The 72089-nt window shown below is 43.9% G+C and overlaps 1 protein-coding gene across 3 annotated transcripts; it reads left to right on the plus strand.

Annotated features, from left to right (window-relative positions):
• The first annotated feature begins 40309 nt into the window (after window positions 1-40309).
• On the plus strand, window positions 40310-45888 carry LOC123055958 (beta-hexosaminidase 3). Of its 3 annotated transcripts, none has more exons than XM_044479753.1 (15): window positions 40310-40718; window positions 40865-41220; window positions 41317-41391; window positions 41890-41925; window positions 42025-42136; window positions 42602-42672; window positions 42814-42944; window positions 43210-43275; window positions 43487-43587; window positions 43771-43830; window positions 43916-43949; window positions 44049-44147; window positions 44228-44287; window positions 44395-44645; window positions 45552-45888. In XM_044479753.1, exons 2-15 carry the CDS (start codon window positions 40900-40902, stop codon window positions 45716-45718), a joined length of 1584 nt encoding a protein of 527 aa, XP_044335688.1. In that variant the 5' UTR covers window positions 40310-40718; window positions 40865-40899; the 3' UTR covers window positions 45719-45888. The 3 variants fall into 3 exon arrangements, with proteins under 3 accessions (XP_044335688.1, XP_044335699.1, XP_044335694.1); XM_044479764.1 differs by having other exon boundaries at window positions 40870-41220; XM_044479759.1 differs by having other exon boundaries at window positions 40310-40714.
• Window positions 45889-72089: the final 26201 nt, after the last annotated feature.

The raw sequence follows: 72089 nt of genomic DNA on the forward strand, positions 1-72089 counted from the left end.
GACGTGTTAATCGGACGCTAGTTACGAGTTTAAGTTGAGTGCCGGTAGCATTGGTAGCTGGTTGTTGCATTGTATGCACTTGTTGTAGTTTTATGCTAACCTGCTAATGGTTGTGAGTGTAGATGGCTCCAGTACCGTATCCATGCCAGTTGCAGTTGATGCCGTACACGTCGCCGCATCTCCTTTGTAACATGTGGCGTCGGTTGTACCCCCTCGGTGACGACCCGGTCTATCGTGTGTACCGGGAGCGTCTAGCAGACTCAGTGTATGAGTATTACGTAGTGGTTACTCTGCGCACCAGTTCCGATTCTAGCACTTACACTCGTACCTCCCGGAGCGGTTTTGCTTCTACCGCTTCTCAGGCTGTCCAGTTTGCTGCATTCGAGGTCCTTGTCGAGCTTCGTTATAACGAGGTCCAGATGCAGAACCACCGATGTTTCTACTACTATCCCTCCCTGCACGCTCTGTTGGAAAAGGCAGTGCCTAGGAGGCGTTTAGGCACGCCTAGGCGCTAGGCAATAGCCAAACGCCTCGCATAGGGCATAAATGGAGGTCTAGGCAGGGCAAGCAAGGAATTGCCTACCCAAGAAATAAATCATGCCACATACTGCACTAATATGCCAAACGGGTTATATTCCAATGGCAGTAGACGGTAATTAACTTATTTGTATGCCCTAAACTAATATCAACACCCATATAATAATCACAAATACACTATGAGCAAAAATTATATTACCGCCTAGGCTGCGCCTAGGGCGCTTAGGCACCGCCTAGGCACTAGGCGAAGGCGAACCACCTTGCTTACACCTACCGCTTTTTCCAACCTTGCGTGCACGACAATGGTCATGTCCGTTTCCCTATCATTGATCCAGAGTCTGATAGTGTTGCTAGCCACATTTTCCGTTACATCACTGCTAGCTATGTTATGTCCCATGAGCTGGCTCGAGAGCTGACTCATGCTCGTATTGCTTTAGGCTCTACTAGATCTATCACTACTCCATCCTCTATAGGATTTACTCCTTATATTCTAGCCAGTTCTAGTTCCCCTATTTCACTGGTTACTCATCTGAGTAGTTCGGGCACCTCGACTGTGAATCCTCTCAGTGCTCCTGCTGAGTGGGTTTCACTTCTCACTACTCCTGTAGCCCCGATGCTTCACCCTGCACCAGCCCCAGAGGGAGAGCCCTCGAGACAGCATCGTCGTGTTACCTTTAACCCGGAGGTTTCCGTTAACCTCGTCAGTTCAGGATCCGAGTCTGCTTCAGGAGAGGACCCCACAGCACCAGCAGAGCAGTAGAGCTTCTAAGTATCCGCAGTTGTCAGGATGATGTAAGGATGTAGTCGTACAAGTCATGGTGTTCTGTTTCCTGTATGAGAGTAGTTGAACCTGGCATGATGTTTATCTTTCATGTATGAGTCTATGTATAATTATGTTGGAACTCTATTTTATTCGTCGTACTTTTCTTCATTATTTCGTTTTCTCTCGGGATTTGTTGCTGGCTTTTCCCCAATTTTTTTGGATGTTTCTCATCTCGGTTGCATTGTCTTGGAAAAAATCCACAATAGGATGATGCGGGGAGGCAGCAGTAGCGACGCTCCCGTGGATACTCCTGTTCGTTGTTTCGCACGACAGGCAGGACACTCCCCCGATCCATATGTTCCACCACTGCCTCCACCATCAAATCCACCCTCCACCGAGCAAATTCTGCGTATGTTTGAGGAAAGAAGGAATGATGATCTGATTGAAATATTAAGGAGTGTGCAAACTGTGGTTGGACAAAATGGAAGTCAGAACGGTCATCACTCGAAGCTGTCAGATTTTGAGAGAACCAAGCCTCCTAGTTTCAGTCAGGTTATTGATTCCTTGGATGCAGACGATTGGTTGTGAACCATTGAGAGGAATCTTGAGATTGCTCGTACTGAAGAAGATGATAAAGTTCCATTTGCAACCCATTATCTTGAAGGCGCTGCTGCCATATGGTGGGAAAACGCAAAAGCCATGTGGCCTGCTGATGAAGAAAGATTTCCTGGGCAAAGTTTAAGGATCAATTATGGAAATATCATATTCCTACTGGAATTATGAAGATTAAGCAGCATGAATTTCTCGCGCTCATTCAAGGAAATCAGTCTGTGGGTGAATATTTACAAAAGTTCAATCATTTGGCCCGTTACTCCCTTTATGACGTGGCCACTAAAGAGAGAAAGATTGACAGATTACTCGGGGGATTAAACCCGCAACTTCAATGTACCCTCAGTATGTTTGATTTCCCAGATTTCCAAACTCTGGTAAACAAGGCTTTCATTGCTGAAAGGGAGCACAAGCTCGTATCAAACAGTAGGCCTGCCAATAACGATCACAAGCGCAAGTTTGAGCCAAGGAAGGAAGGGCTGCCAATGCAAAAGGCTCGTACCTGGCAGCAGACTCAGGTGGATTACAAGCCCAATTGGCAACAGAATGTCAACAAGACCACCACACAAGTCAAGAATGTCATGACCAACCCAGTGCGAGAGGAGTACCAGCGCAACAATTCTTGCTTCAGTTGTGGGCAAACCGGACATTATGCCAGACAGTGTCCCAAGAACAGCAAGGCAAGTGCCCTAATCAGGCCACAAGTCAACTTTATGGAGTCATGCCCTACCCAGCAAAACATCACTGGGCACGTTCATCACCTCTCCGTAGATGAAGCCTAAGAGAACCCCGAAGTCGTCATTGGTATGTTTCCTGTTAATAACATACCCGCCGTAATTTTATTTGACTCTGGGGCTTCCCACTCTTTTATTCGCGGAGTTTTGTTGCCCAAAACAAATTTCCCTGTTCGCTGTTGGGCAAGAATATGCTGGTATAAACCCCGGGATCTTTAATCAGGAGCAATCTGTTCTACCGTAATCTGGAAATCAATATCAATGAAGCCCGTTTTCCATCTTCCTTGATAATCATTGAGTCTGTAAAGTTGGATGTTATCTTGGGTATGAATTGATTGACCCAGTATCAAGTATGCATAAATTGCGCAACCCGAGAAGTCACTTTGACTAGTCAAGAGGGACAGACTACCAAATTCTATGCTCGCAGAAGCATACCCCAGAAAGAAAAGGTTTTCACCGCTATGGTTGATGAGTTGGAATTAATTCATGTGGTCAGTGAGTTTCCTGATGTGTTTCCAGAAGAACTGCCAGGCATGCCACCCGATCGAGAGCTTGAGTTTGCAATAGACCTTGTGCCCGGAACCACACCATTATACAAGAAGTATTATCGGATGCCCTCTTCAGAATTAGTGGAGCTAAAGAAACAGCTTGATGAAATGCTCCAGAAAGGATATATCCGTCCCAGCTCTTCGCCATGGGGCTCACCCGCTATCTTAAGAAGGATGGCAGCCTCCGCATGTGCGTGGATTACCGTCAGCTGAATGATGTCACCATCAAAAATAAATATCCACTGCCCCGGATTGATGACTTGTTTGATCAGCTCAGTGGGGCCAAGGTATTCTAGATTGATTTAAGGACAGGGTATCATCAACTCAAGATTAAAAAGGAAGATATTCCTAAGACCGCATTCACTACTCGGTACTGTCTTTATGAATATACAATTATGTCCTTTGGTCTCATCAATGCCCCTGCCTTCTTCATGCATATGATGAACAAAGTATTCATGGACTTCCTCGATAAATTTGTGGTAGTATTTATCGATGACATACTTATATACTCAAAAAGTGAAGAAGAGCACAAAGAACACCTCCGAGCAGTGCTACGATGACTCCGCGACCATAAGCTATACGCCAAATTAAGTAAATGAGAGTTTTGGCTCAAGCAAGTTGGATTTCTTGGACATGTGGTGTCCGCCGAAGGTATAGCTGTGGACCCAAGCAAAGTAAAGGATGTGCTCGACTGGTTGCCACCCTCAACCGTATCACAGATCCGGAGTTTTCTTGGATTAGCCGGATATTACCGTCGTATCATTGAAGGGTTTTCCAAGATTGCCAAACGCATGACGGAGCTGCTCAAGAAGGATAAGAAGTTTGAATGGACTGAGGACTGTGAGAAAAGTTTCAATGAGCTAAAGACACGGCTGACGACTGCACCAGTGATGACTCTTCCAGATATCTACCGTAGCTTTGATGTGTACTGCGACACCTCTAGACAAGGACTTGGATGCGTACTTATGCAAGACGGAAAGGTGGTAGCATATGCCTCCGATAGCTATGACCCCACAAGGGAAATTATCCTACTCATGATCTAGAATTGGCCGCGGTGGTTCATGCTCTAAAAATTTGGAGACACTACCTCATCGGTAAGAGGTGCCAAATTTTTACCAACCACAAAAGTCTCAAGTATATATTTACTCAACCAGATTTAAATCTCCGTCAACGAAGGTGGCTTGAGTTAGTCAAGGATTATGATCTCAGAATAAATTACCACCCGGGTAAGGCGAACATGGTTGCCGATGCACTCAGTCCAAAGCCTGTCAGCCTGAATGTCATACTGAAATCCGTGCCTCCTGAAGTTCAAAAGGAGATTGCTCAGCTCAACCTGGTCATAGTTGATGCTGGTTTTGCTAATATTTTGGAAATTGCACCTACAATTGAGGAAGAGATCCGCAAGGCCCAGCCAGCTGACACCGTCCTGCAGAAACGTACCAAGTGTATGATAGCAGGACAGACTTCAGATTTTTCTAAGGATCAACTTGGTACCCTCCGATTCTGTGGAAGAATTTGTGTACCCAGTCAGGCGGATTTAAAGAGGAAAATCCTGTCGGAAGCACACGAATCTTCATATTCTATTCACCCTGGAGGTACTAAAATGTATGAAGACCTTCGACAAATATTCTGGTGGGATGGAATGAAGAAAGACATTGCCTATTTTGTGGCCTGTTGCTGAAGGAAATATGCCCTAGAGGCAAAAATAAAGTTATTATTTATTTCCTTATATCATGATAAATGTTTATTATTCATGCTAGAATTGTATTATCTGGAAACATAATACTTGTGTGAATACATAAACAAACTAAACGTCACTAGTGTGCCTCTACTTGACTAGCTCGTTAATCGAAGATGGTTATGTTTCCTAACCATAGACATGTGTTGTCATTTGATTAACGGGATCACATCATTAGGAGAATGATGTGATTGACATGACCCATTCCATTAGCTTAGCACCCGATCGTTTAGTATGTTTCTATTGCTTTTTTCATGACTTATACATGTTCCTATGACTATGAGATTATGCAACTCCCGTTTGCCGGAGGAACACTTTGTGTGCTACAAAACATCACAACGTAACTGGGTGATTATAAAGGAGCTCTACAGGTGTCTCCAAAGGTACATGTTGGGTTGGCATATTTCGAGATTAGGATTTGTCACTCCGATTGTCGGAGAGGTATCTCTGGGCCCTCTCGGTAATGCACATCACATAAGCCTTGCAAGCATTACAACTAATGAGTTAGTTGTGAGATGATGTATTACAAAACGCGTAAAGAGACTTGCCGGTAACAAGATTGAACTAGGTATTGAGATACCGACGATCGAATCTTGGGCAAGTAACATACCGATGACAAAGGGAACAACGTATGTTGTTATGCGGTCTGACCGATAAAGATCTTCATAGAATATGTAGGAGCCAATATGAGCATCCAGGCTCTGCTATTGGTTATTGACCGGAGACACGTCTCGGTGATGTCTACATTGTTCTCGAACCCGTAGGGTCTGCACGCTTAACGTTACGATGATAGTTTCACTATGAGTTTATATATTTTGATGTACCGAAGTTTGTTCGGAGTCCCGGATGTGATCACGGACATAACGAGGAGTCTCGAAATGGTCGAGACATAAAGATTGATATATTGGAAGCCTATGTTTGGACATCGTAAGTGTTTCGGGTGAAATCAGCATTTTACCGGAGTACCGGGAGGTTACCGGACCCCCCCGGTAACCTAATGGGCCTTAATGGGCCTAGTGGAGAAAGAGGAGAGGAGGCCTAGGGGCTTCCGCGCGCCCCTCCCCCCCCCAAGTCCGAATTGGACAAGAAGGGGGGGCGGCTCCCCCCTTTCCTTTCTTCCCTCTCCTCCTTCCCCCCAAGTCCTAATCCAACTAGGGAAAGGGGGGAGTCCTACTCCCGGTAGGAGTAGGACTCCTCCTGCGCGCCTTGTCCTAGGGCCGGCCGCACCCCCCTTGCTCCTTTATATACAGGGGCAGGGGGCACCTCAAGACACACAAGTTGATCTTGAAGATCGTTCTCTTAGCCGTGTGCGGTGCCCCCCTCCACCATAGTCCTCGTTAATATTGTAGTGGTGCTTAGGCGAAGCCCTGCGACAGTAGAACATCAAGATCGTCACCACGCCGTCGTGCTGACGGAACTCTTCCCCGACACTTTGCTGGATCGGAGTCCGGGGATCGTCATCGAGCTGAACGTGTGCTAAAACTCGAAGGTGCCGTAGTTTCGGTGCTTGATCGGTCAGGCTGTGAAGACGTACGACTACATCAACTGCGTTGTCATAACGCTTCCGCTTTCGGTCTATGAGGGTACATAGATAACACTCTCCCCTCTCATTGCTATGCATCACCATGATCTTGTGTGTGCGTAGGAATTTTTTTGAAATTACTACATTCCCTAACAGTGGCATCCGAGCCCAGGTTTTATGTGTTGATGTTATATGCACGAGTAGAACACAAGTGAGTTGTGGGCGATATAAGTCATACTGCTTACCAACATGTCATACTTTGGTTCGCGGTATTGTTGGATGAGACTGGTTCTACCGACGTGCTTTGCACACGGGTGGCTGGCGGGTGTCAGTTTCTCCAACTTTAGTTGAACCGAGTGTGGCTACACCTGGTCCTTGTGAAGCTTAAAACAACACCAACTTAAAAAACTATCGTTGTGGTTTTGATGCGTAGGTAAGATTGGTTCTTGCTTAAGCCCGTAGCAGCCACGTAAAACTTGCAACAACAAAGTAGAGGACGTCTAACTTGTTTTTGCAGGGCATGTTGTGATGTGATATGGTCAAGACATGATGCTAAATTTTATTGTATGAGATGATCATGTTTTGTAACAGAGTTATCGGCAACTGGCAGGAGCAATATGGTTGTCGTTTTATTGTATGCAATGCAATTGCGCTGTAATGCTTTACTTTATCACTAAGCGGTAGCGATAGTCGTGGAAGCATAAGATTGGCGAGACGACAACGATGCTACAATGGTGATCAAGGTGTCGCACCGGTGACGATGGTGATCATGACGGTGCTTCGAAGATGGAGATCACAAGCACAAGATGATGATGGCCATATCATATCACTTATATTGATTGCATGTGATGTTTATCTTTTATGCATCTTATCTTGCTTTGATTGATGGTAGCATTTTAAGATGATCTCTCACTAATTATCAAGAAGTGTTCTCCGTGAGTATGCACCGTTGCGAAAGTTCTTCGTGTTGAGACACCACGTGATGATCGGGTGTGATAGGCTCTACGTTCAAATACAATGGGTGCAAAACAGTTGCACACGTGGAATAGTCAGGTTATACTTGACGAGCCAAGCATATACAGATATGGCCTCGGAACACGGAGACCGAAAGGTCGAGCGTGAATCATATAGTAGATATGATCAACATAGTGATGTTCACCAATGAAACTACTCCATCTCACGTGATGATCGGACATGGTTTAGTTCATTTGGATCACGTGATCACTTAGAGGATTAGAGGGATGTCTATCTAAGTGGGAGTTCTTTAGTAATATGATTAATTGAACTTAAATTTATCATGAACTTAGTACCTGATAGTATCTTGCTTGTTTATGTTTGATTGTAGATAGATGGCCCGTGCTGTTGTTCCGTTGAATTTTAATGCGTTCCTTGAGAAAGCAAAGTTGAAAGATGATGATAGCAATTACACGGACTGGGTCTGTAACTTGAGGATTATCCTCATTGCTGCACAGAAGAATTACGTCCTGGAAGCACTGCTGGGTGCCAGGCCTGCTGCTGGAGCATCACCAGATGTTATGAACGTCTGGCAGAGCAAAGCTGATGACTACTCGATAGTTCAGTGTGCCATGCTTTACGGCTTAGAATCGGGACTTCAACGACGTTTGAACGTCCTGGAGCATATGAGATGTTCCAGGAGTTGAAGTTAATATTTCAAGCAAATGCCCGGATTGAGAGATATGAAGTCTCCAATGAGTTCTATAGCTGCAAGATGGAGGAGAACAGTTCTATCAGTGAGCATATACTCAAAATGTCCGGGTATAATAATCACTTGATTCAATTGGGAGTTAATCTTCCAGATGACAGCGACATTGACAGAATTCTCCAATCACTTCCACCTAGCTACAAGAGCTTCGTGATGAACTATAATATGCAAGGGATGAATAAGACAATTCCCGAGCTCTTCGCAATGCTGAAACCTGTGGAGGTAGAAATCAAAAAGGAGCATCAAGTGTTGATGGTCAACAAGACCACTAGTTTCAAGAAAAAGGGCAAAGGGAAGAAGAAGGGGAACTTCATAAAAGAATAGCAAGCAAGTTGCTGCTCAGGAGAAGAAACCCAAATCTGGACCTAAGCCTGAAACTGAGTGCTTCTACTGCAAGTAGACTGGTCACTGGAAGCGGAACTGGCCCAAGTATTTGGCGGATAAGAAGGATGGCAAGGTGAACAAAGGTATATGTGATATACATGTTATTGATGTGTACCTTACTAATGCTCGTAGTAGCACCTGGGTATTTGATACGGGTTCTGTTGCTAATATTTGCAACTCAAAACAGGGACTACGGATTAAGTGAAGATTGGCTAAGGACGAGGTGACGATGCGCGTAGGAAATGGTTCCAAAGTCGATGTGATCGTGGTCGGCACACTACCTCTACATCTACCTTCGGGATTAGTATTAGACCTAAATAATTGTTATTTGGTGCCAGCGTTGAGCATGAACATTATATCTGGATCTTGTTTGATGCGAGATGGTTATTCATTTAAATCAGAGAATAATGGTTGTTCTATTTATATGAGTAATATCTTTTATGGTCATGCACCCTTGAAGAGTGGTCTATTCTTATTAAATCTCGATAGTAGTGACACACATATTCATAATGTTGAAGCCAAAAGATGCAGAGTTGATAATGATAGTGCAACTTATTTGTGGCACTGCCGTTTAGGTCATATCAGTGTAAAGCGCATGGAGAAACTCCATACTGATGGACTTTTGGAACCACTTGATTATGAATCACTTGGTACTTGCGAACTGTGTCTTATGGGCAAGATGACCAAAACACCGTTCTCCAGTACTATGGAGAGAGCAACAGATTTGTTAGAAATCATACATACAGATGTATGTGGTCCGATGAATGTTGAGGCTCGTGGCGGATATCGTTATTTTCTCACCTTCACAGATGACTTAAGCAGATATGGGTATATCTACTTAATGAAACATAAGTCTGAAACATTTGAAAAGTTCAAAGAATTTCAGAGTGAATTTGAAAATCATCGTAACAAGAAAATAAAATTCCTACGATCTGATCATGGAGGAGAATATTTGAGTTACGAGTTTGGTGTACATTTGAAGCAATGCGGAATAGTTTCGCAACTCACGCCACTTGGAACACCACAGCGTAATGGTGTGTCCAAACGTCGTAATCGTACTTTACTAGATATGGTGCGATCTATGATGTCTCTTACTGATTTACCACTATCGTTTTGGGGTTATGCCTTAGAGACGGCCTCATTCACGTTAAATAGGGCACCATCAAAATCCGTTGAGACGACGCCTTATGAACTGTGGTTTGGCAAGAAACCAAAGTTGTCGTTTCTGAAAGTTTGGGGCTGCGATGCTTATGTGAAAAAGCTTCAACCTGATAAGCTCGAACCCAAATTGGAGAAATGTGTCTTTATAGGATATCCAAAGGAAACTATTGGATACACCTTCTATCACAGATCCGAAGGCAAGACTTTTGTTGCTAAATTCGGAAAATTTCTAGAGAAGGAGTTTCTCTCGAAAGAAGTGAGTGGGAGGAAAGTAGAACTTGATGAGGTAACTGTACCTGCTCCCTTATTGGAAAGTAGTACATCACAGAAAACGGTTTCTGTGACACCTACACCAATTAGTAAGGAAGCTAATGATGATGATCATGAAACTTCAGAACAAGATACTACTGAACCTCGTAGATCAACCAGAGTGGTACGGTAATCCTGTTCTGGAAGTCATGCTACTAGATCATGATGAACCTACGAACTATGGAGAAGCGATGGTGAGCCCAGATTCCGCAAAATGGCTTGAAGCCATGAAATTTGAGATGGGATCCATGTATGAGAACAAAGTGTGGACTTTGGTTGACTTGCCCAAAGATCGGCAAGCAATTGAGAATAAATGGATCTTCAAGAAGAAGACTGACGCTGACAGTAATGTTACTGTCTACAAAGCTCGACTTGTCGCAAAAGGTTTTCGACAAGTTCAAAGGATTGACTACGATGAGACCTTCTCACCCGTAGCGATGCTTAAGTCTGTCCGAATCATGTTAGCAATTGCCGCATTTTATGATTATGAAATTTGGCAGATGGATGTCAAAACTGCATTCCTGAATGGATTTCTGGAAGAAGAGTTGTATATGATGCAGCCGGAAGGTTTTGTCGATCCAAAGGGAGCTAACAAAGTGTGCAAGCTCCAGCGATCCATTTATGGACTGGTGCAAGCCTCTCGGAGTTGGAATAAACACTTTGATAGTGTGATCAAAGCATTTGGTTTTGTATAGACTTTTGGGGAAGCCTGTATTTACAAGAAAGTGAGTGGGAGCTCTCTAGCATTTGTGGTATTATATGTAGATGACATATTACTAATCATAAATGATATAGAATTTCTGGATAGCATAAAGGGATACTTGAATAAGAGTTTTTCAATGAAAGACCTCGGTGAAGTTGCTTACATATTGGGCATTAAGATCTATAGAGATAGATCAAGACGCTTAATTGGACTTTCATAAAGCACATACCTTGACAAATTTTGAAGAAGTTCAAAATGGATCAAGCAAAGAAAGGATTCTTGCCTGTGTTACAAGGTGTGAAATTGAGTAAGACTCAATGCCCGACCACTGCAGAAGATAGAGAGAAAATGAAAGATGTTCCCTATGCTTTAGCCATAGGCTCTATCATGTATGCAATGATGTGTACCAGACCTGATGTATGTCTTGCTATAAGTCTAGCAGGGAGGTACCAAAGTAATCCAGGAGTGGATCACTGGACAGCGGTCAAGAACATCCTGAAATACCTGAAAAGGACTAAGGATATGTTTCTCATATATGGAGGTGACAAAGAGCTCATCGTAAATGGTTACGTTGATGCAAGCTTTGACACTGATCCGGACGATTCTAAATCGCAAACCCGATACGTGTTTACATTAAACGGTGGAGCTGTCAGTTGGTGCAGTTCTAAACAAAGCGTTGTGGCGGGATCTACATGTGAAGCGGAGTACATAACTGCTTCAGAAGCAGCAAACGAAGGAGTCTGGATGAAGGAGTTCATATCTGATCTAGGTGTCATACCTAGTGCATCGGGTCCAATAAAAATCTTTTGTGACAATACTGGTGCAATTGCCCTGGCAAAGGAATCCAGATTTCACAAGAGAACCAAGCACATCAAGAGACGCTTCAATTCCATACGGGATCTAGTCCAGGTGGGAGACATAGAGATTTGCAAGATACATATGGATCTGAATGTAGCAGACCCGTTGACTAAGCCTCTTCCACGAGCAAAACATGATCAGCACCAAAGCTCCATGGGTGTTAGAATCATTACTGTGTAATCTAGATTATTGACTCTAGTGCAAGTGGGAGACTGAAGGAAATATGCCCTAGAGGCAATAATAAAGTTATTATTTATTTCCTTATATCATGATAAAAGTTTATTATTCATGCTAGAATTGTATTATCCGGAAACATAATACTTGTGTGAATACATAGACAAACTAAACATCACTAGTGTGCCTCTACTTGACTAGCTCGTTAGTCGAAGATGGTTATGTTTCCTAACCATAGACATGTGTTGTCATTTGATTAACGGGATCACATCATTAGGAGAATGATGTGATTGACATGACCCATTCCATTAGCTTAGCACCCGATCGTTTAGTATGTTGCTATTGCTTTCTTCATGACTTATACATGTTCCTATGACTATGAGATTATGCAACTCCCGTTTGCCGGAGGAACACTTTGTGTGCTACCAAACGTCACAACGTAACTGGGTGATTATAAAGGAGCTCTACAGGTGTCTCCAAAGGAACATGTTGGGTTGGCGTATTTCGAGATCAGGATTTGTCACTCCGATTGTCGGAGAGGTATCTCTGGGCCCTCTCGGTAATGCACATCACATAAGCCTTGCAAGCATTGCAACTAATGAGTTAGTTGCAAGATGATGTATTACGAAACGAGTAAAGAGACTTGCCGGTAACGAGATTGAACTAGGTATTGAGATACCGACGATCGAATCTCGGGCAAGTAACATACCGATGACAAAGGGAACAAAGTATGTTGTTATGTGGTCTGACCAATAAAGATCTTCGAAGAATATGTGGGAGCCAATATGAGCATCCAGGTTCCGCTATTGGTTATTGACCGGAGACATGTCTCGGTCATGTCTACATTGTTCTCGAACCCGTAGGGTCCACACGCTTAATGTTACGATGACAGTTTCATTATGAGTTTATATATTTTGATGTACCGAAGTTTGTTCGGAGTCCCGGATATGATCACAGACATGAAGAGGAGTCTCGAAATAGTCGAGACATAAAGATTGATATATTGGACGGCTATATTCGGACATCGGAAGTGTTCCGGGTGATTTCGGAGAAAACCGGAGTGCCGGAGGGTTACCGGACCCCCCCGGGAGAAGTAATGGGCCTTATGGGCCCTAGTGGAGAAAGAGAGGGGCGACCAGGGTGGGCCACGCGCCCCCTCCCCCTCTGGTCTGAATTGGACTAGGAGAGGGGGGGCGGCGCCCCCCTTTCCTTCTCCCTCTCCCCCTTCCTTTCCCCCTCCTAGTAGGAGTAGGAAAGAGAGGAGTCCTACTCCTACTAGGAGGAGGACTCCTCCTTGGCGCGCCCAAGGGCCGGCCGGCCTCCCCCTTGCTCCTTTATATACGGGGGCAGGGGGCACCTCTAGACACACAAGTTGATCCTCTTGATCGTTTTCTTAGCCGTGTGCGGTGCCCCCTTCCACCATACTCCTTGATAATATTGTAGCGGTGCTTAGGCGAAGCCCTGTGACGGTAGAACATCAAGATCGTCACCACGCCGTCATGCTGAGGGAACTCTTCCCCGACACTTTGCTGGAACGGAGTCCGGGGATCGTCATCGAGCTGAACGTGTGCTAAAACTCGGAGGTGCCGTAGTTTCGGTGCTTGATCGGTCGGGCCGTGAAGACGTACGACTACATCAACCGCGTTGTCATAACGCTTCCGCTGTCGGTCTACGAGGAGTTTTTTCGGAGTCCCGGATGTGATCACGGACATAACGAGGAGTCTCGAAATGGCCGAGACATAAAGATTGATATATTGGAAGCCTATGTTTGGACATCAGAAGTGTTCCGGGTGAAATCGGCATTTTACCGGAGTACTGGGAGGTTACCAGAACCCCCCGGTAACCTAATGGGCCTTAATGGGCCTAGTGGAGAAAGAGGAGAGGAGGCCTAGGGGCTGCCGCGCGCCCCTCCCCCCAAGTTCGAATTGGACAAGGAGGGGGGGGGGGCGGCGCCCCCCCTTTCCTTTCTTCCCTCTCCTCCTTCCCCCCAAGTCCTAATCCAACTAGGGAAAGGGGGGGAGTCCTACTCCCGGTAGGAGTAGGACTCCTCCTGCACGCCTCCTCCTAGGGCCGGCCGCACCCCCCTTGCTCCTTTATATACAGGGGCAGGGGGCCACCTCTAGACACACAAGTTGATCTTGAAGATCGTTCTCTTAGCCGTGTGCGGTGCCCCCCTCCACCATAGTCCTCGATAATATTGTAGTGGTGCTTAGGCGAAGCCCCGCTACACTAGAACATCAAGATCGTCACCACGCCGTCGTCCTGACGGAACTCTTCCCCGACACTTTGCTGGATCGGAGTCCGGGGATCGTCATCGAGCTGAACGTGTGCTAGAACTCGTAGGTGTCGTAGTTTCGGTGCTTGATCGGTCGGGCTGTGAAGACGTACGACTACATCAACCGCATTGTCATAACGCTTCCGCTTTCGGTCTACGAGGGTACGTAGATAACACTCTCCCCTCTCGTTGCTATGCATCACCATGATCTTGCGTGTGTGTAGGAATTTTTTTGAAATTACTACGGTCCCTAACAGTTGCGACATATGCAACAAGGTGAAGGCAGAGCATCAGAAGCCAGCCGGACTTCTCCAACCGCTGCCAGTTTCACAATGGAAATGGGATGATATCTGCATGGATTTTGTCACAGGGCTACCTAAGACTCAGCGAGGCAACGATGCAATCTGGGTCATAGTGGACACCTTAGCCAAAGTGGCTCACTTTATCCCGATCAGAACCACATATCGAGCAGATCAACTTGCACAACTGTATGTATCCAGGATAGTCAGTCTGCATGGAGTACCCCAAACCATCACTTCTGACAGGGGGTCACTTTTTACCTCTGCCTTCTAGTCACATCTCCATCAAGCCTTGGGGACAATGCTAAAATATAGTACCGCTTATCATCCTCAGACTGAGCGAGTAAACCAAATACTCGAAGATATGCTACGAGCCTGTGCTTTGGCCCAAGGATCTATATGGGAATACTGCCTGCCGTATGCCGAGTTCTCATACAGCAACAGCTTCCAGACCAGTCTAAAGATGTCACCATATGAGGCTCTGTATGGTTGTAAGTGCCGCAGCCCTTTGAATTGGTCTCAAACTGGAGATAGCCGCATTTTCGTAATGGATCTCATGATGGAAGCTGAGAAGCAAGTCAAGGAAATCCGACACAGGTTGCAATTGGCCAAATCACGACAAAAGAGTTGTTATGATGCAAAGCACCGACAGATCAGTCTCGAACCCAGAGAACACGTGTACCTCCGAGTCACCCCTATGAAAGGAGTCAAGAGATTCCAGACTCGTGGAAATTTGGCACCCAGATTTATTGGTCCATTTCTAGTTATTGTCCAGAGTGGGTACTGTTGCATATCAATTGGAACTACCTCCCGAATTGTCGTAAGTGCACAATGTGTTTCATGTTTCATAGATTGAGGCGATGCATATTGCCGCCTTAGAAAAAGACTGCTATGACTGAAATAGAATTGGCAAGGGATTTAACATATGAAGAGAGACCTGTCAGGATTTTTGATCATATGGAAAGGGTCACTCGTAGTAAAGCAAGGAAGTTTTACAAAGTTCAGTAGGAGCATCACACAGAGACAGAATCGACTTGGGAACGAGAAGAATTTCTAAAGGCACAGTATCCAGAATGGTTTTCCCAAGCAACTGAATCTCGAGGACGAGATTCATCCTAAGTGGGGGAGGTTTGTGACAGCCTGGTTTTTGCCCTTTTCTCTTTGCCTGATTTTCAGTTGATTTGATTTTGAAATTTGGACTTTTGAATCTTTTCAGTTGGACTTAAAACCATTGGGTACCCCTTGACTTTCACCCAAGTGTCTCATTTCCCTCTCTAACTATCATTTCTTCTCTGGTTCACCTCAAAATAGCATTTTTGAATATTTTTCTTGAAGGAAAATATTCATTTCCCTCTCTAAAACCCTAGCTAGCTCAATGTGCTCCAAAGCAACCCCAATTTTTCTTGCCCACAAAAATCTGAGAAAATTCCCAAATATTCTTTGAACCCTAGGGCACCTTCCTGAGCAAAAATATTTCATCACTTTTTGGAATATTTTTGATACAAAAAATCTTTTCTGTTCTGGACAGAAATGGGCATTTCTACAGCAACTACCATTTTACTTGCTCTATTGTGGCTGATTTTTCTTGTGCATCATCACCTTAGTAGATGATTGCTAACCTCCAAAGCCCAGCTCCCAACTCTCGGTAGTTTGACCACAGTAAGTTCTCAAAGTTACTGACCAGAGACTTACTAGTGAGTTGAAATCCATTCTACTGCGTCTGAGCTCAAACAAAAGCGTGGTAACATCTTAATCTACCACGTACTACACGCCAGACATGAAGTTTGGGCTTAGGTCAGCCTGAGGTCAGAGTTCACGCGGTGACCGTGTTCATCCAGGCGTGCTGGCATATGGCCGATGCGCTCTGCGTCGCGCCCAAGCCTCTGTTGCGCGCGTGCTTGCTTCCTAGACTGCCAAACCTTGCCAAACTTAGGCATGATCATCGTCTCGACCCTCTTAACTCCCTCCTGGCGCTCGACGACACTGGAGCTCGCCGCAGCGAGCACGGGCGCGGTCCGACCAACGCAATAGTGCGTTGCACACTGTGTTCATCGCCACCCTCTTGCCCATGTGCTCGTCTCTGCTCGCCCACAGTTCCCGCGTGAGCTGCGTCGCCTTCTCCCTCGCTCATTGACGCCGTTCGTCGCCGGGTGCCATGTCCAGGTGTCCTCCGGTGGAGCCCGAACCCTCCTCATCGGTCGGCTATAAATAGAACCCTCCCCAGCCTCCTCGAGCCGCATCCACTCCACACACACACACTCCACGATCACGTAGAAAGCCGTAGCCCAGCCGGTCCGGCCGCCGTCCCCGAGCTTGAGCTCGCCGGCGATCCCCTCGGGTAGTCTCCGCAACTCCAGCCCCTCCCAGGCTCGGGCCACCCTTCCAGGGCCTCTGCCGTGCCTCAGTGGTGTCGTTCCGCCTGGTTGGAGCCCCTGGTGTCGCCTCTAGTCGCCGTCGTCCTCAACTCCGGCGACCTCTGCTTCCCGTCGCCACTGGAGAGGTCGTTTCCAACGCCGTCCGACCACCCCTAGCTAACCTATGGGTACGGGAAGGTGCACCTCCGTCTCCTCTTCTGATCCCTCCCTCTAGTTCGGGCCAAGGAGCCCTCCTCGCCAACGTGTGCTCCGGCGAAGCCGCGCCGTCCTCTGTTTCCCTTTCCCCCTCCCTCTCACCTGACTAACAGGGCCGCTAGTCAGCCACTCTGTACGCGCGCGGAGCGGTACAAGTGGTGGCGCCCGCGAGGTTTACGCCTTCGACGTCACCCCCTTAGTTTCATTTTATTTAAATTCAAATCCAGAGAGCTTCAAACGGCCAAAAAAACTTTATAACCATAAGTCCAAATGAATTGATTCTTTTTGCATTGTGTTCTTTATAAAGAAATCTAGCAGCTCACCAAAAATGAGATTTTTCTCTGCTGTATAGATTTTCTGGTGAATTTCAAAAGGGTTCTTGATGTTTTCTTTTGGTGTTTATAATTGTTTTCAGAGATGAAGCTTGTCTTGAGGATCACTAGGAGGTTTGTGAACCTCATCAGCACTAAGGCAAGCCACAACAACATTTTCATGGTGCCATTACAATATTTGTGATTTTTCAACTTGAATTAATGATTTAATCCATGCATTTAAATCATTAGTATATTATTTATATTCTACTAGGTTGCTTGCTTAAGTTGATATGCTTAGTTTACAGAAAGTTTGAAGCTAACTAAGTTGGTTAAGTAACTAGAAGTAATAATTGTTATGAAGAAGTAATATGGTTATGGATATAAGTAATTATTTTGAGTATTTTCTTGGATGAGAAAAATGATAAATTTGCTAGTAAGGAGTCTGTTTAAAGTAAGGATTAATCATAACCAGGGAAGTGTTATGAGTTATTGATCATTATGCTTAGTGTGGATATAGTTGACCCAGTTATTTCTGTTGAGATATGACACTGGTTGCATTCACTTTAAGTTGAACCTGATAATATCTCAACTTGAATATATCGTTGACCGGGTCATGGTACCACTGAATCGAGTTGTTCCCAGTGCAACCACATTTGCCTTTATGGGAAGGCCTTTATTCGGTCCGTTGTCATGCCTCTGGTCGGTGCCTCCAACGAGGGAAGGTTATGGGCGTGCGGTATGATACGTATCCAATGTATCTATAATTTTTGATTGCTCCATGCTATATTATCTACTGTTTTGGACATTATTGGGCTTTATCCACTTTTATATTATTTTTGGGACTAACCTATTAACCGGAGGCCCAGCCCAGAATTGCTGTTTTTGCCTGTTTTAGGGTTTCGAAGAAAAGGAATATCAAACGGAGTCCAAATGGAATGAAACCTTATATTCTCAACGAAGAAGACCCAGGAGACTTGGACCATACGTCAAGACACAAAAGAGGAGGCCACGAGGTAGGGGGCGCGCCCTCCACCCTCGTGCCCCCCCTGTTGCTCCACCGACGTACTCCTTCCTCCTATATATACCTACGTACCCCCAAATGATTAGATACGGAGCCAAAAACCTAATTCCACCGCCGCAACTTTCTGTATCCATGAGATCCCATCTTGGGGTCTGTTCCAGAGCTCCGCCGGAGGGGGCATCGATCACAGAGGGCTTCTACATCAACACCATAGCCCCTCAGATGAAGTGTGAGTAGTTTACCTCAGACCTACGGGTCCATAGTTATTAGCTAGATGGCTTCTTCTCTCTTTTTGGATCTCAATACAATGTTCTCCCCCTCTCTTGTGGAGAACTATTCGATGTAATCTTCTTTTTGTGGTGTGTTTGTTGAGACCGATGAATTGTGGGTTTATGATCAAGTCTATCTATGAACAATATTTGAATCTCCTCTGAATTCTTTTATGTATGATTGGTTATCTTTGCAAGTCTCTTTGAATTATCAGTTTGGTTTGGCCTACTAGATTGATCTTTCTTGCAATGGGAGAAGTGCTTAGCTTTGGGTTCAATCTTGCGGTGTCCTTTCCCAGTGACAGTAGGGGCAGCAAGGCACGTATTGTATTGTTGCCATCGAGGATAACAAGATGGGGTTTTCATCATATTGCATGAGTCTATCCCTCTACATCATGTCATCTTGCTTAAGGTGTTACTCTGTTTTTAACTTAATAGTCTAGATACATGCTGGATAGCAGTCGATGAGTGGAGTAATAGTAGTAGATGCATGCAGGAGTCGGTCTACTTGTCTTGGACGTGATGCCTATATACATGATCATACCTAGATATTCTCATAACTACGCTCAATTCTGTCAATTGCTCAACAGTAATTTGTTCACCCACCGTAGAATACTTATGCTCTCGAGAGAAGCCACTAGTGAAACCTATGGCCCCGGGGTCTATCTTCATCATATTAATCTCCTACTACTTAGTTATTTCCTTTGCTTTTTTACTTTGCCTTTATTTTACTTTGCATCTTTATCACAAAAATACCAAAAATATTATCTTATCATATCTATCAGATCTCACTCTCGTAAGTGGCCGTGTAGGGATTGACAACCCCTATTCGCGTTGGTTGCGAGGATTTATTTGTTTTGTGCAGGTACGAGGGACTCGCGCGTAGCCTCCTACTGGATTGATACCTTGGTTCTCAAAAACTGAGGGAAATACTTACGCTACTTTGCTGCATCATCCCTTCCTCTTCGGGGAAAACCAACGCAGTGCTCAAGAGGTAGCAAGAAGGATTTCTGGCGCCGTTGTCGGGGAGGTCTACGCAAAAGTCAACATACCAAGTACCCATCACATACCATTATCTCCTGCATTACATTATTTGCCATTTGCCTCTCGTTTTCCTCTCCCCCACTTCACCCTTCCGTTTTATTCACCCTCTCTCTCTCTATCCTCCCTCTCTTTCTCTATTTGCCTCTTTTTGCCCGCTTTGTTTTCTTGTGTGTTAGTTCGTTTGCTTGTCGTTATGGCTAGTCCCTTATCTTCTCCGTTATCTCTCGAGAGTGAAATTCTAAATTTTAAGCAAAGGGAGGGAGAAAATCTAAAAGATGCTTGGTATAGAATTTGCAATGCTCAAAATAGATCTACCAGGAAGCAATCTACTTCTGTTCTTCTTCGCAATTTTTATGTAGGCATAACTCCCTGGAACAGATATATCCTTGATACTATTACCGGAGGGAACTTCTTGGGTAGCCATACATTTGATTCTTATAATGCTATGATAGATTTGTTTGGCTCACCCCCTCTTTTGGTTAATGGAACTGTATTAACTTTGGAGCATCTAATGCAAAGGCTTGAAACTATTGAAAATAAGGTTGCCACCGTAGAGTTAATTGAAAATTTGGATAAAAAGATTCACAACCGAATCTCTCAATATGGATCTAAAGTAGGAGTCACTTTGAAAAATATTAAAGAGAAGGAACCCATAGTTAATGAGAAAATAAATCACAATTCCACTAGAATTGATAAACTTGAGGATATTATTACCAACTTGGGAACCGCTTTTTCTTCCGTAAAGAACACTCCAAGTCCTCCCGCTAAATTGCCAAGCTTATGTATGTTCCTAAGAATAAGGGTGAATCCTCTAGTAAGGAAACTGCGGTTTTCAAATCTATAAGTGTTCATCCCAATCTTTTTGCTATCATTAAGGAACCATTTATTACAAATGATTTTTTCGACCTTGTGCCTAAAAATTTTATAATCAATAAAAGGAATAAATTCCTAAAGATGGTAGATGCCTCATTGAAGAATTGCCTACCAATGATGGCAACACCTAGATCTATCCTTGCTTGTTATGCCTAGCTAGGGGCATTAAACGATAGCACTTGTTGGGAGGCAACCCAATTTTATTTTTATTCCTTGCTTTTTGTTCCAGTTTAGTAATAATTAATTTATCTAGCCTATGTTTTGGTTGTGTTTTTTGTGTTTAATTAGTGTTTGTGCCAAGTAGAACCGTTGGGAAGACTTGGGGAAAGTCTTGTTACACTTGCTGTAAAAAACAGAAACTTTAGTGCTCACGAGAACTACTGCCATTTTAGTGCTATTTAGTTAATTATTTTTGCAGATGATTAATAGATAAATTCCTCATGTCCATAAATTTATATTAGAATTTTTGGGGTTCGAGATCTTGCACTAGCTACAGATTACTACAAACTGTTCTGTTCTTGACATATTCTGTTTTTCGTGTGTTGTTTGCTTATTTTGATGAATCTATGGCTAGTAAAATAGTTTATAAACCATAGAGAAGTTGGAATACAGTAGGTATAACACCAATATAAATAAAGAATGAGTTCATTACAGTACCTTGAAGTGGTCTTTTATTTTCTTTCGCTAATGGAGCTCACGAGATTTTCTACTTTAAGTTTTGTGTTGTGAAGTTTTCAAGTTTTGGGTAAAGATTTGATGGATTATGGGACAAGGAGTGGAAAGAGCCTAAGCTTGGTTATTCCCATGGCACCCACAAGATAATCTAAGGACACCTAAAAGCCAAAGCTTGGGGATGCCCCGGAAAGCATCCCCTCTTTCGTCTACTTCTACGGGTAACTTTACTTGGAGCTATATTTTTATTCGCCACATGATATGTGTTTTGCTTGGAGCGTCTTGTATGATTTGAGTCTTTACTTTTTAGTTTACCACAATCATCCTTGCTGTACACACCTTTTGAGAGAGCCATACATGATTTGGAATTTGCTAGAATACTCTATGTGCTTCGCTTATATCTTTTGAGTTATATAGTTTTGCTCTAGTACTTCACCTATATCTTTTAGAGCACGGTGGTGGATTTGTTTTATAGAAACTATTGATCTCTCATGCTTAACTTAGATTATTTTGAGAGTATTAAATAGCATGGTAATTTTCTTAAAGTCTTAATATGCTTGGTATACAAGATTAACAATAAAAATTTCTTATGAGTGTGTTGAATACTATGAGAAGTTTGATGCTTGATAATTGTTTTGAGATATGAAGATGGCGATATTAAAGTTGTGCTAGTTGAGTAGTTGTGAATTTGAGAAATACTTGTGTTAAAGTTTGTGATTCCCGTAGCATGCACGTATGGTGAACCGTTATGTGATGAAGTCAGAGCATGATTTATTTTTTGATTATCTTCCTTATGAGTGGCGGTCGGGGACGAGCGATGGTCTTTTCCTACCAATCTATCCCCCTAGGAGCATGCGCATAATACTTTGCTTTGATAACTTGTAGATTTTTGCAATAAGTATATGATTTCTTTGTGACTAATGTTGAGTCCATGGATTATACGCACTCTCACCCTTCCACCTTTGCTAGCCTCTCTAATACCGCGCAACTTTCGCCAGTATCATACACCCACCATATAACTTCCTCAAAACAGCCACCATACCTACCTATTATGGCATTTCCATAGCCATTCCGAGATATATTGCCATGCAACTTTCCACCGTTCCGTTTATTATGACACACTCCATCATTGTCATATTGCTTAGCATGATCATGTACTTGACATCGTATTTGTGGCAAAGCCACCATTCGTAATTCTTTCATACGTGTCACTCTTGATTCATTGCATATCCCATTACACCGCCAAAGGCATTCATATAGAGTCATATTTTGTTCTAAGTATCAAGTTGTAATTGTTGAGGTTTAAGAAAAATAAAAATGTGATGATCATCATTATTAGAGCATTTTCCCAGTGAGGAAAGGATGATGGAGACTATGATTCCCCCACAAGTCGTGATGAGACTCCGGACGAAAAAAGGGAGAAAGAAAAGAGGCCATAAAAAAGAGAGAAAAGGCCCAAATAAAAAAATGAGAGAAAAAGAGAGAAGGGACAATGTTACTATCCTTTTACCACACTTGTGCTTCAAAGTAGCACCATGATATTCATGATAGAGAGTCTCCTATGTTATCACTTTCATATACTAGTGGGAATTTTTCATTATAGAACTTGGCTTGTATATTCCAATGATGGGCTTCCTCAAAATGCCCTAGGTATTCATGAGCAAGCAAGTTGGATGCACACCCACTTAGTTTCTTTTTGAGCTTTCATATACTTATAGCTCTAGTGCATCCGTTGCATGGCAATCCCTACTCACTCAAATTGATATCTATTGATGGGCATCTCCATAGCCCGTTGATAAGCCTAGTTGATGTGAGACTATCTTCTCCCTTTTTGTCTTCTCCACAACCACCATTCTATTCCATCTATAGTGCTATGTCCATGGCTCATGCTCATGTATTGCGTGAACATTGAAAAAGTAAGAGAACACCAAAAGTATGAAACAATTGCTTGGCTTGTCATCGGGGTTGTGCATGATTTAAATATTTTGTGTGGTAAAGATGGAGCATAGCCAGACTATATGATTTTGTAGGGATAACTTTCTTTGGCCATGTTATTTTGAGAAGACATAATTGCTTTGTTAGTACACTTGAAGTATTATTATTTTTATGTCAATATTAAACTTTTGTCTTGAATCTTTCGGATCTGAATATTCATACCACAATTAAGAAGAATTACGTTAAAATTATGCCAAGTAGCACTCCGCATCAAAAATTATGTTTTTATCATTTACCTACTCGAGGACGAGCAAGAATTAAGCTTGGGGATGCTTGATACGTCTCCAACGTATCTATAATTTTTGATTGCTCCATGCTATATTATCTACTGTTTTGGATATTATTGGGCTTTATTTTCCACTTTTATATTATTTTTGGGACTAACCTATTAACCGGAGGCCCAACCCAGAATTGATGTTTTTTTGCTTGTTTTAGGGTTTTGAAGAAAAGGAATATCAAACGGAGTCCAAACGGAATGAAACCTTTGGGAACGTGATTTTCTCAACGAACAAGACCCAGGAGACTTGGACCATACGTCAAGACACAAACGAGGAGGCCACGAGGTAGGGGGCGCGCCTACCCCCCCAGGTGCGCCCTCCACCCTCGTGGCCCCCTTGTTGCTCCACCGACGTACTCCTTCCTCCTATATATACCTATGTACCCCCAAACAATCAGATACGGAGCCAAAAACCTAATTCCACTGCCACAACTTTCTGTATCCATGAGATCCCATCTTGGGGCCTATTCCGGAGCACCGCCGGAGGGGGCATCGATCACGGAGGGCTTCTACATCAACACCATAGCCCCTCCGATGAAGTGTGAGTAGTTTACCTCAGACCTACGGGTCCAGGGTTATTAGCTAGATGGCTTCTTTCTCTCTTTTTGGATCTCAATACAATGTTCTCCCCCTCTCTTGTGGAGAACTATTCAATGTAATCTTCTTTTTGCGGTGTGTTTGTTGAGACCGATGAATTGTGGGTTTATGATCAAGTCTATCTATGAACAATATTTGAATCTTCTCTGAATTCTTTTATGTATGATTGGTTATCTTTGCAAGTCTCTTTGAATTATCAGTTTGGTTTGGCCTACTAGATTGATCTTTCTTGCAATGGGAGAAGTGCTTACCTTTGGGTTCAATCTTGCGGTGTCCTTTCCCAGTGACAGTAGGGGCAGCAAGGCATGTATTGTATTGTTGCCATCAAGGATAACAAGATGGGGTTTTTGTTGGGGAACATAGTAATTTCAAAAAAATTCCTACGCACACGCAAGATCATGGTGATGCATAGCAACGAGAGAGGAGAGTGTTGTCTACGTACCCTCGTAGACCGACAACAGAAGCGTTATGACAACGCGGTTGATGTAGTCGTACGTCTTCACGGCCTGACCGATCAAGCACCAAAACTACGGCACCTCCGAGTTTTAGCACACGTTCAGCTCGATGACGATCCCCGGACTCCGATCCAGCAAAGTGTCGGGGAAGAGTTCCGTCAGCACGACGGCGTGGTGACGATCTTGATGTTTTACCGTCACAGGGCTTCGCCTAAGCACCGCTACAATATTATCGAGGAGTATGGTGGAAGGGGGCATCGCACACGGCTAAGAAAACAATCACGAGGATCAACTTGTGTGTCTAGAGGTGCCCCCTGCCCCCGTATATAAAGGAGCAAGGGGGGAGGCCGGCCGGCCCATGGGCGCGCCAAGGAGGAGGAGTCCTCCTCCTAGTAGGAGTAGGACTCCCCTCTTTCCTACTCCTACTAGGAGGGGGAAAGGAAGGGGGAGAGGGAGAAGGAAAGGGGGGCGCCACCCCCCTCTCCTAGTCCAATTCGGACCAGAGGGGGAGGGGGCGCACGGCCCACCCTGGCCGCCCCTCTCTTTCTCCACTAGGGCCCATAAGGCCCATTACTTCTCTCGGGGGGGGGGGGGGGTTCCGGTAACCCTACGGCACTCCGGTTTTCTCCGAAATCACCCGGAACACTTCTGGTGTCCGAATATAGCCGTCCAATATATCAATCTTTATGTCTCGACTATTTTGAGACTCCACTTCATGTCCGTGATCATATCCGGGACTCCGAACAAACTTCGGTACATCAAAATATATAAACTCATAATGAAACTCTCATCGTAACGTTAAGCGTGCGGACCCTATGGGTTCAAGAACAATGTAGACATGACCGAGACATGTCTCCGGTCAATAACCAATAGCGGAACCTGGATGCTCATATTGGCTCCCACATATTCTTCGAAGATCTTTATCGGTTAGACCGCATAACAACATACTTTGTTCCCTTTGTCATCGGTATGTTACTTGCCCGAGATTCGATCGTCGGTATCTCAATACCTAGTTCAATCTCGTTACCGGCAAGTCTCTTTACTCATTTTGTAATACATCATCTCACAACTAACTCATTAGTTGCAATGCTTGCAAGGCTTATGTGATGTGCATTACCGAGAGGGCCCAGAGATACCTCTCCGACAATCGGAGTGACAAATCCTAATCTCGAAATACGCCAACCCAACATGTACCTTTGGAGACACCTGTAGAGCTCCTTTATAATCACCCAGTTACATTGTGACGTTTGGTAGCACACAAAGTGTTCCTCCGGCAAACGGGACTTGCATAATCTCATAGTCATAGGAACATGTATAAGTCATGAAGAAAGCAATAGCAACATACTAAACGATCGGGTGCTAAGCTAATGGAATGGGTCATGTCAATCACATCATTCTCCTAATGATGTGATCTCGTTAATAAAATGACAACACATGTCTATGGTTAGGAAACATAACCATCTTCGATTAATGAGCTAGTCAAGTAGAGGCACACTAGTGACATTTAGTTTGTCTATGTATTCACACAAGTATTATGTTTTCGGATAATACAATTCTAGCATGAATAATAAACTTTTATCATGATATAAGGAAATAAATAATAACTTTATTATTGCCTCTAGGGCATATTTCCTTCAGTCTCCCACTTGCACTAGAGTCAATAATCTAGATTACACAGTAATGATTCTAACACCCATGGAGCTTTGGTGCTGATCATGTTTTGCTCGTGGAAGAGGCTTAGTCAACGGGTCTGCTACATTCAGATCCATATGTATCTTGCAAATCTCTATGTCTCCCACCTGGACTAGATCCCGGATGGAATTGAAGCGTCTCTTGATGTGCTTGATTCTCTTGTGAAATCTGGATTCCTTTGCCAAGGCAATTGCACCAGTATTGTCACAAAAGATTTTCATTGGACCCGATGCACTAGGTATGACACCTAGATCGGGTATGAACTCCATCATCCAGACTCCTTCGTTTGCTGCTTCTGAAGCAGCTATGTACTCCGCTTCACATGTATATCCCGCGACAACGCTTTGTTTAGAACTGCACCAACTGACAGCTCCACCGTTTAATGTAAACACGTATCCGGTTTGCGATTTAGAATCGTTCGGATCAGTGTCAAAACTTGCATCAACGTAACCATTTACGATGAGCTCTTTGTCACCTCCATGTATGAGAAACATATCCTTAGTCCTTTTCAGGTATTTCAGGATGTTCTTGACCGCTGTCCAGTGATCCACTCCTAGATTACTTTGGTACCTCCCTGCTAGACTTATAGCAAGACATACATCAGGTCTGGTACACAGCATTGCATACACGATAGAGCCTATGGCTGAAGCATAGGGAACATCTTTCATTTTCTCTCTATCTTCTACAGTGGTCGGGCATTGAGTCTTACTCAATTTCACACCTTGTAACACAGGCAAGAATCCTTTCTTTGCTTGATCCATTTTGAACTTCTTCAAAACTTTGTCAAGGTATGTGCTTTGTGAAAGTCCAATTAAGCGTCTTGATCTATCTCTATAGATCTTAATGCCCAATATGTAAGCAGCTTCACCGAGGTCTTTCATTGAAAAACTCTTATTCAAGTATCCCTTTATGCTATCCAGAAATTCTATATCATTTCCGATTAGTAATATGTCATCTACATATAATATCAGAAATGCTACAGAGCTCCCACTCACTTTCTTGTAAATACAGGCTTCTCCAAAAGTCTGTACAAAACCAAATGCTTTGATCACATTATCAAAGCGTTTATTCCAACTCCGAGAGGCTTGCACCAGTCCATAAATGGATCGCTGGAGCTTGCACACTTTGTTAGCTCCCTTTGGATCGACAAAACCTTCTGGCTGCATCATATACAACTCTTCTTCCAGAAATCCATTCAGGAATGCAGTTTTGACATCCATCTGCCAAATTTCATAATCATAAAATGCGGCAATTGCTAACATGATTCGGACAGACTTAAGCATCGCTACGGGTGAGAAGGTTTCATCGTAGTCAATCCCTTGAAATTGTCGAAAACCTTTTGCGACAAGTTGAGCTTTGTAGACAGTAACATTACCGTCAGCGTTAGTCTTCTTCTTGAAGATCCATTTATTCTCAATTGCTTGCCGATCTTTGGGCAAGTCAACCAAAGTCCACACTTTGTTCTCATACATGGATCCCATCTCAAATTTCATGGCTTCAAGCCATTTTGCGGAATCTGGGCTCACCATCGCTTCTCCATAGTTCGTAGGTTCATCATGATCTAGTAGCATGACTTCCAGAACAGGATTACCGTACCAGTCTGGTGCGGATCTCACTCTGGTTGATCTACGAGGTTCAGTAGTATCTTGTTCTGAAGTTTCATGATGATCATCATTAGCTTCCTCACTAATTGGTGTAGGTGTCACAGAAACCAGTTTCTGTGATGTACTACTTTCCAATAAGGGAGCAGGTACAATTACCTCATCAAGTTCTACTTTCCTCCCACTCACTTCTTTCGAGAGAAACTCCTTCTCTAAAAAGTTTCCGAATTTAGCAACAAAAGTCTTGCCTTCGGATCTGTGATAGAAGGTGTATCCAATAGTTTCCTTTGGATATCCTATGAAGACACATTTCTCCGGTTTGGGTTCGAGCTTATCAGGTTGAAGCTTTTTCACATAAGCATCGCAGCTCCAAACTTTCAAAAACGATAACTTTGGTTTCTTGCCAAACCATAGTTCATAAGGTGTCGTATCAACGGATTTTGATGGTGCCCTATTTAACGTGAATGCGGCCGTCTCTAAAGCATAACCCCAAAATGATAGCAGTAAATCAGTAAGAGACATCATAGATCGCACCATATCTAGTAAAGGACGATTACGATGTTCGGACACACCATTACGATGTGGTGTTCTGGGTGGCGTGAGTTGCGAAACTATTCCGCATTGTTTCAAATGTACACCAAACTCGTAACTCAAATATTCTCCTCCACGATCAGATTGTAGGAATTTTATTTTCTTGTTACGATGATTTTCAACTTCACTCTGAAATTCTTTGAACTTTTCAAATGTTTCAGACTTATGTTTCATTAAGTAGATATACCCATATCTGCTTAAGTCATCTGTGAAGGTGAGAAAATAACGATATCCGCCACGAGCCTCAACATTCATTGGACCACATACATCTGTATGTATGATTTCCAACAAATCTGTTGCTCTCTCCATAGTACCGGAGAACGGTGTTTTGGTCATCTTGCCCATAAGGCATGGTTCGCAAGTACCAAGTGATTCATAATCAAGTGGTTCCAAAAGTCCATCAATATGGAGTTTCTTCATGCGCTTTACACCGATATGACCTAAACGGCAGTGCCACAAATAAGTTGCACTATCATTATCAACTCTGCATCTTTTGGCTTCAACATTATGAATATGTGTGTAACTACTATCGAGATTTAATAAGAATAGGCCACTCTTCAAGGGTGCATGACCATAAAAGATATTACTCATATAAATAGAACAACCATTATTCTCTGATTTAAATGAATAACCGTCTCGCATCAAACAAGATCCAGATATAATGTTCATGCTCAACACTGGCACCAAATAACAATTATTTAGGTCTAATACTAATCCCGAAGGTAGATGTAGAGGTAGCGTGCCGACCGCGATCACATCGACTTTGGAACCATTTCCCACGCGCATCGTCACCTTGTCCTTAGCCAATCTTCGCTTAATCCGTAGTCCCTGTTTCGAGTTGCAAATATTAGCAACAGAACCAGTATCAAATACCCAGGTGCTACTGTGAGCATTAGTAAGGACACATCAATAACATGTATATCATATATACCTTTGTTCACCTTGCCATCCTTCTTATCCGCCAAATACTTGGGGCAGTTCCGCTTCCAGTGACCAGTCTGCTTGCAGTAGAAGCACTCAGTTTCAGGCTTAGGTCCAGATTTGGGTTTCTTCTCCTGAGCAGCAACTTGCTTGCTGTTCTTTTTGAAGTTCCCCTTCTTCTTCCCTTTGCCCTTTTTCTTGAAACTAGTGGTCTTGTTGACCATCAACACTTGATGCTCCTTCTTGATTTCTACCTCCGCAGCTTTTAGCATTGCGAAGAGCTCGAGAATTGTCTTATTCATCCCTTGCATATTATAGTTCATCACGAAGCTCTTGTAGCTAGGTGGAAGTGATTGGAGAATTCTGTCAATGACGCAATCATCTGGAAGATTAACTCCCAATTTAATCAAGTGATTACTATACCCAGACATTTTGAGTATATGCTCATTGACAGAACTGTTCTCCTCCATCTTGCAGCTATAGAACTTATTGGAGACTTCATATCTCTCAATCCGGGCATTTGCTTGAAATATTAACTTCAACTCCTAGAACATCTCATATGCTCCATGACGTTCAAAACGTCGTTGAAGTCCCGATTCTAAGCCGTAAAGCATGGCACACTGAACTATCAAGTAGTCATCAGCTTTGCTCTGCCAGACGTTCATAACATCTGGTGTTGCTTCAGCAGCAGGCCTGGCACCCAGCAGTGCTTCCAGGACGTAATTCTTCTATGTAGCAATGAGGATAATCCTCAAGTTACGGACCCAGTCCATGTAATTGCTACCATCATCTTTCAACTTTGCTTTCTCAAGGAACGCATTAAAATTCAAAGGAACAACAACACGGGCCATCTATCTACAATCAAACATAAACAAGCAAGATACTATCATGTACTAAGTTCATGATAAATTTAAGTTCAATTAATCATATTACTAAAGAACTCCCACTTAGATAGACATCCCTCTAATCCTCTAAGTGATCACGTGATCCAAATAAACTAAACCATGTCCGATCATCACGTGAGATGGAGTAGCTTCATTGGTGAACATCACTATGTTGATCATATCTACTATATGATTCACGCTCGACCTTTCGGTCTCCGTGTTCCGAGGCCATATCTGTATATGCTTGGCTCATCAAGTATAACCTGAGTATTCCGCGTGTGCAACTGTTTTGCATCCGTTGTATTTGAAGGTAGAGCCTATCACACCCGATCATCACGTGGTGTCTCAGCATGAAGAACTTTCACAACGGTGCATACTCAGGGAGAACACTTCTTGATAATTAGCGAGAGATCATCTTAAAATGCTACCATCAATCAAAGCAAGATAAGATGCATAAAAGATAAACATCACATGCAATCAATATAAGTGATATGATATGTCCATCATCATCTTGTGCTTGCGATCTCCATCTTCGAAGCACCGTCATGATCACCATCGTCACCTGCCCGACACCTTGATCTCCATCGTAGCATCGTTGTCTTCTCGCCAATCTTATGCTTCTACGACTATCGCTACCGCTTAGTGATAAAGTAAAGCATTACCGGGCGATTGCATTGCATACAATAAAGCGACAACCATATGGCTCCTGCCAGTTGTCGATAACTCGGTTACAAAACATGATCATCTCATACAATAAAATTTAGCATCATGTCTTGACCATATCACATCACAACATGCCCTGCAAAAACAAGTTAGACGTCCTCTACTTTGTTGTTGCAAGTTTTACATGGCTGCTACGGGCTTAAGCAAGAACCAATCTTACCTACGCATCAAAAACCACAACGATAGTTTGTCAAGTTGGTGCTATTTTAACCTTCGCAAGGACCGGGCGTAGCCACACTCGGTTCAACTAAAGTTGGAGAAACTGACACCCGCCAGCCACCTGTGTGCAAAGCACGTCGGTAGAACCAGTCTCGCGTAAGCGTACGCGTAATGTCGGTCCGGGCCGCTTCATCCAACAATACCGCCGAACCAAAATATGACATGCTGGTAAGCAGTATGACTTATATCGCCCACAACTCACTTGTGTTCTACTCGTGGACAACGTCAACGCATAAAACCTAGGCTCGGATGCCACTGTTGGGGAACGTAGTAATTTCAAAAAAAATTCCTACGCACACGCAAGATCATGGTGATGCATAGCAACGAGAGAGGAGAGTGTTGTCTACATACCCTCGTAGACCGACAGCGGAAGCGTTATGACAACACGGTTGATGTAGTCGTACGTCTTCACGGCCCGACCGATCAAGCACTGAAACTACGACACCTCCGAGTTTTAGCACACGTTCACCTCGATGACGATCCCCGGACTCCGATCCAGCAAAGTGTCGGGGAAGAGTTCCGTCAGCACGACGGCGTGGTGACGATCTTGATGTTCTACCGTCACAGGGCTTCGCCTAAGCACCGCTACAATATTATCGAGGAGTATGGTGGAAGGGGGCACCGCACACGGCTAAGAAAACGATCACGAGGATCAACTTGTGTGTCTAGAGGTGCCCCCCTGCCCCCGTATATAAAGGAGCAAGGGGGGGAGGCCGGCCGGCCCTTGGGCGCGCCAAGGAGGAGGAGTCCTCCTCCTAGTAGGAGTAGGACTCCCCTCTTTCCTACTCCTACTAGGAGGGGGAAAGGAAGGGGGAGAGGGAGAAGGAAAGGGGGGCGCAGCCCCCCTCTCCTAGTCCAATTCAGACCAGAGGGGGAGAGGGCGCGCGGCCCACCCTGGCCGCCGCTCTCTTTCTCCACTAGGGCCCATAAGGCCCATTACTTCTCCCGGGGGGGTCCGGTAACCCTCCGGCACTCCGGTTTTCTCCGAAATCACCCGGAACACTTCCGGTGTCCGAATATAGCCGTCCAATATATCAATCTTTATGTCTCAACTATTTCGAGACTCCTCGTCATGTTCGTGATCACATCCGGGACTCCGAACAAACTTCGGTACATCAAAATATATAAACTCATAATGAAACTCTCATCGTAACGTTAAGCGTGCGGACCCTATGGGTTCGAGAACAATGTAGACATGACCGAGACATGTCTCCGGTCAATAACCAATAGCGGAACCTGGATGCTCATATTGGCTCCCACATATTCTTTGAAGATCTTTATCGGTTAGACCGCATAACAACATACTTTGTTCCCTTTGTTATCGGTATGTTACTTGCCCGAGATTCGATCGTCGGTATCTCAATACCTAGTTCAATCTCGTTACCGCCAAGTCTCTTTACTCGTTTCGTAATACATCATCTCGCAACTAACTCATTAGTTGCAATGCTTGCAAGGCTTATGTGATGTGCATTACCGAGAGGGCCCAGAGATACCTCTCCGACAATCGGAGTGACAAATCCTAATCTCGAAATACGCCAACCCAACATGTACCTTTGGAGACACCTGTAGAGCTCCTTTATAATCACCCAGTTACATTGTGACGTTTGGTAGCACACAAAGTGTTCCTCCGGCAAACGGGACTTGCATAATCTCATAGTCATAGGAACATGTATAAGTCATGAAGAAAGCAATAGCAACATACTAAACGATCGGGTGCTAAGCTAATGGAATGGGTCATGTCAATCACATCATTCTCCTAATGATGTGATCCCGTTAATCAAATGACAACACATGTCTATGGTTAGGAAACATAACCATCTTCGATTAACGAGCTAGTCAAGTAGAGGCACACTAGTGACGTTTAGTTTGTCTATGTATTCACACAAGTATTATGTTTCGGAATAATACAATTGTAGCAAGAATAATAAACTTTTATCATGATATAAGGAAATAAATAATAACTTTATTATTGCCTCTAGGGCATATTTCCTTCAGTTTTCATCATATTGCATGAGTCTATCCCTCTACATCATGTCATCTTGCTTAAGGTGTTACTCTGTTTTTAACTTAATAGTCTAGATGCATGCTGGATAGCGGTCGATGAGTGGAGTAATAGTAGTAGATGCAGGCAAGAATCGGTCTACTTGTCTCGGACGTGATGCATATATACATGATCATACCTAGATATTCTCATAACTACGCTCAATTCTGTCAATTGCTCAACAGTAATTTGTTCACCCACCGTAGAATACTTATGCTCTCTAGAGAAGCCACTAGTGAAACCTATGGCCCCCGGGTCTATCTTCATCATATTAATCTCCTACTACTTAGTTATTTCCTTTGCTTTTTTACTTTGCCTTTATTTTACTTTGCATCTTTATCACAAAAATACCAAAAGTATTATCTTATCATATCTATCAGATCTCACTCTCGTAAGTGGTCGTGTAGGGATTGACAATCCCTATTCGCATTGGTTGCGAGGATTTATTTGTTTTGTGTAGGTACGAGGGACTCGCGCGTAGCCTCCTACTGGATTGATACCTTGGTTCTCAAAAACTGAGGGAAATACTTACGCTACTTTGCTGCATCATCCCTTCCTCTTCGGGGAAAACCAACACAGTGCTCAAGAGGTAGCATGGTACCCTGGCCCGGTAAGCAGACATAACCTTGTGTGCCCGTTGTTGATGTTATGGTACCTTGTCCCAATGTGGGACTATTTATGTTTTGCCACGACGGTGGCCATTGGTGTCTTTGGTAGACACGGGGCCACCTAGGACTAGCCCAGTGGGGAGTGAGTTGGAGTGGCCGAGAGAGTGTCATGGAAATGGAGCGGTTCCGTCGGAATGCCGTTGGTCCACCCGAATGGGAGTGTGAGGCCATGGGTTCCGTGGTGTGGGTACAGTGCGCTACCTCTGCAGAGTTTATTAAATCCATCGATAGCCGAGTCCACGGTTATGGTCACGCTCGAAAGTAGGTTACACCATGGGTCAATGTTTAAATAAATTTTGCACACTAAGTTATGAACGTCGCACTATTGAGAAGGTGATGGTGGGTAAACCATCTTGATGAATGGTTGTGATCACCAGAAGGATCACCGTTTGAGACCAAGGGTTGGTCATGGTTGTGATCGCCGGAAGGATCACCGTTGGTAAGCAAGTCCGAGGGAAATTTTATCACGAGATCATGATCATAGCATGTATGATATGTTGTTGCATTATTAATTGGTTAGGTATCATGATATTATTTGTCACTATGTTTATGTTTGTTGTGAGCTTGCAAGTAAATTCAATGTACTGACCTGGCGTGTCATGCCAACTTTCAGGAAAGTCTCGTTGGAAAAGAGTGCCGTCCGAGTCTAGATCGTGTCCAGATCGGTGTCCCTATGCTATGGAGTTCCACTACGACGTTGTTCCACTGCCACGTAGTTGTTCTAATCGAGGCCCCTTTATGTTCACTAAATAATGTACATATTGTTAAGCCACACCATGTGTGCCGCTTGGCCTCGCCACCTATTGTAATATAAACTATGATCCGCTAGCATCAATAAAGCGGCTGTTTTCTGTACCAAGATGTTGTGTGTTGCCAGAAGACATGGTCTCTGGGCTAGCAATGCATGGTAAACCGGTTGCTCTGAGTCGCGGTGCCACAGCAGGGGTGCATCAAGCAAGCCCCAAGAAAAACAGATGCAGCAAGAAAACCAGAACTGCCATAACTTCTGCATATGAGCTCCGAATTGAGCAAACTCAATCTTGTTGGATAGATGACGACGAGTAGCATCCAAACAGCGAGATGAGGCAGGGGAGGTATGCCTAACATATAGAGGAGTGAAACCTCCAACAGAGAAGAATCGGCATAACCTCCAGCATCGAAAACATCATAGAATATGCATATGTGAACTCCGTTTTCGATGAACTCGAGCTTGTCATGAAGATGACCACAAGCTCTAAAACTCACAAAGAGAAAAAACAAACAAGAACCAAGAAATATGATGCAAGGATGCAATGCTTTGAGCTCTCTACGAACGATACGATCAAGCTACTCATTTGAGAGCCCCCCTTGATAGTACGGCAATCGATCCTATAACCCGGTCCCCCAACTACCACCATGAGACCGGTAAAACAGAAAACCTATCAAGGGCAAACCTTTGCCTTGCGCATATTCCACTTGAGCTAGATGATGACGATCTTGTCCTCCTCAAGATGGACCACCTTTCTTGATTGCATTGGGTCGATGAAAACTAGTTGATTGCTCCCCCATACTCCACTATGGGTGAGCCATACTTTGACACATCTCCACAAGTCCATTGTCACCACAATGGACGGCAAGCTTCAAGCATGATCTCTTCGTGATGCTCCACTTGAACTTGCACACCGCAATCTTGATGACTATGCCCACTCGATGTTATCCTCCATGGGTTTTATGATATCTTCCTCTTGATGCAAGCCCGTGGACACATACCTAACCCCACATGGTACTCTCACATAGACCACGGGTTAGTACACAAAGCGTAATGGACAATGCTTACCATACCATGAGATCACTTGATCCCACTTGGTACATCTTCTACGCTTTGTGTGTTGATCAATTTGAATCACTCTTTGTAAATAGTCTTGATCAACCTTGAAATTTTTCAACTCTCTCCATTAAGATGACGTCTTGAAGGTAAACATGAATGTTCACACAATCTTCTTCTTCAAGACATGCTTACAATAAGCTCAACTCACACATGACCAATCTTTGGATAAATCCTTAATAGAACCTTGGTCAACACATAAACCCCTTGAAACCAACACATGAACTTCAAGAAAAACCTATGGACAAATCCTTCTAATATAGCTCAAGGCAACCATTAGTCCATAGAGAATGTCATCAATTACCAAAACCAAACATGGGGGCACCACATGTCCTTTCCGTGCTACTCCCAAGTAAAAGTGCATTTAGTCCTTGATGGTATTTTAATGTGATGACAATGTGGTTAGTGAGACTAATGATAGTTACTAAGTTTATCTCAGTTCATTGGTCTCTTGAGGATTATCTTATGGAGATGGTTGACCCCCCCCCCCCCTAAAAAGGAAAAAAGGCGTGGTTAGCCGAAGACTCAAGAGTTTTCATTTTCTTTCTTTCTATAGAGTCATAAGACAACCGGATTATTCAGAGGGGTGAGGTGCCTGGATAAGGAGTGAGATCGTGCAAAACATATACACTATCCATCCTATACCTACCATTGTTTCAAGCCCTAAATCTCACCTCCTTAGTGCCATTGGTCTGCCTACCGCGTGCCTACGTATGACTGATGGTTCTTTGTGCAGAGGCTAGTATTCTATTATCTTTTCATTTTCATGAAGTCGGTGTCTATGTGGCTAGTAACTTGTCTTTTTATTTTATGAATGAGAAATGTATTCACATGCAAAAAAGGTACGTTATGTAGATCTTTACTATTACGAAGGTCTAAATAGTTGTGATATGTTTAACTAATATCGGTCCACGGGTGAAGTGTCGGATGCCTTACTTTCCCTTTAGATTCTCTAGCGCAAAAAGTTTCTTCGTATTAGGAGTTTAGTACTAGTAGATTGGATGGAAATATCTGAAGTTTCTTTTTGCATGGCAGTATTCAATCCATGCATTAAAGCAGCACGTTAAGATAATGCCAGAAATATTTCTTTGATAAACCAATAAATGCTTATCAAATAGGTATTTATTAGTAAATAAAATCATTTTTCTTAAAATCCGTAAACATAGTTCTTTTAGGTCAATATACATGAAACTAAAGTTCAAGCCCGTGAGCTGATTTTTTGCTTAAAGTGGCATTACATGGGTTGCGGTTCTATGTAAATAGTATACTATTCCGTATAATTAATGTTTGGATAGGAAAGCTGAACAATTTAATGTTAGCTAAGTTTGGCAAGTAGATCTGTGCTTAGAAAGAATATGAGCACGACTAAAGATCTTTGATTGTGATTTTTAGGTACGATTAAAAACAAATGATTATGCTCAATTTTTAGATATAATAGTTATGATTTGTTTAGATAGGTATGTATATCTTAAGGTTGTGATATGTTTTAGGTGTAACTACATAGATCCATTTTTCAAAACGAGGTAGTTATGATCCTTTTATATACATTTATATAGATCTAATATTGGTTACTACATGCTTAGGTACATTATATGCAGATCTTTACGATTACAAAGATCTAATAGTGGTGATATGTTTATTTAATATCGAGATCCACAGGATGAAGAGCCGGATGCCTTATTCGAATCTCTAGCACAACATTTCTTTCTTGGTATCATGCTTTTAGTAATACAGTAGATTGGATGGCACTATTTGAAATTCTTTTTCTCTGGCAGTATCTATTTTGCAGGTGGGTATTTAATATCACGCATTAAACAGCAAATTAAGATAATGCCGGAAATATTTACCATATTAAAGGAGTACCCGAGAAGTAAATGATGAAGTAATTAAGCACTAAAGATTTTGAATCCGATATCTTGCGTGCACTACACGTGTCCATGCTGCGCGCATCAGTTCCGAATTCTTGCAGTTAAGCGTTTCTCACGGCTGCTATAAAAGGGTCACGGAGTAGGGGCTGGGACTTGGGAGAACCAGACCAGACAGAGTAGTGCGAGGCCAGACCAGACTTAGTTCTGCGTACACAATAACACACGGCGCCGGTGGACGGATCAAAGAGGCATAGAAAGGTACGGAGATTAACCTTCTTGTAGTTAAATAAATCGAATTGTGCTGATAGACCACATACGTGACTCGTTTGTTCTTACATATGTGGCTCGCTTTTGGCTTATTCTTGTGTTGTTTCTTAGAAAAACCTTTTATCGTTCCATTTTTCGTTGTTGTTCGGAATTTATCAGATGATGAATTTAGATTTTTACTAGTACATATGGCCATGCGTTGCAACGGAAAAAAATGTTTTTTTGTGCAAGCATAATGTTTCACAGCACCGGATTCACTATGAAGAACATGCTGCAATGCAACATCCTTCTACAAAATGAATATTAAAAGATACGATGCAATTTAGCCGTGTTCATATTTTCTTTGCCGGACATAATCTTCCACTGATTCCATTTAAGTATAATCATTTTTAATTGCATTTAAGTATAATCCTTTCTTTAATTATCATGACGTCCTCACCCGTTTTAGTCGGGAATCAAATTCTTCCTTTTCTATTTTAGTAGCCCCAACACATTGAAGCCTACATATCCTTCCTACCTTTTTACCTCAAATCTTTCATGTAGAATTTATTAAGATCACAATCTTTCTTTTAATTATTCCACCGGTTTACCCATAATCATTTCTTTAATTAGCCATATCCGTTTAAATATTTTATTTAAGCCCACAATCATTTCTTTAATTAGCTCATTCACTTAATTAGCTTGTCCTAAACATGATGACTGTCAATTGTATATTTAGAGCGAGTTGGGATTAGTAAATGTGAAAGGCGCATAGATTATTGGTTGTTACATCAAAGAGCGGACAGGAGGACCTGTGTCCAATTCCCACAAATTTTGACTTAATTATTTTTCGCGGTCTCTATGAAAGCCCATAAAAAGGCCGATCAACATACAAGTATCTGGCCCAGATCGCTTAGCGTGTGTACGAGCCAACAGTACGAAACTCTAGCGTGCACTTAAACCAAACGAAAAAGACTAAACCGAACCAAGAATACATATTCCCTTTAATAGTAAATATATGTATAGATATAGATATAGATTACGGTAGATAACTTCGTTTTTTTAACACAAATACAGTAGACCAACTTTTTTTATGGAAAAGCTGTTGCGTTGTAGGGCCGTAGTACTCGATGGCCCTGCAGAAGATAAGCATAAGGGGCCCATATGTGCCTACTCGAAATACTTTCAGGCCTAGCTAGCTGATAGAATGGGCCTTTTACCCACCAAAGCGGGCTACAAGTATCATATTCATGGGCTAATGAACTGGAGAGACTGGTAAAATCGTACCCTGTTCTAGAAAAAAAGAAGTAAAATCGTACCCACTTGCTCCAAAACATAACAAAAAACGCCTAAGCACAGTTGCAACTTTTGCTTTAAAAATGTTAGCTATGCGATTTACCCCAAGCAGAGCACACAATTTCCCCAACCACTCCAAAAGCAGACAGTTCCAAAACGAGAAATATAAATCATATTTGTGTCTCAAAAAATAAAAATAAAACCATCGGGATATTATAATATACGGTCCTGACAGGCTTGGTTTTGGTTCAGCACGAGATGCCCTACAGCTGCACATGCAGATAGCCAGACACCATCACAGTTCACAAGCTTGGCCCCACCGTGAGACCACGAATTGATGCTCGGGAGCGACCCCGGGGACTAAAAATTTCCTACCGACAGCCGCTTGCATTCTTTCTTTCTACTCCAATGAACGTCCTCGCGGCCGCGGGCAGTGCGCCACAGTACCCAATTTGGCGTCCAGATCTGGCATCCCGGAATTCTCTAATGGCCGCGCTTAGAGCGTGCTGTTAATTTAACGATTCCCAGGATTCACCCGCGTGTTATCCTTGCAAGGCTCTGCGTCAGCAATAAACAGAAGGGACCTGCCAAGCCGTAAGCTCGACCCTTTTTTTTACCACGGATCCAATCCAGCATAATCATGTGTGCATTAGCAGAAAATTACAGTGGTAGTTGCAACAGGAAAGCGGAGAACAGGATAGACGGCGCTGCACATGGATGGATAGGCTAAACAAAGTTTTCTTTTTTTCACTTGCCACTTTGTTCTCGAGCGAGAGCAGCGAATGACGGCCCCGAGGAGAGGCCCATCAGTCCATCACGCACACGTGCCGGCGGACGCTGGACTGGACCAGGGGGAAAAGGACGAGCGCATGTGAGCGGTGAGCCCCAATCCAAGGCAAATCGCTCCTGCACTGCACTGCAGAGACCTACTATTACTATTCCTTTTGGCATCGGTGCGACCGATCCTTCTCCTCGGAATGGATGCCCCTCTTCGAACGAACGTTGCTTCTTGTAGTAGCAGATCGGAACCGCTCCACGCACGACAAGGCGCGGGCGATAACCGCACGGCCAAGAATCGTATGGTACGTCAGAGTTCCCCTGGAGCAGGTGCGTGTGCGTGTGCGTGTACGGAGCGCGCAAGGTACCACAGATTCCAGGATATATCAATCGTCCCCTGGCATTTGCATTTGGCCATCCCAAAGTTGGAACTCCAAAAGTGAGGCACGCCAGCATCCTTCTCTGCCCGAGTCACCACTCACCAGAAAGACATTGCCTACCCCTACCACCATCTCCGTGCGGTTGCAGTTGCACCAGCCCGGATCAGATCTCTCGTCTCTCCAAGAACCGCATCTGAAACTGCCTTTGTGCGCTGGTGCTTCTCGTCAACCTCCGCACTCCCGTTCGCCCTACTCCTACCACCCCATAAAGGCACGCAGAGGGTAGTAATACCATCACCCCTCGCTTCTCCTCCAAAAGTTGGCAGTGAAGTGGAGCCGAGCCATTATCATTACTTTTTTTTTTGATCGGGCCATTATCATTACTACTACGACGAGTAGTTGGTACGCGCATTATTGTGAGTTTCTCCTCCACTCCCAGCCCACGCCACGCAACAGGACGCGGCCTCGTGCTCCGGCGCGGCCGGCGCCGGTGGATTTAGCGGCGGCGGCTTGCGTCCGGTAGGTGCGGGATCCCCGTCACCCTCGCCCGCTCCGCAACCTCATCTGCATGCATTCTGTCCGCCGTCCCATTCATTCTACTCGTCTACTACTCCTGCAGCGGAGTGACTGACACACACACGCCCCATAACACCCGGCCGCGCTGTGCAGTGCAGGTAGCGCCGCCAGCTTTCGCCGCGGAGACGATGGCGCCGGCGCTCATGAGGCTGGCGCTGGCGCTGGCGGTGGCGGTGGTCGGGTGCTGCGCCGCCCGGCAGCCCGGCGGCCGCGTCGACCTGTGGCCAATGCCCGCGTCCGTGAGCCGCGGCGCCAGGACGCTCTACGTCGCCAGGGACCTCAAGCTGTCGACGGCCGGGAGCGGGTACAAGGACGGGAAGGCCATCCTGGCGGACGCCTTCAGGAGGATGGTGGCCGTCATCCAGCTCGACCACGCCATCAATGGCAGCTACCACGGCCTGCCCGTGCTCGCCGGCGTCAATGTGGCCGTCCGTTCCCCGGACGACGAGGTGCGTATGTCTTGTTTGTTGAGCTCCAGTGCTGAGGAATCGATTATTCTTTATGCTATATTTTGTTTACATGCTCTGCCTTTTGATCTGCTGCAGCTCAAGTTCGGGGTGGATGAATCGTACAAGCTGACCGTGCCTGCAACCGGGAGTCCGCTATATGCCCGAATTGAGGTTAGTACAGAATGCTGTGCTCAACCACTGCCTATCAACTCTTTTGACTTCAGATGTCCTTTTATGAATGCATGGAAAAAAGGAGAGATGAAATCCTATTTTTAGCGAGAACCAGAGTCAAAAATGTATTATTGGGCCACACAAAATTTAGTTCAGACCGTATGTATCCAGATGATATGGCACCGACATTTGCTGAACCTGAACTCATAAATAAAAAGTACTTGAGCATCACACAGATGGATCCGTCATATACAAGATTAGTACTTAAGCATCGGCTTTTCGGAATAAGAACAGCATCTTGTGTTTCATACAACGGCGTACATACCTGAAAAATAAGACTTGCAATGTTATTATTTTTACTTTGCACCACCTGTCTGAAGGAGGTTCGGCAACAATAACAGTACCTCATTCTTGTCACAAAGGTGCAGGCCACCACAAAACACTATCCGCCATACAAACTGTGACACGCAGTTCATACCAGTTTTCTGCATTTTGCAGGCCCAAACAGTTTTCGGAGCGTTTCATGCTTTAGAGGTAACATCAAATTATTTATGATATTATGCAGGACCATTAGATAAAGGTGGGCACAATATTAATTTCAGATAACCGGACAATACGTTTGTATTGTTGCAGACATTCAGTCAATTGTGTTACTTCGATTTTGTTTTGAGTGTAACTGGACTACATTGGGCTCCTTGGACTATCGTGGATAAGCCAAGATTTCCTTATCGAGGGCTGCTTATTGGTAAGATGTAATCTGCATTTTACCATCATTTTAGAAACAGTGTCTTCGTAATTCAGACTTTCAGAGTAACAGAGCTTATAAATTAGACTCGTCAATTTAGCTCCAGTTCCATGGGTTCCAACTGCCCTTTTGTTACTATAATAACCTATGTATCATCCAACAGTAAGTGCCTTCATAGCGTAGTCCTCTTGTTTTTACACCTCTTGAAATTTCTCAATCTATTTCTGCTTGTGCACAATTTTCCAGTCTATAATTCATTTTTCCAGTCAACCAACGTCCCAAGTAATATCAAGTTTGGTTAGCGCATGTGTTACACTTCCAATATATGATATGCTCCATAGATGCATATTACAAGTAAAAACCTTGATTTTCATGTTAAGGTTTTGACAAATACCTTATTTTCCACCCCCGCACTATTAGTAGAGAGTTCTGGATATTGACGTGCTTGTGCATTGTATGTTGCAGATACCGCAAGGCATTATCTTCCTGTCCCGGTAATCAAAAGTGTAATCGATTCAATGGTCTACAGTAAGTTGGTATGTTTGACCTTCCTACACAAAAACAATTTTCTTTATCCTAACTCCTACTTCTTTCCTTCATCACAATGGACTTGTATGTATGCTTCTTAAGTTAGTTTTAGTTGCATCATATGATATGTTTACTTCTTCGCCATGCAGAATGTTCTTCATTGGCACATCGTGGATGAGCAGCCATTTCCTCTTGAAATACCTTCATACCCAAAATTATCAAATGGTGCATACTCTTATTCAGAAAAATATACAATCAATGATGCGATCGACATTGTACAGTGAGTTTTTCTTGTGTCATCATATTGGATATACTTCTCTTCAGTTATTACCTAGACTATTAAGTACCAAAATCTGAGAGTATTCAAGCAAAACTATGCATTTAATAGTTTCCACATAACGTTGCAAAGGGAATCAGAAAATAAGCATAATTTTCTACCAGCTAACTTTCCCTGAGAAAGCTGCGTTTGATGGGGTCCAGAGTAGATATCACTTCGCTATGCTGTCTGACATTCCACGTTAAGATGGTTTATCAACAATTTGCAGATATGCTGAAAAAAGAGGTGTGAATGTCTTGGCTGAGATTGATGTCCCTGGCCATGCTGGTTCATGGTAAGAGATCTACTTCTGTCCCCTGTGCATTTGTGCCATCAGCAACTGTAATGCTCTGTGGCCTACAAGTTCTACTGATGCAAAATAGAGTTGTTCTTGTTGTACTGGATACTCACACTATTATTGTTTGAAACCACATAGTAGAATTTAACTTATATATAGCATCAACCCTGCCTCAAATTCAACATTTGGTACATTTCTATTGCTTCAGGGGTGTTGGATATCCATCGTTGTGGCCATCAGCTACCTGCCAACAACCACTTGATGTCAGCAACGACTTTACATTTAAAGTGATCGACGGAATTCTTTCAGGTAATACACAAATTCTAAACTTGCACCATCTCAATTCGTTATTGCAAAAAGGAAGAAAATCAACATTTTATATTAAACTTGGCAACAACAACAAAAGATGGTTGAATGGCCTGAATAAATATAGAGCATTTTGCAAAACAGAACATAATACAGTGGTAATATTGTTTTTTGTTGTCCATTCAGATTTTAGCAAGGTTTTTAAGTTCAAGTTTGTCCATTTGGGAGGTGATGAAGTCGATACAAGTAAGTTTGTAGATGTCTCGCAGTAGCGCAGAAAATCTACATGTGTTAAATTAATAGCCTATTCACTCTTTACCATGGATTCCAGGTTGCTGGACTACCACACCACGCATTAAATCATGGTATGTGCTTTAGAGAGTTTTTGGGAAAATAAGATGTGATAACCTTGGTAGTATTTACAGTCATCTAATCCATCTGGAAGTCTTTTTCCTGATGTGCAGGTTGGTTCAACATGGTATGAATGAGTCTGATGCCTACAGATATTTTGTCCTAAAGGCTCAAAAGATTGCAATTTCACATGGCTACGAGATTATTAACTGGTAGGGCGACTGGTATAGCTAGTTTCTGCATATTCTGATCTTTCTACTGGCTGTTCACAAACACTTTATCATGCTTGCAGGGAAGAAACGTTTAACAACTTTGGAGACAAGTTGGACCGCAAAACGGTGGTGCATAACTGGTATTTCCTAACCGCCTATTGGCTTCAGTTATATAAAAAAATAAGAGGCACAACCAGTATTTGTTCATCAGAAATTAAAACTGACATTCTGTTGTCGTAACTATCAGGCTTGGAGGTGGAGTTGCAGAGAAAGTGGTTTCTGCTGGTCTGAGATGCATTGTCAGCAACCAGGATAAGTGGTACCTAGATCACCTGGATGCTACATGGGAAGGATTCTATATGAATGAACCATTGACAAATATCTACAACCCAGAGCAACAGAAGTTGATTCTTGGCGGAGAAGTATGCATGTGGGGAGAACACATAGATGCATCTGACATTCAACAAACCATTTGGCCTCGTGCTGCAGCAGCTGCAGGTATAATAAGCAGAATATTCTCTTGACCTTCTAATTGTATGAAAATATTACATATTTAGCGGATCTTTGACATACAGTTGTGCCATACCGAGGTTATAGTTACAATATTTTTGACATCTATATGTCACAACACAACACAGTACAACTTTCCCCGCAAAAAAAAAAAAACAGTACAACTTGAAGTAGTATTATGGTTGATCATCTAAAACTATGGCAATAGCATCTACACATTTTTGAAACGTTTTTTCTTGAATTGATAGAACATCTATACAGTCAATAGACAGAGTGACAGATTGGCCTCTGTACATGTAGCAGATCTGATGCTAACTGAGTTGCAATGAATCTTTTACATAAACCCATGCTGCATGGTATTGAGATGATGTGGAGGTACAGCTCACACCATGAGCAAATGTTTCATACAGAGTTTAATGAAGTAAAAGCCCATGAGAGCATACAGTTAAAGCATCTCTTCTCACATATGCATCATGAGTATGGAAGTCTATTAATATGATCGCTTTTGAGTTAAACGCTTGCAACATAGATGAATAAATTTTAGTTTTGGTTACTTGCTGTGTATCGCTTTTTTTTTTTGAGGGAAACAGCAGGACTCTGCTGCGTATTTTTATTGATGTGTATCGCTTTATAAGTAATCAAAGGAACAGAACAGGCGCCGGATCTTATTAATTCTGAAGATATATGTTAAAGCATGCTACTTAATATTGTTAACATATACTCCCTCCGTTCCGAATTACTTGTCTCGGAAATGGATGTATCTAGAACTAAAATACATCTAGATACATCCATTTCTGTGACAAGTAATTCTGAACGGAGGGAGTAGCATACAATGTGCGAATCTACCTCTCCATCATGTTGCTTTGACTCACCAGTTCACTTATTATTTTGTAGAGCGGCTATGGACTCCCGTTGAGAAGCTCGCGAAGGACACAACGGCGGTCACTGCAAGATTGGCACACTTCAGGTGCTTGCTGAATGAGAGAGGGGTCGCTGCAGCGCCGCTGGCTGGATATGGCCGCACAGCTCCGTCGGAACCAGGATCCTGTGTAAGGCAGTAGGACATTCATAATGGGGGTAAATACCATTCATACAGGAATAAACATCAGTCCGAGGCATCCTTTTTTTCACCGTTCTGGGCAATGAAGCCCGGACAAATGTACTGATTCAGGATGTTCTGTGATGCAAGGGGATGTTTCAATGATATTGCGTCCCTCTTTCAACGTGGTAACTGTATCCTGTTTGCAATATGCGCTCCTATTTCAAGAAAATACACCCAAATAATTGCCTGGATAAATAATTGCCCACGGCATTCAGATGGAGGATCCTTGGCCAGCCTCGCAATGGAACAAAGCAGATCCTTGAAGCACTTCACGCGGCTACGCGAAGGGAGCGTGCACCGGATATCTGCTCGACGGCACAGCAAGCCGCGGCCCGTCGAGTAGGAGATCCGGCGCTAGCTCTGCTTCCGCGGCGGCCGCCTCACCGCGCCGCGAGGGTTTCCAGTAGATGATGCCAATAGGGCCACTGATTTCAGCCGGACCGGGCACCTCGCGGGCGCCAAAACACGGGAGACCCGCGCGTAGGGCGCGGGATAGGAGGGTGACGCGAACCCAGGCAAACAGTGGGCCGCGGCCCAATTACAGGTTGCCGGTTCCTCCCAAGTTTTTATTTCATACATTTTATAAAACGGACTGTGCTAACGACCAGTCGACTGGTCGTTAGCGACAGATCCGCACGACTCCCCTCGATGGACGATGGCTCCCACTTCTCCCGTTCCTCGCTCCCGCTTCTCCCGTTTCCCCCCCGATTGACACTAATAAAAAAAGGCGAATTGAAAAAAAATGCACTACATGGGATTCAAATCTGCATCAGGTAGCTAGGGCACACCTAATACCATGTCCAACAACCATTACACCAACCCAGGCTGTTGTTCAATACTTGAAAACAAAAGTATTTTAAAACTCCTTTTCACCATTGTCAGATGACAAAAAGAAATGTATTTTCTTGAAAAAAATCACTGCATAAAATGATGATGTACTATACGTGCTATGACTTTTTTATCAGGGTCAGGTACATAAGTTATCAGGTCTGCGATGTGTGAGTTACCATGCTATTCACACAAAAGTTATCGAGGGGATGTTTTATCAACTCCCCACTCCCCCACCCACCCTCATCGCCAAAGGTATCAGGACCTGGGTACATAAGTTATCACGTCTACGATGTGTGAGTTACCATGCTATTCACACAAAAGCTACCGAGGGGATATTTCATCAACTCCCCCCACCCTCGTCCCAAAGTTATCAGGACCTGAGTACATAAGTTATCAGGTCTACGATGTGTGAGTTACCATGCTATTCATACAAAAGTTACCGAGGGGATATTTCATCAACTGCCCCCCCTCGTTGTCAAAGTTATCAGGATGGGGTGCATTAGTTATCAGATATGCGATGTGTGAATTACCATGTCGAAGTATGTTCACACTAGTTCTTTTTTGGGTAAAAAAAGCTACTACGTTATTTGTACATCAGCTATCAGGACTGCGATGTGTGAGTTACCATGTTATTCACACAAAAGTTATCGAGGGGATGTTTTATCAACTCCCCCACCCCCCACCCTCATCGCCAAAGTTATCAGGACCTGGGTACATAAGTTATCATGTCTACGATGTGTGAGTTACCATACTATTCACACAAAAGCTACCGAGGGGATATTTCATCAACTCCTCCCACCCTCGTCGCCAAAGTTATCAGGACCTGAGTACATAAGTTATCAGGTCTACGATGTGTGAGTTACCATGCTATTCACACAAAAGTTACCGAGGGGATATTTCATCAACTCCCCTCCCCCCTCGTTGTCAAAGTTACCAAGATGGGGTGCATTAGTTATCAGGTATGCGATGTGTGAGTTACCATACTATTCATACAAAAAGTTATCGAAGTATGTTCACACTAGTTCTTTTTTGGGTCAAAAAAGCTACTGCGTTATTTGTACATCAGCTATCAGGACTACGATGTGTGAGTTACCATGCTATTGACACAAAAAGCTATCGAGAGGATATTTCATCAGCACCCCCCCCCGCCAAAGTTATCAGGATAGGGTGCATAAATTATCAGGTCTGCGATGTGTGAGTTACCATGCTATTCACACAAAAGTTCGTCAACTCCCCCCTCCTCCTTCGGTCGCCAAAGTTATCAAGACAGGGATATATAAGTTATCGGGTTTGCGATGTGTGAGTGACCATGTTATTCACATAATAGTTACCGGGGTATATTTGATCAACTCCTCGCAGTAAAGAAGAAAAGAAAGCAACATGAAATGGTCAAATAGTATGGCGTGCATTCTTTTTTGCAACAAATGGTCTAGCTGAGCTGGTTAGTGTGTGTTTCACATTAGTTGCTAGGCGTGAGTTCAAATCCCATATTCAGCATGATTTTTTTGACTAAAAATGTAATGAGGGCATGCCAATAGATCTAGCACCCCAAAAAAGTGACATATCCAATTCAGAGAAAAATCACGACAATCAACGGCATAGTCTTCAGATTCTTCCCACTAAATTCGCAATCAAAGTTAGCGATTCGTTCACATTTTAAATCTTGACAAAGAGCCACTACGCAATATATTCATAGTCTGGCCACTTTTGACAACAACAAAGTCCGAGTGAGTTGGTTACCGTGGTGGGGCAAATGCAGGAGGTCACGGGTTCGAATCCCGTCCTGCCCCTTTCGTTTTCTCGTGCACGTTGGCGGCCGCATGATCAGGATCCCGTCCTGCCCCTTTCTTTTTCTCGCGCACGTTGGCGGCCGCATGATCAGGATCCGACGATGATGGGGTCATTCGGATCTGTTGCAGATTTCCTGCCAGCAGGAAATTAGCTTTGTCGTTTATAAAAACATAAAAAGGTTCAAAACAGAGATAAAATATTACGTAAAAAATTATGTCCGTCTATATAAATGTTTGTCCCGTATTTAGAAAAAAATTCGTCGTGTATTTGAAAATTATTCATCTTGTGTCTGAAAAATGTTCACCATGCATGGAAAAAGTGTTCCATCATGTATTAATAAATGTTCATTACTTAAAAAACAATCATTTGATGCTCTTGAACGACTCCTAACCATTTAGAGGCTGCACAACCCTCAAGAGTAATAACTCCAAGTTGGGCTTCAGTCAAGTTCTTCGGTGATGCTCAATCACTTAACACTTCAGTATATGTTTTTTTCTCACTTAGGATTTCGGTGATGCTCAATCACTTAACTCCCGAATACCGGAGGAATACCTTGTGCTACCAAACGTCACAACGAAACTGGGTGATCGTAAAGATGCTCTATAGGTATTTTCGAAGGTGTTTGTTGAGTTGCATAATCCCATAGTCGAAGGAATATGTATTTGACATGAAGAAAGCAATAGCAATAAACTGAACGATCAATATGCTAAGCTAACGGATGGGTCTTGTCCATCACATCATTCTCCTAACGATGTGATCCCGTTATGAAATGACAACACATGTCTATGGTTATGAAATCTTAACCATCTTTGATCAACGAACTAGTCTAGCAGAGGCTTACTAGGGACACCGTATTTGTTTATGTATTCACACGTGTATTTAAGTTTTCGATCAATACAATTCTAGCATGAATAATAAATCTTTATCATGATTTAGGAAATATATTAATAACCATTTTATTATTACTTTGACACCTCCCTGCCAGACTGTAGCGACCCGACCTCAGACGGTCAAGTCTCTGTGCTTCAGTGTCATCCCTGGATCGGTAATGCTGACACGCACAGTACCTCGAAGGATTTATAACCGGGTAGCAATCACACACTTATTACAAAGAATGTCTCAAAAGAGAACTTATTACAATAAATATGACTTAAGGCCATCTAAAAACGATAACAGCGGAAGGCTTGGAAGATAAAGCGAGTCCATCAACTCCAACGGCATAGCTGAGTGCATGAAAAACGACCTACGGCATCTTACTCGTCGTCTGAAAAGTCTACAACATGATACGTTGCAGCCCGAGAACGGGTCAGCACATGGAATATGCTGGCAATGTAACACAGTAGAGCAATGAACAGATAAATGCTATCACTACATGCAATATGGCTGGTGGAGGCTCTATGGTTGTATTGTTTTTGTGAAAAGCCAATTTTTCCCTACAATAAAGGAATATATTTTATTTAACTATCATGGTAGTTGAAACATCATTGAGAAGGTTCCTCCAACTCAATCCCAATTAAAGTAATCATTAACCCAACAAATTAATTTAGAGTGATGAGATCAAATCAATAATTCAAGTACCAAATACTCAAGATGTCCATAATCGGGGACACGGCTAACCATGATTAGTTTATACACTCTGCAGAGGTTTGCGCACTTTTCCTCACAAGACTCGATCTCCTCCGTTGGATTTCTCGCACTACAAGGTGTTTGAGAAACGCATGATCGAGACACAATCTTTCAGAAGCATTAACTCTTTTCTCTGGGTGGACCGTTACACCTACTTTCCCCTGCATCTGCTAGCCCACCACTGAAAGAGGTCACACAACATACTCAACTATGCCAGAGCCCATAATGGCTTGTGGCTGCACACGGAAGTTTCTAGCATGAACCTTTGAGCCTGGGTGGCGGACCGTAGGATGATCACACGGGTACTCCGGGGTATCCCAAGACAACACTGGATTCTCCAGGTGCCCACAAGCAATCGACCCAGATGTGTATTAAAGTTGCCACCTTAAGTTGAACCATTAATTAACAATCTCACATCTGTCATCGATACACTCAAACCCAATCCATGTCTACGAGCATAGTATAACAATATAAGCATAACGTATAAGTAACTCCCAAGGGTTTGATAATAAAAAGGCAATAGGTTCTACCTCATCAACTACTTCCCAAACCCATGTTAAGAGATCCTACTCATGCAATGTGTGAGGGTTGTAACTAATGCATAAAACTGGGTAATCAAGGGGGTATGATCAAAGTGTTACTTGCCTTGCTGTCGATCTGCAAATCCTAGAGACTCGTAGTAGCACGCTTCGCACTCCGGGAATTCTATCGCAAACAAACCATAGAATACATAAGCAATCAAGCAAAGATGCATAGTTAAATCTCAAATAAGAAGATCTAACTAGAAAGTTCAGCTGAAGAACTCCGGTTTGCAAAAAGAATCAAATCAAACGAAGCAACGAAACTCAAACTGCGAAAGAAACAAGATCCGATTACTAATCTGGGCTAAAGTCAAATTTTACAGTACCAAAATCTTGTTTAAGTTGGTTAAACAGAAAGAGGTCTTCATGACGAAGATCTAGGCGCTTGTTTCACCCGATTCGGACAAACAAGCGAAAAGATATACTAGAACGAAGATTAGGGCAGAAATCACGATCGAAAATAATCGCGGAAAAACCCTGGAAAATAAAACGAGACGAACATGCTAACGAACGAACGCTCGTTGTATGCGGCTAACTGACGAACAGCGTTCGTTAAAACGAACGTACGGACGAACATCCGCTATTTAACCGAACTGAAAAAACGAAACAAAACCAATCTAAAACAAAAAAATGAGATCTAGGGTTTCGAACTAAAAAAACCGAGTGTCTTTCTAATGAAAACCGGCGGCGGCGGGCGGCTACCTCGGCGAGGTCTGGCGGCGGCTCCGGCGGGGTTGGCGGTGGCGGCGGCGAGAGGATCCGGCGGCGAGGGGTCGGCGGCGGCGCGGCATGGAAATCGACGCGGTGCAGGATGGCTGGTTAGGGTTTCGGCGGTGGGTCTGGCGGGTTGGGTGGGCTGGCGGTGTGGCTTATAAAGGCCGACCGGGTCGGAGTCCAGGTCGGACACGACCCGGTTAGGTCGGTAACTTTTTTTAAAATCCTGACGTGGAAAAATCAATAAAAGAAATACTAAATGGACTCCAAAAATCCCGAAATAAATTTTAACGGTCCTCTAACAATATTCCGGACAAAGTGAACATTTATTTGGGCCTCCAATGAAATTTTGAAAAATGCATAATTTTCCTAATTCAAATAAAATAACGAAAAAAATCCAAAATAAAATATTTATTTGGTTTTAATATTTTCCTCCAAATTCCATTTATTTTGGAGAAGTCATATTATCTCCTCTCATATATTTTTAATATGAAATATTTTCGGTGAGAAAAATTAATTAAAACCAAAGTGATCCTTGTTTCGATATTTGAGAAAATTCAATATGAGAACTATGAAATCCCCAACTCTCTCCGAGGGTCCTTGAGTTGCTTAGAATTTCGAGGATCGCAAAAACGAAAATGCAATAAAATATGATATGCATGAATGACCTACGTATAACATTCCAAATTGAAAATTTGGGATGTTACGAACCTACCCCCTTAAGATGAATCTCGTCCTCGAGATTCGAGTTGGCTAGAAAATAGGTGTGGGTGGTCTTTGAGTAGTTCATCCTCTCATTCCCAAGTGGCTTCATCTTCAGTATGGTGGCTCCACTAAACTTTGCAAAATTGGATAACTTTGTTGCGAGTAACTCGGCTGGCAAACTCGAGAATCTTGATTGGTTTCTCCTCATAGGTCAGATCACTATCCAACTGAATTACTTCCAGGGGCAACGTATCTCTCAGAGGGATATCGGCCATCTCAGCATGGCACTTCTTCAATTGGGAAACGTAAAACACATCATGAACTCCTGACAGTCCTTCGGGTAACTCCAACTTTTAGGCAACCTCTCCCATACGTTCCAAAACTCGGTATGGTCCTACAAATCTCAGGGCTAACTTTCCCTTAACTCCAAAACGTTTAACTCCTCGCAAAGGTGACACTCGCAGATATGCTCTGTCCCCGATTTCATAGACTACCTCCTTGCATTTTCAATCTGCATAACTCTTCTGTCGGGACAGAGCTACCTTCAGTCTATCTCGAATCAGCTTAACCTTCTCTTCAGATTCCTTAATCAAATCTGGTCCAAACAACTGGAGGTCTCCAACTTCATCCCACATCAACAGTGTTCTGCACCTTCTTCCATATAGGGATTCAAACGGTGCCATCTTCAAACTGGCCTGGTAGCTGTTGTTGTATGAGAACTCCGCATAGGGAAAGTTGTCATCCCAACTAGATCCATAGTCTAATGCACAAGCTCTCAACATGTCCTCCAGAATCTGATTGACTCTCTCGGTCTGTCCATCTGTCTGCGGGTGAAAAGTTGTGCTGAACTCCAGCCTGGTACCCAAAGTTTGGTGCAGCTGGTGCCAAAACTTTGAAGTAAACTGTGTTCCTCTATCTGATACGATGGTCCTCGGAACTCCGTGCAGACATACAATCCTGGTCATGTATATCTTGGCCAATTTCGTACTTGTATAAGTGGTTTTCACTGGGATAAAGTGAGCTACTTTGGTCAAGCGGTCCACTGCTACCCAGATAGAATCATATCCCGATCGGGTCCAGGGTAATCCGGTGATAAAATCCATGCCAAGCTTGTCCCACTTCCATTCGGGTATCGGCATAGGTTGTAGTAATCCTACTGGATGCTGATGTTCCACTTTCAGTCTCTGACATACATCACATACGACTACATACTCAGCAATATCCTTCTTCATTCCATTCCACCAGAAATGCTCCTTCAAATCCAAATACATCTTGGTGTTTTCGGGATGTATCGAGTATGGTGAGTCATGAGCCTCCTGTAGTACCAACTTCCTAATCTCTGCATTATTGGGCACATATAAATGGTCTCCAAACCACAAGGTGTCGTGCCCATCCTCACGAAAACCTTTGGCTTTTCCTTCACTCATCTTCTCCTTTATCTCAGAAATTTCTTTGTCACCCTTTTGAGCTTCTCGAATCTTTTCCAATAATGTTGACTGAACCTCCAATGCTGCAACGAAACCCATAGGAACTATCTCCAAACGAAGCTCCCTGAGATCTTTTGCTAACTCCTTGGGTATTCCTCCGCTCACGAGGGTATTGACATAGCTTTTCCGGCTCAAGGCATCCGCTACGACATTGGCCTTTCCTGGATGATAGTGCAACTTCATATCATAATCCTTTATGAGCTCCAACCATCTCCTCTGCCTGAGGTTCAACTCCTTCTAAGTAAAGATGTACTTCAAACTCTTATGATCCATGTACACATCGCAATGGTTTCCAATAAGAAGATGTTTCCAGGTCTTGAGCGCATGCACTACGACTGCTAGCTCCAAATCATGCGTGGCATAATTCAACTCATGCGGTCGAAGTTGTCGTGAGGCATATGAAACCACTCTTCCGTCTTGCATAAGTACTCCTTCAAGTCCTAAGAGAGAGGCATCGCAATACACTTGGAAATCCTTGCGTATATCCGGCAGAATCAGCACTGGGGCTGTAGTCAAACGTTTCTTCAACTCCTAGAAAGTTGCTTCACATTCTTTAGTCCAATGGAACTTGGTGTATTTCTTCAACAATGCTGTCATAGGCTTCGCAATCTTGGAGAAATTCTCAATAAATCTCCGATAGTATCCCGCGAGTCCAAGAAAACTATGGATCTCTCCAACTGAAGTGGGTGCCAACCACTCTGTGATGGACTGAACCTTGGTGTGGTCCACTGCTATACCTTCTCCTGATATAACATGTCCTAGAAAACCAACTTCCTTCAACAAAAACTCACATTTGCTGAACTTGGCATATAACTGATGTTCCCTGAGCTTCTCGAGAACTAAACGCAAATGTTCCTTGTGTTCCTCCTCATTCTTTGAGTATACCAAGATATCAATAATGAACACCATGACAAACTTATTCAAGAACTCCATGAACACTTTGTTCATCATACTCATGAAATAGGCAAGGGTGTTAGTCAGTCCAAATGACATAACCGTATACTCGTATAACCCATACCTCATGGTGAAAGCTGTTTTAGGTATATCATTTTCTCGAATCTTCAATTGGTGATATCCTGATCACAAATTGATCTTCGAAAACACTTTAGCTCCTTGCAACTGATCAAACAAATCATTGATCATTGGCAGTGGGTACTTGTTCTTGATCGTCACTTCATTCAACGCACGATAATCAACAACCATTCTTAACGATCCATCCTTTTTTCGACCAAGAGCACTGGGGCTCCCCATGGTGATGAACTTCATCGAATGTAACCTTTTCCAACAACTCCTTAATCTGCTTCTTAATCTCTTCCAGATCATTCGCGGGCATTTGGTACGGTCTCTTCGATATTGGTCTGGTGCCTGGCAACAACTCTATCAAAACTCAATATCACGATCTGCCGGCATGCCTGGTAGCTCCTCTGAAAATACATCCGGGTAATCCCTCACTACAGGAATTTCCTCCTGAACAACTCCTGAGAGAGAATTTACTTGGGTCCTCCTCGGCGCATGCCGGGATACATACTTGATCCTTTTTCCCTCTGGGGTAGTGAGCAAAATCGACTTACTAGTGCAATCGATGTTTCCCCCATACATTGATAGCCAATACATGCCTAGTATCACATCCAGTCCTTGTGACTCCAAAATAATTAGGTCTGAGGGGAAGACATGGCTTCCAATGGTCAATGGCATCTGAAAACATCCTTCACTTGCCATATACTCCGCTCCTGGTGAGCTTACTAACATAGGTGTCCTAAGTACTTTAGTGGGAAAATTATACTTATCCACGAATCCCCTTGATATGTATGAATGCGATGCACCAGTATCAAAAAGAACAATTGCAGTAAATGACTTAACCAAAAACTTACCGATAACTGCATCAGGCTGTTCTTCAACCTCCTCCATGTTCATGTGGTTCACTTGTCCCCTATTGAAAGGGTTGGGCTTCTTCCGAGAGCTTCCATTTCCATTCCCATTCTTCGCTTCAGAACACTCGGTGGCATAGTGTCCAGTTTTCCCGCACTTGAAACAAGTAATATGACTTAGGTCCTTCTTAGCGGGTGTTGCTGGATTAGAGCGGTTCTGATTGCTGCCTGATCCATTCCCATTTCCATTCCTAGGGCCGTTGTGGTGCGGAATTCCTCCATTATGGTTATGGGTAAATCCTCCCAGGTTCGGGGTGAGACGGGGTTTCTGCCGAGCTCCTTAATTGTACTTCCCTTGTCCGTATTTCCTCTTGCGGCTCTCAATCTGCTGTTGCTTTCCTTCAATCATAAGAGCCTTGTCTACCAACTCCTGGTAGTTGTTGAATGTCTCCACCATCAACTGCATGCTCATCTCATCATTCAGCCCTTCCATAAACTTTTCCTGCTTCGCGGCATTGGTGGCCACGTCATCTGGGGCATAACGAGATAACTTGCTAAACTCCTCCACGTACTGCCCCATAGTACGGTTGCCATGGCGTAAGTTGCGAAACTCACGCTTCTTCATGCTCATAGCTCCAGTTGAGACATGGGCTGTGCGGAAAGCTTGCTAAAACTAATCCCAAGTGACATTGGCTATAGGAAAAGTGGCTGTGTAATTCCCCCACCATGCGGCTGCGGGTCCATCCAATTGGTGTGCGCCAAAACGCACCTTCTCAGCATCTGCGCAACTGGCAGTGGTTAACTCCCTTCCAATCCTACGTAGCCAATTATCCGCAACTATGGGCTCGATGCTACTGGAAAACACTGGCGGCTGTAACCTCAGAAAACGGGCTAAGTTGTCAACTGGTGGTGCTGGCGGTGGGTTGTTGTTGTTGTTGTTATTGCCCTGATTCTGAACTAGCAACTGCATCAGTGTATTCTGCTGCTGGATCAACTGAGTGAGCTCCGTGGGAAGGCAAATCCAGGGTCACGTCTCAGAGGCATCTGATGGGTTTAGAGGGAAGAGATTAGAATAGAATGAGGTCTAAGGAGAAAGCACTACCCATATGCACATGAGACAAACACAAGCATATCATATCACTCAATCAATCAAGCAAGGGCATACAATCGATCTAACTATCATTACAGTGCTCAGACTACTAATATTTACATGGGGGAATACTACTAATAGTATGGTGGTCTACTAGAAATTTTGATCGGTGGAAGACTCCATGATATCCGCTCCAGCTTCATCTTCATAGTCATCATCACTACTATCAGGGTCGGAGTCGGTGTCGTCGATTGTAACGCCCTCGATGCGGCTATATCTCCCACGTGTCGAAGCACGACTTAGAGGCATAACCGCATTGAAAGCAATGTCGCAAGTGAGGTAATCTTCACACAACCCATGTAATATATAAGGGAAAAAGATACATAGTTGGCTTACAATCGCCACTTCACACAATTACATGAATAAAGCATTACATCATCTAGATACAATCAAGGTCCGACTACGGAACCACAATAGAAGAAGACTACCCCAAGTGCTACACAGATCCCCGATCGACCCCAACTGGGCTCCACTACTGATCGACTAGAACGAAACAACACAAAGAACAAGATCTTCAAAGAGCTCCTCCTTGAGCTTGGTTGCATCATCTGCACGGTATCCTCGGCACTTGTAAGCTGGTTTTGGAAGTATTTGTGAGTCACGGGGACTCAGCAATCTCACACCCTCACGATCAAGACTATTTAAGCTTATAGGTAGGGTAAAACGTATGAGGTGGAGCTGCAACAAGCGACTAGCATATATGGTGGCTACCTTACGCAAATGAGAGCGAGAAGAGGAGGCAAAGCACGGTCGAGAAACTATGATCAAGAAGTGATCCTAGAACAACCTACGTCAAGCATTACTCCAACACCATGTTCACTTCCCGGACTCCACCGAGAAGAGACCATCACGGTTACACACGCGGTTGATGTATTTTAATTAAGATAAACTTTAGGTTTTCTACAACCGGACATTAACAAATTCCCATCTGCCCATAACCGCGGGCATGACTTTCAAAAGTTCATAACCCTGCAGGGGTGTCCCAACTTAGCCCATCACAAGCTCTCACGGTCAACGAAGGATATTCCTTCTCCCAAGACAATCCGATCAGACTCGGCATCCCGGTTACAAGACATCCTCGACAATGGTAAAACAAGTCTAGCAACACCGCCCGAATGTGCCGACAAATTCTGATAGGAGCTGCACATATCTCGTTCTCAGGGCACACTCAGATGAGACATCCTACGAGTAAAACCAACCCTCAAGTTGCCCCGAGGTGGCCCCGCAGTCTACTCGGTCGGACCAACACTCAGAGGAGCACTGGCCCAGGGGGGTTTAAATAAAGATGACCCTTGAGTCTGCAGAACCCAAGGGAAAGAAAAGGCTAGGTGGCGAATGGTAAAACCAATGTTGGGCATTGCTGGAGGAGTTTTATTCAAGGCGAACTGTCAAGGAGTTCTCATCATAACCCAACCGTGTAAGAAACACAAAATCCGGGAACATAACACCGATATGACGGAAACTAGGGCGACAAGAGTGGAACAAAACACCAGGCATAAGGCCAAGCCTTCCACCCTTTACCAAGTATATAGATGCATTAAATAAACAAGATAATATTGTGATATCCCAACAAGAAACATGTTCCAACAAGGAACGATCTCCAATCTTCACCTGCAACTAACAACGCTATAAGAGGGGCTGAGCAAAGCGGTAACATAGCCAAACAACGGTTTGCTAGGACAAGGTGGGTTAGAGGCTTGGCTCAATAATATAGGAGGCATGATAAGCAAGTGGTAAGTATCGCGGCATAGGCATAGCAAAAGAGCAAGCAACTAGCAAGCAAAGATAGAAGTGATTTCCAGGGTATGGTTATCTTGCCTGAAATCCCGCAAGGAAGAAGAACGAGTCCATGAAGAAGACAAACGGACGTAGTCGAACGATTCCTCACAAATGAGACATTATCGGAACCAACTCGAAGAAGCAACACCGGAAAGAAGCACACAACATAGTAAACAACCAACACATGAACATGGCATGATATGCGGGATGCGGGATGCGGTGCATATGCATGATTTGGAAAGGAATGATTGAACCTGGCCTTGAGTTGGAAATCCAAGAGTGCCACTGGAAATAGGAGTTTATTTCGGTCGAAATCGATATAAAGATCACCGGAATCAGATACACGGTTTGGAAATGGCAAGCAAAACAAATATGGCACCGGTCTGCGATTAACAGCAAGTGGCCAACTAAATGCATCAAGATAAATATGCTACAACACTCAGACATGGCAACAAAATACATGGCAGGGATCCACTCATGATGCTTGACAAAAGATGAACATTGAGCTACGGATAATTCACTCATTAACAGGTTCAAACAAGCATGGCAAAAGTGCAAATGATATCAGGTTTCAGACTTAAGTGAAATAACAACAAATCAGGAATTTATCATCAGAAAGAAATCTTTAGAGCATGAAAAATACATGCTACAGGAACATATCATGGCAAATCAAGGCATGACATGAAGCTACTCTAAGCACACAACAAAAGTCCCTTAGTGACCTTGAGCCAAAAGGGATCAAAAAATACAATTGCAAGCATGTGAACATAGCAAAAACATAAACAGATTCAGACTTAGTGAAAAACTAGAGCATGCAAAACAGTTAACAAGTAGGCATGTTTACGAGCTCGATGCACTCACTACGAGGCATTGCATGACAAACTAAGCATACACCCAACAAATAGACATGGCATAGAAGCTAGACATGGCAGGAACAACAACATATCATGCACGGATCAATAACAACAAGCTCGGCAAAATTGCTAAACATGTTAACAATCTGCCAGGAACATTTTATAGAAAAAGTAGAGCTCGATTGACCCAAGCTAGGGTGCTCCATAATTCCAAACAAAGACATGGATGGATAGAGCACCAAAATATCTACAAAACATGCTTACTGATTATGCTCAAAAGAGGCACGGATCACTAGGAAACAACATGAACACATGGCATAAAAATAATGACAGGGCAAGGACTTAGTGAAATTCTAAGTCCCTGAAATCAGCATCATTGAGTAAGCTACTTTGCATGCTTGTGCTAGTCACCACAAAGATCACAAAAATACATGGCATACACCCCTGTAAAGATGGCATGGCATACATCAAAACACATGTAGAGCTCAGGATCATAGCATGCACACATTAATCATGGCAAAAATGACAATAGGGCATTTGCTGAAACAGATCTGACATAATCATCACATAGCCCTCTTCCAACAGCATTTCGGGCATCAAGATGAACTCAAATGAAAATTATGCAATGAGATGAAATGATGTACTCGTCGAGACGAACATTTTGATATGCTACATGCGCGAATCGGAGCCACGATTAGAAAGTTATGATGCGTTGAAATGAGCAAAAATATTAGGGTTCGGAGGGAAGTCAACCGGCGTGGATCTGGATCTGGATCCAGATCGGGTGCGGAAACCGAGGATCGACGGAGACACTGTTTGCCGGAGTTGGGGTCGAGCTCGGGGCACCGGAGGAAGGAGAGGAGGCCGGACGCGGTCGCCGGCGGTGAGGGGCGCGCCGCGGCAGAGCTTGACGCGGTCGGGCCCCGGCGACCAGACCTAGCGGCGGCGAGGCGGAGCGACGCCGGCGGGCGGCGGAGCGGCGGCGCCGGCCGGTGCCGACCGGAGTTGAGGAGGGAGCCGGCGGCGGGGCGCTCCCAGGCGCGGGGTGGCGAATGACACAGGCGGCGATGCGGATCTGGGCCCGCGCGGGCCCCGGATGGGCTCCACGGGCCGCGGCGGCGGGAGGAGAGAGAAGATCCGGCGAGGTGACTGTTGGGGAACGTAGCAGAATTTTAAAATTTTCTACGCATCACCAAGATCAATCTATGGAGTCATCTAGCAACGAGGGAGAGGGGAGTGCATCTACATACCCTTGTAGATCGCGAGTGAAAGCGTTCAAGAGAACGGGGTTGATGGAGTCGTACTCGTCGTGATCCAAATCACTGATGACCTGCGCCGAACGGACGGCACCTCCGCGTTCAACACACGTACGGTTGGGAAGACGTCTCCTCCAACTTGATCCAGCAAGGGGGGAGGAGAGGTTGATGGAGATCCAGCAGCATGACGGCGTGGTGGTGGAAGCAACGGTTATCTCGGCAGGGCTTCGCCAAGCTCAGGGAGAGGGAGAAGTGTCACAGGAGGGAGAGGGAGGCACCAGGGGCTGGGGTGCGGCTGCCCTCCCTCCCCCACTATATATAGGACCCCTAGGGGGCGCCGTCCCTAGGAGATGCAATCTCTAAGGGGGGCGGCGGCCAAGGGGGGTGGAGTGCCCCCCAAGCCAAGTGGGGCGCCCCCCACCTCTAGGGTTTCCAACCCTAGGCGCAGGGGGAGGCCCATGGGGGGCGCACCAGCCCACTAGGGGCTGGTTCTGAAGGAAATATGCCCTAGAGGCAATAATAAAGTTATTGTTTATTTCCTTATATCATGATAAATGTTTATTATTCATGCTAGAATTGTATTAACCGGAAACATAATACATGTGTGAATACATAGACAAACAGAGTGTCACTAGTATGCCTCTACTAGACTAGCTCGTTAATCAAAGATGGTTATGTTTCCTAACCATGAACAAAGAGTTGTTGTTTGATTAACGGGATCACATCATTAGGTGAATGATCTGATTGACATGAACCATTCCATTAGCTTAGCACCCGATCGTTTAGTATGTTGCTATTGCTTTCTTCATGACTTATACATGTTCCTATGACTATGAGATTATGCAACTCCCGTCTGCCAGAGGAACACTTTGTGTGCTACCAAACGTCACAACGTAACTGGGTGGTTATAAAGGTGCTCTACAGGTGTCTCCAAAGGTAGATGTTGGGTTGGCGTATTTCGAGATTAGGATTTGTCACTCCGATTGTCGGAGAGGTATCTCTGGGCCCTCTCGGTAATGCACATCACATAAGCCTTGCAAGCATTGCAACTAATGAGTTAGTTGTGAGATGATGTATTACGGAACGAGTAAATAGACTTGCCGGTAACGAGATTGAACTAGGTATTGAGACGACCGCATTGTGAGATGATGTCTCTTACTGATTTACTGCTATCGTTTTGGGGATACGCTCTAGAGACGGCCGCATTCACGTTAAATAGGGCATCATCAAAATCCGTTGAGACGACGCCTTATGAACTGTGGTTTGGCAAGAAACCAAAGTTGTCGTTTCTGAAAGTTTGGGGCTGTGATGCTTATGTGAAAAAGCTTCAACCTGATAAGCTCGAACCCAAATCGGAGAAATGTGTCTTCATAGGATATCCAAAGGAAACTATCGGATACACCTTCTATCACAGATCCGAAGGCAAGACTTTTGTTGCTAAATTTGGAAACTTTCTGGAGAAGGAGTTTCTCTCGAAAGAAGTGAGTGGGAGGAAAGTAGAACTTGACGAGGTAACTATACCTACTCCCTTATTGGAAAGTAGTACATCACAAAAACCTGTTTCTGTGACACGTACACCAATTAGTGAGGAAGCTAATGATAATGATCATGAAACTTCAGAACAAGATACTACTGAACCTTGTAGATCAACCAGAGTGGTACGGTAACCCTGTTCTGGAAGTCATGCTACTAGATCATGATGAACCTACGAACTATGAAGAAGCGATGGTGAGCCCAGATTCCGCAAAATGACTTGAAGCCATGAAATCTGAGATGGGATCCATGTATGAGAACAAAGTATGGACTTTGGTTGACTTTCCCACTGATCCGCAAGCAATTGAGAATAAATGGATCTTCAAGAAGAAGACTGACGCTGACGGTAATATTACTGTCTACAAAGCTCGACTTGTCGCAAAAGGTTTTCGGCAAGTTCAAGGGATTGACTACGATGAGACCTTCTCACCCGTAGCGATGCTTAAGTCTGTCCGAATCATGTTAGCAATTGCCGCATTTTATGATTATGAAATTTAGCAGATGGATGTCAAAACTGCATTCCTGAATGGATTTTTGGAAGAAGAGTTGTATATGATGCAACCAGAAGGTTTTGTCGATCCAAAGGGAGCTAACAAAGTGTGCAAGCTCCAGCGATCCATATATGGACTGGTGCAAGCCTCTCGGAGTTGGAATAAACGCTTTGATAGTGTGATCAAAGCATTTGGTTTTATACAGACTTTTGGAGAAGCCTGTATTTACAAGAAAGTGACTGGGAGCTCTGTAGCATTTCTGATATTATATGTGGATGACATATTACTAATTGTAAATGATATAGAATTTCTGGATAACATAAAGGGATGCTTGAATAATAGTTTTTCAATGAAAGACCTCGGTGAATCTGCTTACATATTAGGCATTAAAATCTATAGAGATAGATCAAGACGCTTAATTGGAATTTCACAAAGCACATACCTTGACAAAGTTTTGAAGAAGTTCAAAATGGATCAAGTAAAGAAAGGGTTCTTGCCTGTGTTACAAGGTGTGAAGTTGAGTCAGACTCAATGCCCGACCACTGCAGAAGATAGAGAGAAAATGAAAGATGTTCCCTATGCTTCAGCCATAGGCTCTATCATGTATGCAATGCTGTGTACCAGACCTGATGTGTGCCTTGCTATAAGTCTAGTAGGGAGGTACCAAAGTAATCCAGGAGTGGATCACTGGACAGCGGTCAAGAACATCCTGAAATACCTGAAAAGGACTAAGGATATGTTTCTCGTTTATGGAGGTGACAAAGAGCTAATCGTAAATGGTTACATCGATGCAAGCTTTGACACTGATCCGGACGATTCTAAACTGCAAACCGGATACGTGTTTACATTAAACGGTGGAGCTGTCAGTTGGTGCAGTTCTAAACAAAGCGTCGTGGCGGGATCTACGTGTGAAGCAGAATACATAGCTGCTTCGGAAGCAGCAAATGAAGGAGTCTGGATGAAGGAGTTCATATCCGATCTAGGTGTCATACCTAGTGCATCGGGTCCAATGAAAATCTTTTGTGACAATACTGGTGCAATTGCCTTGGCAAAAGAATCCAGATTTCACAAAAGAACGAAGCACATCAAGAGACGCTTCAATTCCATCCAGGATCTAGTCCAGGTGGGAGACATAGAGATTTGCAAGATACATACGGATCTGAATGTAGCAGACCCATTGACTAAGCCTCTTCCACGGGCAAAACATGATCAGCACCAAGGCTCCATGGGTGTTAGAATCATTACAGTGTAATCTAGATTATTGACTCAAGTGCAAGTGGGAGACTGAAGGAAATATGCCCTAGAGGCAATAATAAAGTTATTATTTATTTCCTTATATCATGATAAATGTTTATTATTCATGCTAGAATTGTATTAACCGGAAACATAATACATGTGTGAATACATAGACAAACAGAGTGTCACTAGTATGCCTCTACTAGACTAGCTCATTAATCAAAGATGGTTATGTTTCCTAACCATGAACAAAGAGTTGTTGTTTGATTAATGGGATCACATCATTAGGTGAATGATCTGATTGACATGACCCATTCCATCAGCTTAGCACCCGATCGTTTAGTATGTTGCTATTGCTTTCTTCATGACTTATACATGTTCCTATGACTATGAGATTATGCAACTCCCGTCTGCCGGAGGAACACTTTGTGTGCTACCAAACATCACAACGTAACTGGGTGATTATAAAGGTGCTCTACAGGTGTCTCCAAAGCTAGATGTTGGGTTGGCGTATTTTGAGATTAGGATTTGTCACTCTGATTGTTGGAGAGGTATCTCTGGGCCCTCTCGGTAATGCACATCACATAAGCCTTGCAAGCATTGCAACTAATGAGTTAGTTGTGAGATGATGTATTACGGAACGAGTAAAGAGACTTGTCGGTGACGAGATTGAACTAGGTATTGAGATACCGACGATTGAATCTCGGGCAAGTAACATACCGATGACAAAGGGAACAACGTATGTTGTTATGCGGTCTGACCGATAAAAGATCTTCGTAGAATATGTAGGAGCCAATATGAGCATCCAGGTTCCGCTATTGGTTATTGACCGGAGACGTGTCTCGGTCATGTCTACATTGTTCTCGAACCCGTAGGGTCCGCATGCTTAAGGTTTCGACGACAGTTATTATTATGAGTTTATGAGTTTTGATGTACCGAAGTTCGTTCGGAGTCCCGGATGTGATCACGGACATGACGAGGAGTCTCAAAATGGTCGAGACATAAAGATTGATATATTGGAAGCCTATATTTGGATATCAGAAATGTTCCGGGTGAAATCGGGATTTTATCGGAGTACCGGGAGGTTACCGGAACCCCCCGGGAGGTATATGGGCCTTAGTGGGCTTTAGTGGAAGAGAGGAGAGGTGGCCAGGGCTGGGCCGCGCGCCCCTTCCCCCCTAGTCCGAATAGGACAAGGAGAGGGGGCCGGCGCCCCGCTTCCTTCTCTCTCTCCTCTTTCCCCCCTCCCGAATCCTATTCCAACTAGGAAGGGGGGGGGGAATCCTACTCCCGGAGGGAGTAGGACTCCTCCTGGCGCGCCCTCCCTGGCCGGCCGCACCTCCCCTTTGATCCTTTATATGCGGAGGCAGGGGGCACCCCTAGACACACAAGTTGATCCATGTGATCATATTCTTAGCCGTGTGCGGTGCCCCCTTCCACCATAGTCCTCGATAATATTGTAGCGGTGCTGAGGCGAAGCCCTGCAACGATAGTACATCAAGATCGTCACCACGTCGTCGTGCTGACGGAACTCTTCCCTGACACTTTGCTGGATCGGAGTCCGGGGATCGTCATCGAGCTGAACGTGTGCTAGAACTCGGAGGTGCCGTAGTTTCGGTGCTTGATCGGTCGGGCCGTGAAGATGTACGACTACATCAACCACGTTGTGCTAACGCTTCCGTTGTCGATCTACAAGGGTACGTAGATCACACTCTCCCCTCTCGTTGCTATGCATCACCATGATCTTGCGTGTGCGTAGGAATTTTTTTGAAATTACTATGAAACCCAACAGGTTCCCCTCCCACTTCAGCTTATGGGGCCCTCCGGGATAGGTGGCCCCACCTGGTGGACCCCCGGGACCCTTCCGGTGGTCCCGGTACAATACCGATTACCCCTGAAACTTTCCTGATGGCCGAAACTTGACTTCCTATATATAAATCTTCACCTTCGGACCATTCCGGAACTCCTTGTGACGTCTGGGATCTCATCCGGGACTCCGAACAACTTTCGGGTTACCGTATACTAATATCTCAACAACCCTAACGTCACCAAACCTTAAGTGTGTAGACCCTACGAGTTCGGGAGACACGCAGACATGATCGAGACGATTCTCCGGTCAATAACCAACAGCGGGATCTGGATACCCATGTTGGCTCCCACATGCTCCTCGATGATCTCATCGGATGAACCACGATGTCGAGGATTCAATCAATCCCGTATACAATTCCCTTTGTCAATCGGTACGTTACTTGCCCGAGACTCGATCGTCGGTATCCCAATACCTCGTTCAATCTCGTTGCTGGCAAGTCACTTTACTTGTACCGTAATGCATGATCCCGTGATCAACCACTTGGTCACATTGAGCTCATTATGATGATGCATTACCGAGTGGGCCCAGAGATACCTCTTCGTCATACAGAGTGACAAATCCCAGTCTCGATTCGTGCCAACCCAACAGACACTTTCGGAGATACCCGTAGTGTACCTTTATAGTCACCCAGTTATGTTGTGACGTTTGGCACACCCAAAGCACTCCTACGGTATCCGGGAGTTGCACAATCTCATGGTCTAAGGAAATGATACTTGACATTCGGAAAAGCTATAGCAAACGAACTACATGATCTTTGAGCTATGCTTAGGATTGGGTCTTGTCCATCACATCATTCTCCTAATGATGTGATCCCGTTATCAATGACATCCAATGTCCATAGTCAGGAAACCATGACTATCTTTTGATCAACGAGCTAGTCAACTAGAGGCTCACTAGGGACGTGTTGTGGTCTATGTATTCACACATGCATTACGATTTCCGGATAACACAATTATAGCATGAACAATAGACAATTATCATGAACAAGTAAATATAATAATAACCATTTTATTATTGCCTCTAGGGCATATTTCCAACAGTCTCCCACTTGCACTAGAGTCAATAGTCTAGTTACATCATGATGAATCGAACACCCATAGAGTTCTGGTGTTGATCATGTTTTGCTCGAGGGAGAGGTTTAGTCAACGGATCTGCTACATTCAGGTCCGTATGTACTTTACAAATATCTATGTCTCCATTTTGAACACTTTCACGAATGGAGTCGAAGCAACGCTTGATATGCCTGGTCTTCCTGTGAAACCTGGGCTCCTTGGCAAGGGCAATAGCTCCAGTGTTGTCACAGAAGAGAGTCATCGGGCCCGACGCATTGGGAATGACTCCTAGGTCGGTAATGAACTCCTTCACCCAGATTGCTTCTTGTGCTACCTCCGAGGCTGCCATGTACCCCGCTTCACATGTAGATCCCGCCACAACACTTTGCTTGCAACTGTACCAGCTTACTGCCCCACCATTCAAAATATACACGTATCCGGTTTGTGACTTAGAGTCATCCAGATCTGTGTCGAAGCTAGCATAGACGTAACCCTTTACGACGAGCTCTTCATCACCTCCATAAACGAGAAACATATCCTTAGTCCTCTTCAGGTACTTTAGGATATTCTTGACCGCTGTCCAGTGTTCCATGCCGGGATTACTTTGGTATCTTCCTACCAAACTTACGACAAGGTTTACATCAGGTCTGGTACACAACATAGCATACATGATAAACCCTATGGCCGAGGCATAGGGGACGACACTCATATTTTCTCTATCTTCCGCCGTGGTCGGGAATTGAGCCGTGCTCAATCTCGTACCTTGCAACACAGGCAAGAACCCCTTCTTTGACCGATCCATATTGAACTTCTTCAATATCTTGTCAAGGTACGTACTCTATGAAAGACCATTGAGGCGTCTCGATCTATCTCTATAGATCTTGATGCCTAATATGTAAGCAGCTTCTCCAAGATCCTTCATTGAAAAACACTTGTTCAAGTAGGCCTTTATGCTTTCCAAGAATTCTATATCATTTCCCATCAACAGTATGTCATCCACATACAATATGAGAAATGCTACAGAGCTCCCACTCACTTTCTTGTAAATGCAGGCTTCTCCATAAGTCTGCGTAAACCCAAACGCTTTGATCATCTCATCAAAACGAATGTTCCAACTCCGAGATGCTTGCACCAGCCCATAGATCGAGCGTTGGAGCTTGCACACCTTGTCAGCATTCTTAGGATCGACAAAACCTTCCGGTTGCATCGTATAAAATTCTTCCTTAAGGAAACCATTAAGGAATGCCGTTTTGACGTCCATTTTCCATATCTCATAATCATAGAGTGCGGCAATTGCTAACATGATTCGGACGGACTTTAGCTTTGCTACGGGTGAGAAAGTCTCATCGTAGTCAACCCCTTGAACTTGTTGATAACCCTTAGCGACAAGCCGAGCTTTATAGCTGGTTACATTACCATCCGCGTCTGTCTTCTTCTTAAAGATCCATTTATTTTCTATGGCTCGCCGATCATCGGGCAAGTCAGTCAAAGTCCATACTTTGTTTTCATACATGGATCCTATCTCGGATTTCATGGCTTCCAGCCATTTGTCGGAATCTGGGCCCGCCGTCGCTTCCTCATAGTTCGAAGGTTCACCGTTGTCTAACAACATGATTTCCAAGACAGGGTTGCCATACCACTCTGGTGCGGAACATGTCCTTGTGGACCTACGAAGTTCAGTAGCAATTTGATCTGAAGTTTCATGATCATCATCATTAACTTCCTCTCTAGTCGGTGCAGGCACCTCGGGAAAAATTTCCTGAGCTGCGCCACTCTCTGGTTCAAGAGGCAATACTTCATCAAGTTCTACTTTCCTCCCACTTACTTCTTTCGAGAGAAACTCTTTCTCTAGAAAGGATCCATTCTTGGCAACAAAGATCTTGCCTTCGGATCTGAGGTAGAAGGTATACCCAATAGTTTCTTTAGGGTATCCTATGAAGACGCATTTTTCCGACTTGGGTTCGAGCTTTTTAGGTTGAAGTTTCTTGACATAAGCATCGCATCCCCAAACTTTTAGAAACGACAGCTTAGGTTTCTTCCCAAACCATAATTCATACGGTGTCGTCTCAAGGGATTTCGACGGAGCCCTATTTAAAGTGAACGCGACAGTCTCTAAAGCATAGCCCCAAAATGATAGCAGTGGATCAGTAAGAGACATCATAGATCGCACCATATCCAATAGAGTGCGATTACGATGTTCGGACACACCGTTACGCTGAGGTGTTCCAGGCGGCGTGAGTTGTGAAACTATTCCACATTTCCTTAAGTGCGTGCCAAATTCGTGACTCGAGTATTCTCCCCCACGATCTGATTGCAAGAACTTGATTTTCCTGTCACGTTGATTCTCAACCTCACTCTGGAATTCCTTGAACTTTTCAAAGGTCTCAGACTTGTGTTTCATTAAGTAGCATACCCATATCTACTCAAGTCATCAGTGAGGGTGAGAACATAACGATAGCCACCGCGAGCCTCAACACTCATTGGACCGCACACATCAGTATGTATGATTTCCAATAAGTTGGTTGCTCGCTCCATTGTTCCTGAGAACGGAGTCTTGGTCATTTTACCCATGAGGCATGGTTCGCACATGTCAAATGATTCGTAATCAAGAGACTCCAAAAGTCCATCTGCATGGAGCTTCTTCATGCGTTTGACACCTATGTGACCAAGGCGGCAGTGCCACAAGTATGTGGGACTATCATTATCAACCTTACATCTTTTGTTATTCACACTATGAATATGTGTAACATTACGCTCGAGATTCATTAAGAATAAACCATTCACCAGCGGGGCATGACCATAAAACATATCTCTCATATAAATAGAACAACCATTATTCTCGGATTTAAATGAGTAGCCATCTCGAATTAAATGAGATCCTGATACAATGTTCATGCTCAGAGCTGGCACTAAATAACAATTATTGAGGTTTAAAACTAATCCCGTAGGTAAATGTAGAGGCAGCGTGCCGACGAAGATCACAACGACCTTGGAACCATTCCCGACGCGCATCGTCACCTCGTCCTTCGCCAGTCTCCGCTTATTCCGCGGCTCCTGCTTTGAGTTACAAATGTGAGCAACCGCACCGGTATCAAATACCCAGGAGCTACTACGAGTACTGGTAAGGTACACATCAATTACATGTATATCACATATACCTTTAGTGTTGCCGGCCTTCTTGTCCGCTAAGTATTTCGTGCAGTTCCGCTTCTAGTGACCACTTCCCTTGCAATAAAAACACTCAGTCTCAGGCTTGGGTCCATTCTTTGACTTCTTCCAGGAAGCTTGCTTACCGGGCGCGGCAACTACCTTGCCGTCCTTCTTGAAGTTCTTTTTACCCTTGCCTTTCTTGAACTTAGTGGTTTTATTCACCATCAACACTTGATGTTCCTTTTTGATTTCCACCTCCGCTGATTTCAGCATTGAATATACCTCAGGAATGGTCTTTTCCATCCCCTGCATATTGAAGTTCATCACAAAGCTCTTGTAGCTCGGTGGAAGCGACTGAAGGATTCTGTCAATGACCGCGTCATCCGGGAGATTAACTCCCAGCTGAGTCAAGCGGTTATGCAACCCAGACATTTTGAGTATGTGCTCACTGACAGAACTATTTCCCTCCATCTTACAACTGAAGAACTTGTCGGAGACTTCATATCTCTCGACCCGGGCATGAGCTTGGAAAACCATTTTCAGCTCTTCGAACATCTCATATGCTCCGTGTCGCTCAAAACGCTTTTGGAGCCCCGGTTCTAAGCTGTAAAGCATGCCGCACTGAACGAGGGAGTAATCATCAGCACGTGACTGCCAAGCATTCATAACGTCTTGGTTCTCTAGGATGGGTGCGTCACCTAGCGATGCTTCTAGGACATAATCTTTCTTGTCAGCTATGAGGATGATCCTTAGGTTCCGGACCCAGTCCATATAGTTGCTGCCATCATCTTTCATCTTGGTTTTCTCTAGGAACGCGTTGAAGTTGAGGACAACATGGGCCATTTGATCGACAAGACATATTGTAAAGATTTTATACTAAGTTCATGATAATTAAGTTCATCTAATCAAATTATTCAATGAACTCCCACTCAGATAGACATCCCTCTAGTCATCTAAGTGAAACATGATCTGAGTCAACTAGGCCGTGTCCGATTATCACGTGAGACGGACTAGTCAACATCGGTGAACATCTTCATGTTGATCGTATCTTCTATACGACTCATGCTCGACCTTTCGGTCTTCCGTGTTCTGAGGCCATGTTTGTACATGCTAGGCTCGTCAAGTCAACCTAAGTGTATTGCGTGTGTAAATCTGGCTTACACCCGTTGTATTCGAACGTTAGAATCTATCACACCCGATCATCACATGGTGCTTCGAACAACGAACCTTCGCAACGGTGCACAGTTAGGGGGAACACTTTCTTGAAATTATTACGAGGGATCATCTTCTTTAAGCTACCGCCGTTCTAAGCAAATAAGATGTAAAACATGATAAACATCACATGCAATCAAATAGTGACATCATATGGCCAATATCATTTGCTCCTTTTGATCTCCATCTTCGGGGCTCCATGATCATCGTTGTCACCGGCATGACACCATGATCTCCATCATCGTGTCTTCTTGAAGTTGTCTCGTCATCTATTACTTCTACTACTATGGCTAACGCTTTAGCAATAAAGTAAAGTAATTACATGACATTTATGTTGACACGCAAGTCATAAATAAATTAAGACAACTCTATGGCTCCTGCCGGTTGTCATACTCATCGACATGCAAGTCGTGATTCCTATTACAAGAACATGATCAATCTCATACATCACATATATCATTCATCACATCCTTTTGGCCATATCACATCACACGGCACATGCTGCAAAAACAAGTTAGATGTCCTCTAATTGTTGTTGCAAGTTTTTACGTGGCTGCTATAGGTTTCTAGCAAGAACACCACAACGTGATATGCCAATTTCTATTTACCCTTCGTAAGGACCTTTTTCATTGAATCCGATCCGACTAAAGTGGGAGAGACAGACACCCGCTAGCCACCTTATGCAACTAGTGCATGTCAGTCAGTGGAACCAGTCTCACGTAAGCGTATGTGTAAGGTCGGTCCGGGCCGATTCATCCCACGATGCCGCCAAATCAATATAAGACTAGTAACGACAAGTAAATTCACAATATCGACGCCCACAACTGCTTTGTGTTCTACTCGTGCATAGAAACTACGCATAGACCTAGCTCATGATGCCATTGTTGGGGAACGTAGCAGAATTTTAAAATTTTCTACGCATCACCAAGATCAATCTATGGAGTCATCTAGCAACAAGGGAGAGGGGAGTGCATCTACATACCCTTGTAGATCGCGAGCGGAAGCGTTCAAGAGAACGGGGTTGATGGAGTCGTACTCGTCGTGATCCAAATCACCGATGACCTAGCGCCGAACGGACGGCACCTCCGCGTTCAAATCATGTACGATTGGGAAGACGTCTCCTCCAACTTGATCCAGCAAGGGG

The sequence above is a fragment of the Triticum aestivum genome, chromosome 1A (assembly GCF_018294505.1).
Source record: "Triticum aestivum cultivar Chinese Spring chromosome 1A, IWGSC CS RefSeq v2.1, whole genome shotgun sequence".
NCBI lineage: Eukaryota > Viridiplantae > Streptophyta > Magnoliopsida > Poales > Poaceae > Triticum > Triticum aestivum.

What these genes read in the sequence shown, in the direction of transcription:
- LOC123055958 (XM_044479753.1), top strand. Translation starts at nt 40,900, where the DNA reads ATGGCGCCGGCGCTCATGAGGCTGGCGCTGGCGCTGGCGGTGGCGGTG. An exon ending in TTATCGAGGGCTGCTTATTG is followed by an intron (nt 42,137 to 42,601) that starts GTAAGATGTAAT and finishes TGTATGTTGCAG; the next exon opens with ATACCGCAAGGCATTATCTT. An exon ending in GGCTACGAGATTATTAACTG is followed by an intron (nt 44,148 to 44,227) that starts GTAGGGCGACTG and finishes TCATGCTTGCAG; the next exon opens with GGAAGAAACGTTTAACAACT.